Raw genomic sequence first — 59,154 nt, forward strand, 5'->3', positions numbered from 1 at the left:
CAAAGAAGCAGAATTGCGTCTCCTTATCATCCACCGAAGCTGAGTATGTGGCAACTGCAAGTTGTTGTGCACAATTGCTCTGGATGAGGCAAACTTTAAAGGATTATGGTGTCACTTGTGACAAAGTTCCTCTTCTATGTGACAATCAAAGCGCTATCAAGATTTCCCTCAACCCAGTGCAACATAGCAAAACCAAACATATTGATATTCGTCGTCACTTCATTCGTGAACATATCAAGCTAGGTGATATTGAGGTTCACTTCATCCACACTGAAGAGCAACTTGCAGATATTTTCACTAAGCCTCTAGATGAAGCAAGGTTCCGGGAGTTAAGGCATGAGCTAAATATCATTGATTCAAGTAATGTGGATTGAAACTAGGCATATTGCACCTCACTTTGCATTCTCTTAATGAACTTTCCCTCCCTCCATTATGCATAAATCGATCTAGTCTTTCACTTTGGCCATTGTCAAATGGCACTTGTGCTTCAAAGACGAGATATGGTCATGAACCCAAGGATAATTCTTCGCGGTGTCATACCATTGTCTGAACATAGGTGGCCTCGGCCACCGCCCCTTTCTTTTGTATAGAAGAAAGGATATACAATGACAAGTCAGTACATTTTTCTAGGTGCTATCTCGTTTTTACTTACTTGTCATTTGCCCAAGTTCTTCTCTTATCCTAGGCCGCGTTGTGACATTTGCAGCGGTACTACCGCCAGGGTAGCGGTACTACCGCCAGGACCCCAGCGGTACTACCGCCAGGGCTAGCGGTACTACCGCCAGGATCCCAATCTAACACGACCGGCTAGGAAATTTTTAGGGCTGTCTCAAGGGGGAGCGGTACTACCGCCAGGACCCCAGCGGTACTACCGCTGCATCCAGCGGTACTACCGCTAGGTTCTCAGCGGTACTACCGCTGGCTCGTACCCCTTGGGCTATATAAAGGAGGGGGAGCCCGTTTTTCTCAGCCTGTTTCTTCTTTCTCGCGGCTCCTCCCTCCCCTAGCCCGAAATCTCCCTGTTTGGATCTCGTTTCGTGGAGCTCCTTCTCTCCGTTGGATTGGAAGGGTTGCTCCACCTCTCCTTCCTCCTCCAAGGGCCATGAATCCCGGTAAAGCTCCTCCCCTTCTTCTATTTGGTTGATGTTCTTGTTCTAGGGTTAGGAGCATTGGGGATTGGATCCATGTCTTTGATCTTGTGCCTTGTTCTTGAATGGCATGAAGGAGATATTTGAGGGGAGTGTAGGTCCTATGAATCGTTGTTGATTATGTTGCCATGCCCTAGGATTTACTTGTTTTAGATCTAGCACTTGAACTATGTTTGGATTAGATCTAAAACTTGCTCTCTCTTGCCTAGGCATGTACTTATTTCGGTGTTACCTATGATCCTCATGTGAGTAGGGCTGGGGTGGTGTTCTTAGTGCTCATATACGGCCCATGTCCTCGTAAAATTCGTGTAGCCCTATGCATGAGGTCTATTTTTATCTGTCAGATCTGAAAGTCAAACCCCAGCGGTACTACCGCCAGGGGTAGCGGTACTACCGCTAGGACCCCGAGCGGTACTACCGCCAGGGGTAGCGGTACTACCGCCAGGAGGATTCACTGTGCATTCTTTTCATGTGCTTGGCAATTAGTGTTTATTTTTCTGTTTTTTCTAGTTCATTGCCTTGACTCTTTTTGTCGCTTCTTTTTGCTGTGTGCTTTTTGTCACAGGTAGTGCTCGCCGTTCGAACCCCCCACGGGACACGCAGTCAAAGCAGTTTGGCAACCCAGAGGCTCCCGAGGGGTCTGCCACCTCAGGTCTTCAACCCAAAAGGCAGTCCTTCAAGAAGACTGCAAGCAAGGACAAAAGGATCAATGTCCGTACAATGTCCCCCAAGGACTTTCTGCGGTTTCGCACTCAGAACCATTATCTCAACGAGAGGGTTGTGATCAAGGATGTTGACCATGTCTGGGCAAAGGATCAGTGCAGGATCTACCGTGATGTTGTCGCGCACTTCAAGAAAAACTATGTCTCCGTTCAGTGGATTGACCTAGCTCATCTTCAGCGGAACCTGGACTATTTTGGTGACGCCCTATCTCTGATTGACAAACTGGGCATCAAGGACATCATCACTTACAAGACAGATTTTGACCCCACTGCTGTTGCTCAGTTCTATGTCACGGTCCACTTCTCTCCTGATGAAGAGCGCTCTATGGTGTGGATGACTGGGACTCAGAAGATGACCGGTACCTGGCGTGAATTCATGCAATTCCTCAACATTGACTTCCAGGGAGCTGACACTCCACTTGGGTTGCGTCCTCATGCTGCAGCCCCCACCGATAGGCCCCCCGCAAAGGACAGATTGCAGAAGCTCTATGTGAGAAAGGGTGTGCTCCCCAAGCATCTGGACATCATGCATCGGATCCTTCGCAACACCCTCTTCCCTCGCATTGGTAACTTCGACGAGGTTCATGGCTCCTTGGCTGAGATGCTGCTGCTTTGTGAGGAGGCTATGTCTAAGGAGTCTGCTCCTCTGGATATTTCTGATGTAATGTTCACGGAGCTCTGAAACTGCATCATCATGCGTAAGGTTCCCATCTACGGGCCCTATCTGTTTGCATATATTCGTCATAAGTGGCAAGAAGCTTTTCCGGAGGAGGTGTTCTACGCTCAGTCTGACTACATTGTACACGACCCGATCAAGCTTCGCGTCAAGGAGAAATGGGCCAACCCATCAACTTCCTCTCAGCACATGGATACTGACACAGAGACTGCTACTGACAGAGGAACCGCCTCTCAGTCCCGCTCTTCTGCCATGCCATCTTGGGCCATCAAACTGCAGGATAAGATGAAGACTCTATTCTGTATTCAGGCTAAGGGTCAGTATCAGACGCACGTGGCTCAGAAGGAGAGCCGCTAGAGGCACAAGCGTGTTCTCAGGACCCTTGATGTGGACATCTCTAGCGGATCAGAGGACAACATCACTCCAGAGGCTACTTGGATGCACGCTCAAGGATACCAGTGGTCTGGCGATGAGGCGGAAGAGGAGGAGCAGGACGATCAGGAGGGTACCGACGAGTCTGGCGATGCTGAGGATGAGGAGTAGCTACCTGTGGCATTAGGTGTGCCCCTTTTTAGTGTCTTGTGCCAAAGGATGAGAGAGTCTAGGAGTTGTATTTGCTTTCATAGTCGAACTTTGCTTTGCTTTGCTTTCTTTTGTGTGGTTTGCTTCGAACTTGGTTTGCTTCTAGTTTGCTATCATTTGTGAGACATGAACTTATGAGAGATTTATTTCCATCATATGATGTGAGTCATATGCCCCGTATTGTCATATATCTCTATCTTTTTGTTCTCATATTATTCTCTGTGCAAATCCGGTATTGTCATCAATCCACCAAAAAGGGGGAGATTGTTGGGGCATAGTTTATGCCTAAGTAATTTTGGTGATTGATGACAGTACCGTAAAGGACTAACCGTGTGTGTTAAGGTTTCAGATAACACACGTCAACGGCACAAGGCGACTCATCTCCTCATTCATGGAACGGAAGCACGGCGCTCTCTACGATTCTCTTTATTTGAGTCATAGTAAAGCCGTACTATTAAGAGGGGATCCGTAGTCGAAAGGTTCGGGTGGAATCTATCTTTGCACGCGCACAATTCACATATTCTCCCGTGCCTTCGTCTTTGGTGCAGCCCCCACCACTTTGTTTCTTGTCTCTTTGCAAAATGGTCCCCAGCGATAGTACCGCTGGACTGCTGCGGTAGTACCGCTGCAGCCAGCGGTAGTACCGCTAGCTGGCGGTAGTACCGCCCCTGGTCAGCGTTAGTACCGCTCCAGGAGCTTAGTACCGCTTGCCTAGCGGTTGTTCGTGGACGGACCGTTTTGCGAAGACTTTCTTGGCGGTAGTAGTGCTTTTGCACTACCAGGTGCGAAAACTTGTTGATTCTTTAGGGATTGGTTGAGAAGGCCTAGATCCACACTTCCACCAAGAGAAAAGTTGATTCCCCCACCAATCCTTTGCGGATCTTGTTACTCTTGGGTGTTTGAGCATCCTAGACGGTTGAGGTCACCTCGAAGCCATATTCCATTGTGGTGAAGCTCCGTGGTCTAGTTGGGAGCCTCCAAGCTTTGTGTGGAGTTGCCCCAACCTTGTTTGTAAAGGTTCGATCGCCGCCTTCAAGGGCACCTATAGTGGAATCACGGTACCTTGCATCGTGCGAGGGCGTGAGGAGAATACGGTGGCCTTAGTGGCTTTTTGGGGAGCATTGTGCATCCACACCGCTCCAACGGAGACGTACTTCCTGTCAAAGGGAAGGAACTTCGGTAACACATCCTCGTCTCCATCGGTTCCACTTGTGGTTATCTCTATCCTTTACTTTGTATTTGCTTATGCTTGTGACTATATCTTACTTGTCTTAATAGCTCTCGTTGTTAGCTTCTTTAGGGTTCACCTCATTGTCGTATTATTTGTGAACCCGTATGTTGTTTACCTTAACTTGCTAAGATTATTTAAAAAGTGGTCGTTGTCTATTCACCCCCCCTCTAGCCAACCATATCGATCCTTTCACCGGCGACGATGGCGGTGGCCCGAGAGCAAGTGGAGAAAAACCGATGCTGTGGAATTATGTGCCCGCTCTACGGATCAACGAGCACTTTTTTCGACGACGCTCGAGCATGCTTGTCGATGATCTGATTCGCCTCCGCTGCCCAGTGCCTTTGAAAGCCGATGGCACGAGTATCCAGCGCATGTCGAAACAATCTGGCCTGCACTCAAGAGAGCATGTGGATGTGCTCTGCTGCGAGCAACAACTCGACGCCAAGGTCCTGGGGTCCGGCGTCGAGGGTGGGCGCGTGATACGTCTCCGTCGTATCTACTTTTCCGAACTCTTTTGCCCTTGTTTTGGACTCTAATTTGCATGATTTGAATGGAACTAACTCGGACTGACGTTGTTTTCAGCAGAATTGCCATGGTGTTGTTTTTGTGTAGAAATAAAAGTTCTCGGAATGTCCTGAAAATTTACGGAGATTTTTTCTGGAATAAAAGAAAAATACGTGCGCAAAGATCCACCTGAGGGGGCGTGCCAGTGGGCCACAAGCCCACATGCCGCGACCACCCCCCTGGTCGTGCCGTGCAGGCTTGTGGGGCCCACGTGGCAGCACCGCCCCCAAACTCAGCTCTATATCTTCCGTTTCGCCTGGAAAAAAAATCAGAGAGAAGGTTTCATTGCGTTTTGCGATACGGAGGCGCCGCCACATCCTGTTCTTCATCTGGAGGGCAGATCTGGAGTCTGTTTCGGGCTCCTGAGAGGGGAAATCGTCGCCATCGTCAGCATCAACCTTTCTCCATCGACAATTCCATGATGGTCTTCATCGTTCGTGAGTAATCTCATCGTAGGCTTGTCGGACGGTGATGAGTTGGATGAGATCTATCATGTAATCGAGTTAGTTCTTAACGGGGATTGATCCCTAGTGTCCACTATGTTCTAGATTGATGTTGCTACTACTTGGCTATGCTTAATGCTTGTCACTAGGGCCCGAGTGCCATGATTTCAGATCTGAACCTATTATGTTGTCTCCAATATATGTGTGTTTTAGATCCTATCTTGCAAGTTGTAGTCACCTACTATGTGTTATGACCCGGCAACCTCGGTGTGACAATAGCCGGAACCACTCCATGAGATGACCATAGTATGAGGAGTTCATGTATTCACCGTGTGTTAATGCGTTGGTCCGGTTCTTTATTAAAAGGAGAACCTTAATATCCTGTAGTTTCCATTAGGACCCCGCTGCCACGGGAGGAATGGACAATAGATGTAATGCAAGTACTTTTCCCTATGCACGTATGACTACATACGGAATACATGTCTACATTAGATTGACGAATGGGAGCTAGTTACATATCTCTCCGTGTTATAGCTGTTACATGATGAATCACATCCGTCATACTCATCCATCACCGATCCACTGCCTACGAGTCTTTTACTACTGGTCCTCGCTACGTTACTTTGTCTAGGCTTGTCCCTTGCTACAAGAGGGATTGGGCCACTTTGCTGCTACTGTTGCTACTGTTGTTACTTTGCTGCTGCTGCTACTGTTGTTCCTTGCTACTCCGCTGTTACTTGTTGCAAGACCTTTTCTGGCACCGTTGCCGGGGAAGAATATTTCCCGTCCACGGGCAACTTACTAGCGCCATTGATACAACAATTAGGAATAGTCTGCCTTGTCAACAGATCGTTTCTGGCACCGTTGTTATCATACTACTTTGATACTGATACTTTGCTTGCAGACACTAATCTTTCAGGTGTGGTTGAATCTGACACGTTCAGCTGCTAATACTTGAGAATATTCTTTCGCTTCCCGTCGTGCGAACCAAAAAATTTGGGTTGAATACTCTACCCTCGAAAACTGCTGCGATCCCATACGCTTGTGGGTTGTCAGCACGCACCTGGGTTGGCGGGTGTCGGTAAGGTGCGTCCAGTGTGGGGAGGTGGGCGATGAGTTCAAACGCGGCCGCGCTGCTGGAGTCCGCGATGCACGGCCAAGCGGAAATGGCAAAGAGGAAAGGGGAAGGCGAGGCGGGCTCAAGAACATCCCTTGGCGGACGTTGAGGGCATGGCGGTGATGGTGAGAGTGAGGGGACGGAGGAAGGGGGCGGTCGTGCTCAGTGTGCGGCAATTGCGGCCTGCACTTTGTTGTATGCAGCGCATGTCGAAACAACCTGGCATGCACTCTGTTGTAGGTTCGTTTTTGTTTCCTTCCCACTTTGTTGCTTCTCATTTGCAGTTATTTTTTGTTTGAACAAGGGTACTAGACGTCGCTGGACAAACACCGGTGACTCTGGACGGCGAGATTCAAAGGCGCCGGGAGCGTGATGTGCATGCCCGTCCACTATAACTGTGAGCTTCTCCGTCTTGAGGCTGCGTTGCACGAAGCATAGCGCGTGGATGTGCTCTGTTGCAAACAACAACTCGACTCCAAGGTCCTGGGGTCCGGCGTCGAGGGTGGGCGCGCGCCTGGGTCGGCGGGTGTCGGTAAGGTGCGTCCAGTGCGTGGCTGGAGTCCGCGATGCATGGCCAGGCAGAAACGTCAAAGAGGAAAGGGGAAGGCGAGGCGGGCTCAAGAACATCCGTTGTCGGACGAGGAGGGCAAGGCAGCGACGGTGAGAGTGAGGGGACGGAGGAAGGGGACGGTCGTGCTTAGTGCGCGACAATTGCGGCTTGTACTCTGTTGTATCCAACGCATGTCAAAACAATCTGGCATGCACTCAAGCAGAGCGTGTGGATGTGCTCTGTTGCGAGCAACGGCTCGGCGCCAAGGTCCTGGGGTCCGGCATCGAGGGTGGGCGTGCACCTGGGTTGGCGGGTGCCGGTAAGGTGCGTCCATTGTGGGGAGGTGGACGATGAGTTCAAACGCGGCCGCGTTGCTGGAGTCCGCGATGCATGGCCAAGCGGAAATGTCAAAGAGGAACACTCAAGCAGAGCGTGTGGATGTGCTCTATTGCGAGCAACAGCTCAGCGCCAAGGTCCTGGGGTCCGGCTTCGAGGGTGGGCGCGCACCTGGGTTGGCGGGTGCCGGTAAGGTGCGTCCAGTGTGGGGAGGGGGACGATGAGTTCAACGGCGGCCGCGCTGCTGGAGTCCGCGATGCACGGCTAGGCGGAAATGTCAAAGAGGAAAGGGGAAGGCGAGGCGGGCTCAAGAACATCTGTTGGAGGACGAGGAGGGCATGGTAGCGACGGTGAGAGTGAGGGGACGGAGGAAGGGGACGGTCGTGCTCAATGCACGGCAATTGCGGCCTGCACTCTGTTGTATCCAGCGCATGTCGAAACAATCCGGCCTGCACTCTGTTGTACAATGGGTTTGCTGATTCTCATTTGCAGTTATTTTTCCTTTGAACAACGGCTCTAGACGCCGGTGGACAAACACCGGTGACTATGGACGGCCAGATTCAACGGCACCGGGAGCGTGATGTGCATGCTCGTCCACTATAATTGTGATCCGTCTTGAGGCTGCGTTGCACCAAGCATAGCGTGTGGATGTGCTCTGTTGCGAGCAACAGCTCGACGCCAAGGTCTTGGGGTCCGGCGTCGAGGGTGGGCGCGCATCTGGGTTGGCGGGTGCCGGTAAGGTGCGTCCAGTGTGGGGAGGTGGACGATGAGTTCAAACGTGGCCGCGCTGCTGGAGTTCGCGATGCACGGCTAGGCGGAAATGTCAAAGAGGAACACTCAAGCAGTGCGTGTGGATGTGCTCGGTGGGCTAGGAACACCACAGTTCTCCTAAACCATCCCACCACAGGTGGGTTCTCTCATCTGCTATCATTTTCCAGTTCGCATTTTCCACTTGGGAGACTATCTTCCTCGTGTCATCAGGTGCTCATAAGCCTAGCACTAGGAGTCAGCAAAAAAACTGCTAGGCGTGCACGGGCAGCACGACGCAGCGCGTGATTCTCAGACTTACCTCCGTGGGGCGAATCTTGTTGCGGCCTTCTCCAACCTCGCCGGCGCACCGCCGCCACCACCTTGCCAATTGTCCCATTCTCGAAACTAAGAGGACGATGTGTCGTTCTGCATCTCCAATTTTTGATCTCATTTATATCGGTGCAGGCTTTGGCCTACGTTTCACGGGAATGCTAAACCAAAGCTCCCTTTCTCGTCGCCGAAGCCGTGGCCTTGCGCTGTGGACTGGGCCGAGCCGTCCAAGATTTCGCTCATGAAGCTGGTGCTCGGGTGATGACTCCATTGGCACCTCTTTCACTATGTCAAGCTTTCCTTTGTTCTTGGCTACTCCAATTACGGAACTGCGCCATTTTGTGTTTCAGGTATCATGTACACAACCAAATAGGCGTGGTCTGTATCTGGTAACCTAGGCATCACATTTGCGACCAACCAAACAAGTTGCCCCTACAATCTGCATTGCAATGCGCAGAAGCGCGAGCATTCTCCGCTTCCGTCTTTTTAGAGAATCTGCCACTCCAATGGGAGAGAAACCTATCCGGAATCTAAGTCGGCGGCGTCACACAGAGACGATCGAGCATGCATTGCTCCCTCACGCGCTGAATCAATCATCCCCTGGTCCTCCAAAACCACGCGCCAAAATCCACCTCTCGCTGATTAATCACGACACCTCTTGGATCAAAATGAAACCCCAACCCAATCTGTAAACTCCCCGCAAACTCCACACAAGCAATAGAAGCAGAAAAAATACTACTCCTATATCCCAAGCAAAGCAGGAAGAGGGGACCGAGTAGAGAGTTAAGGAGCCCAAACGGGAACGGTTTTGCTTACTCTTCCATGGGCTGCGACGAGATACTTGAGAGCGGTGGGAACTTAGTGCAATGGCGTGCGAGAGGAGGGGAACTTCGGAGAAAGTGGAGTGAGAGTGTCAAGCCTCAGAGGAGCGTGCTCTTAAATAGGCGAGGGGTGAGAGAATTGAATACTACTCCTACAGTCCTACTCTGGGTTTCCATTTTGGGAAACGTTACCTTCCAGCTGGCTGATCCTGCTCTCGCATCCACCACCTCCTTTGTTTGTCACGTGGGCGCGTCTAACGGCTGAAAATGGTTCCCGTGGCCGGCGGGTCACAAGCTGTTTTCCTGAAACAATTCAATTGTTTCAGAACGTTGTTCCTGCAGCGCGCTGCGACGTTGTTCCTGCAGCGCGCTGCTGGCGAGCAGGAGGGGCTCTCCCTCAATCCCGATGGATCGGGAGCCAGGGCGGCGGCGTGCTCCAGGCAGCAGGATGCCGAGGCTCTCCCTCGATCCCGATGGATCGGGAGCCAGGGCGGCGGCGTGCTCCAGGCAGCAGGATGCCGGGGCTCTCCCTCGATCCCGATGGATCGGGAGCCAGGGCGGCGGCGTGCTCCAGGCAGCAGGATGCCGGGGCTCTCCCTCGATCCCGATGGATCGGGAGCCAGGGCGGCGGCGTGCTCCAAGCAGCAGGATGCCGACACAAGAGAGGCGGCGGGGCAGCCGATGAGCATGGGGGCGGCGGATCCGGCCGGACCTCGCCGGATCCGGGCCGGACGGCTGCGGCGCGACGAAGGGGCAGGCGGCGCGGCGGTTCCCTGCAGGCTGGGGCTGCAGCTGGCGACGCACTCCGGCGACCTGCCGGCGACACGCGCGGGGCGGCGGCCGGAGGGAACCAACGGCGGTGGCGCGACGAAGGGGCAGGCGGCGCGGCGGTTCCCTGCAGCAGCAGCTGGCTGCGCACTCCGGCGACCTGCCGGCGACACGCGCGGGGCGGCGGCCGGAGGGAACCAACGGCGAGCCGGAGCTCCTGCGGCTGTGGATGCAGCTCGGGGCGTGGTTGGCGCGAGGCTCGCTCCGAGGAGGAGGCAGGGAGGCTTGTTGCAAAAATTCCTGAAACTCGACCGTTGTTGCAAAAAATTCTTTCGTAAAAATACCTATGTTACAGGAAGACGAAGAAAAAAAATCTGCAACAAGCAAATTGTTTCTGAAACTCGACCGTTGTTTCAGGAATTAACGCATCCAAAGTTTATTTCTTGCAACAAAGCGAAAGTTTCCGCAACTCGAGCGTCGTTTCAAGAAATAACTACTGACCATGCGGCGGGGATGCAGGGCGTTAGATCGACATCCGACAGCTAGCTAGGTGACCGATAATTTTTAGAAATCATCCAGCGGATGCATAGCGTTCCCCTTCCATTTTTCCCTGCATCCATGGTCGATATTAATATATTCTCCTTTTCCAAAAAAGACCATGGAGTTATGGGTCAAAGGAAGTTTATAAATCAGGTGACCACACATGCATGGCTATTTTGGCTTCACCTCGCAGCATGTGCTTCTTCTTATGAAATTTTACCATTGTGGCGCATTAGATCTGGTTGTCCATGAACAAAAATTAGAAACGTCCATGCACTGGTTGCTTTCATCCGAGCCAGACTGGACAACTCCTTCCACCAGTGGCAAGATAAAGCCCAGCCACCACCATGCCCAAATCAGGAGTAACACCAGGTTTTTACTAAAACCAGACTGGACGACTCCTTCCACCAGTGGCAAGCTAAAGCCCAGCCATCACCATGCCCAAATCAGGAGTAACACCAGGTTTTTACTAAACTAGTTAGCATCAGGAGCAGCTTTGTGCCCATTTAGAAGTAACATAACATCAGGAAAATAAGAGATGACATACGATAAACCAACAGAGTACCCATCAGATAGCAGAGTAGCAATGGAGCAGCAGTGTGCCGGGTGAGGCCCTAACGGTGTGAAATGCTGTTTGACAAGCATGAAAAAATGTTGTTTGACAAGCATGAAATACTTTGTGGCCATGAAACACTTGGTGACCACCGCCGCTAAAAACTGGAAGCCACCTCCTCACAAGCTGTGTCGCCTTGCTGGCTTCGAAGCCTCCAGCCCCTGCAGGAATAGTTTGAACAAGCAGTCACAAAATAGTTTGTGAAATACTTTGCAAGTGAGTCCAGAAGCAATGTTCAGATGATGATTTACCAATGGTAATGCATCAGCCCTGTCCTCAGGTCTTGCATCAGCCCTGTCCTCAGGTCTTTCTACTTCATAGTCAGTTGTGTACAACGAAACATTCATTTTCTTGGCCTTCAAAAAGGTTCCGAATTAAAATACTAATAAACAAGACATTTAAAACTCAAAGGTGCAATATCTTACTTTCTGTGCTAACTTCTTCAAATCCTCAACAGTCGCGTTATTCAAAGTTTTCAAATCATCATCACTGATATGATTTACTCGTGGAAAACTTTCATCATCTATGTCCTCAGTCACCAAGTCATAAAATAAGGCCTGCATGAGAAACAAGAGTTCATCAGATACAGTTTACAAGTTTTCAAAGCCACTAATCCTCCCATGATTTACTCTCGTCCTTCAACTGATTGATCTTATACTCATTGAGGGCTGCAATCGTAACGTCTCCGATAAGATCGCACCAGTTCATGTCCTTGATCATCTCAAAAGTAACACCCTTGAAAATGCTTAAGAGTCGTCTATCCATGATTCTCACGCTACCTGGATTCAAGTAATGCCCAAAGGCATGCAAGATGAAGATGATGCAGTACTCTAGCGGGTCTATATTGTCATTCTGCAGCATCTCAAGAGCATCTTTACACTGAATTGATTTTCCAGATTTTGTAAAAGTTTGGTACCGCTGCGTATCGGCACGTGCAGCAGCAGAATCGGCATGTGCAGCAGCAGAATAAAAAACAATGACATGCTGACCATTGGGATAACCTAGAATTTTCTGAATGTAGGGACTTATATCAATCGCCTCCTTGTTAATGGTAAACCTTTTGGATTTTTCATCCCATAAGCTTATCAGAAAAGCAACCAGCCTCTTTTCCAGTTGCCAAGCCATGATTTTAAGTGCATTTTCCCACCGAGTAGTTCTAAGTCTTACAAAAAAAACTCATTTGGCCAACCAAAGCTGATCTGCAGACTCCCGATAGTAGTCGACTTGATTATTTTTTAAATAATACAAGGAACGCCTCTCAGCTCGGCCGCTCAGTTCATCAAATGAAGCCCTCAATAGTAGAGTTGATTATGGTTGGAAACAATTCTGGAGGTGTTGCCCACCACCTCTACAGAGGTGCAATGGCAGTTTCATTCAAACTAATGCCAACACAAATAAATCCACGGAGGCGTTCCGAGCCCTAGGAACTACGTAGATGGCAGAAAGGGTACGCGGTATTCTTATTTTGCGAGAAAAATAGGATCTGCGCAAACTCAATGGAGTATCTCTAAATCACAGGGGCATTTCGGTGCCAAAATCGGAACGGGTAGTCTACCCTAGGATCTGATCCATTTACTAAAATCTGAGGGTTCTAATTGGTTTGGTGGTCTGCCATCAGACCTAATAGTTGAGGTTCAATGTTTTGCCCGATGGATCAGGCACTGCCCCATCGCACGTCCTGCTGGGCTAGCTGCCCCTCGCGCGGACTCCATGATTTCCATGGAAAATTATGTAGCTATTTTCATGTCCCTTAGATGAACTCTTGTATATGTACTCCTCATTTTGAACCGATGTGTGATACCTGGTCTTGTGCATTTTCATTAGAATTTGGTGTGCATGCATTTTTTCACATAATTTCTAACATACCAGTTCATGTTTTCGTCGCAGATGAATAACTAACCAGGCGCAAATCCATTTTACTCTATTGAGCATTCCCCGTTTAAGGACCTACATTTTTATTCAAAGAAGCTACGTCTAAATTCCTTCTATGCTGAATTAACCATCGTACTAAATTTTCTGAGAATTTCAATTGATCAACCTGGGAGTTGTGGTCTCATGATCTAAGAGCAGATTAATTTATTTTGTTCAAATATATATATTTTTGATAGGAATGAGAGAGTTTCTTAGTAAGGTTATAATTGTTTGTTGCACATGTAGTTGTTCAGTAGCAAGGTTGCATGTATACTAGTGTAAGGAAATACCTATTTTTTGACCTTAGCTCTGCCAGCTCTGTCAGGAGAAACTATCAAAGCACTGCTTCCACCTTCGTCAAGAGCCTGCTGCGGCTTCCTAGGACGGCCGCGGGGCTTCTTTGGCACCAGCTCCATCCCTGTCACAAAAATCATGCATATTTAACATCTTATACTATGGAGCACTAGCATAATCATCACTAAAATGATTACCTAACAACTCTACCTTCAGGTTGCTGTTTCTTTGGGCTGGAGCTGGGGCTGGAGCTGGAGCTGCTGCCGCTGCCGAAGAAGAGGCGCGGCGGCCGCCGCGCCTCTTCTTCTGCATATTTAACATCTTTTGGAAATTAAAAGCATGTTTTTGAATAATATGGAGCACTAGCATGGGATCACTAAAATGGAGGCTGCACTTACCTGGCGCTTGAGAAACGGGAGGACAGCCGTCCGTCGGCATAGGCTTCGGATCCTCCACGCCTTGAGGCTGCACATTGCTATGACAGCCCCGGCGTTTTGGCATCGACACTGTCTGCAGCCCTGTAGATATGTTACGCAAGGAAATAATATGAGCAAAAAGAAAGGCAAGTATTTCTGCACAAAAATATTCCATGGGTCGAAACTACACGACTAGGTATAAGTTAGTTCTAAACATACCTGACGTCGCCGGACGCTTATGCTTATTACTGGAATTGGGAGAACGGCTGCGCGTCGGCGTCGGCTTCGGATCCTCCAGCTCTGCCTCTGCCTCTGTCACACAGTATTAAAAACAGTGGTTTTTTAGAAACTATGTTATTCTTCAAAAACTGCAAAAATACTCTGCTTCCAATTTGGTAAAACAGCAGAGGTGTTTGGCACTTACGCTTATTACTGGAACCGGGAGAACGGCTACGCGTCGGCGTTGGATCCTCCAGCTCTGCCTTTGCCACACAGTATTAAAAACAATGGGGTTTTTTAGAAACTATGGTATTCTTCAAAAACTGCAAAAATACTCTGCTTCTAATTTGGTAAAACAGCAGAGGTGTTTGGCAAGTGGCGGTTTTTCTCCGTTTCGTCTAATTTTGATCAATTGTTACGTCCAGGTAATCCCGTAGAAACCTATCCGAACCTATCCCAACTACACTAACGAGCTACACCACTTGATCTGATTGTTCCAATGGCCGCTGTATGCGTGCAACCTTTCATGAGCACATTCTCTCCTATAGATGCTAGGATATGTAGTAGAGCTATCTCTCATAACTGATTAAAGACAAACTAGTCGCTAGTAGAGTTAGCTCTTAGTATAATGACCGAAGATGAACTAATTGCAACGACGCCTGCAGCTCACGCGTCCAGATGGAGCAGTGGTACTAGGTGACCGGCGGTGTTGTGTTGATGGGAACGGAGCCGGACTAGGACAAGCAGGACACAGAAGTTTTGGGCTCCCGTGGGAAGACAGAACCTGCATGTCCGCCTCTAGTTGGCTAGGTCAATTAGGTAGCTAGTATAGATAGGATTCAGCGGCGACGAAGGGCAGAAGATAGACTCAGAGAGGCCAACGAGCAAGTGTTTCTCAGTTTTTAAAAAACAGGTCAAACCCTCTTTTTAAGATACTGCAAAAATACCACAGTTTTAGATATACTACAGTTTGTTAAACTGCAGTATTTGTTGATGCCAAACACATTACAGTATTAAAAACAGTGGGTTTTTTCAGGAACTATGGTATTCTTCAAAAACTGCAAAAATACTCTGCTTCCAAATGCAGCCTCTACCTTTTCTGCTCCAGCTCTGTCACAAAAATCATGGTTAATATGTTGGTTCTCGCTGGAAGTCTGAATTATGTAATTTACGCAGAATGTATGTATAGTTTGGCAGCAAAGTCTTTCTAAAACTGTAGTATTCTAAAACCAAAGTATTCCACCACGGTTAATAAATACCACAATTTTCTCCTTTCTCAGTTTTAGAAAAAAGAGGGTCGGATCTCTTTCTCAAATACTTAAAAAAAACTACCGTTTTGAAGAATACTTCAGTTTTAAAACTACAATATTTTCTGAATCCAAACACCTTAAAGTATTTAATAATTCATTATTTTAAGAAACCAAAGTATTCTTTAGATACTTCAAAAATACTTTGATGCCAAACATAGCCTAATCCCTGCCGATTTCTTTTTTACCATTGTAGCTTGAAAACATAAATGGAAAATACAACCCAATGCTTGGTAAATTCTTTATTTTCTGAAAACCCTAGGTATGCACAATGCATAGCTACATATGCTTTAGGGTCGTTGTTTATCTAAAAAGAATGCACAGCGCAAGCTACCAGACGTACCAGACATTCCATACATTCCAGCACAGTCCGTCGTAGGCTTCGTCGTAAGCTTCTTGGTCGGGGGCTTGTCATTTGCCGCGGGCGTCCCCTTCATGTCCGTGCGTGTGTTCACCATACTGGGCAGGGCGGCGCGAGAAGGTTGTGGGTGCGGGAGCGAAGAATCCGAAGGGGGTAGATCCACTTCTCTATTTTGCAACCCTAGGAGCGAAGAATCCGAAGGGGCAGGAGCGAAGTGAAAAAAGTTCAGATTGTGAACGGATTCTTCAGATTATACTAAGAGCTAACTCTACTAGCAACTAGTTTGTTTTTGATCAGTTATGAGAGATAGCTCTACTACATATCCTAGCATCTATATGAGAGAATGTGCTAATGAAAGGTTGCACGCATACAGCGGCCATTGGAACAATCTGATCAAGTGGTGTAGCTCGTTAGTGTAGTTGGGATAGGTTCGGATAGGTTTCTACAGGATTACCTGGACGTAACAATTGATCAAAATTAGAAGAAACGGAGAAAAAACGCCACTTGCCAAACACCTCTGCTGTTTTACCAAATTGGAAGCAGAGTATTTTTGCAGTTTTTGAAGAATACCATAGTTTCTAAAAAACCCCACTGTTTTTAATACTGTGTGGCAGAGGCAGAGCTGGAGGATCCGACGCCGACGCGCAGCTGTTCTCCCGGTTCCAGTAATAAGCGTAAGCGCCAAACCTCTGCTGTTTTACCAAATTGGAAGCAAAGTATTTTTGCAGTTTTTGAAGAATACCATAGTTTCTGAAAACCCCCACTGTTTTTAATACTGTGTGACAAAGGCAGAGCCAGAGCTGAAGGATCCAAAGCCGACGCCGACGCGCAGCCGTTCTCCCAATTCCAGTAATAAGCGTAAGCGTCCGGCGACGTGAGGTATGTTTAGAACTAACTTATACCTGGTTGTGTAGTTTCGACCCATGGAATATTTTTGTGCAGAAATACTTGCCTTTCTTTTTGCTCATATTATTTCCTTGCGTAACGTATCTACAGGGCTGCAGATGGTGTCGATGCCAAAATGCCCCGGCTATCATAGCAACGTACAGCCTCAAGGCGTGGAGGATCCGAAGCCTATGCCGACGGACGGCTGTCCTCCCGTTTCTCAAGCGCCAGGTAAGTGCAGCCTCCATTTTAGTGATCCCATGCTAGTGCTCCATATTGTTCAAAAACATGCTTTTAATTTACAAAAGATGTTAAATATGCATGATTTTTGTGACAGGGCTGGAGCTGGAGCTGCTGCCGCTGCCAAAGAAGAGGCGCGGCGGCTATGGCGGCGGCCGCCCAAAGAAACAGCAACCTAAAGGTAGAGGTGTTAGGTGATCATTTTAGTGATGATTATGCTAGTGCTCCATAGTTTAAGATAGGGGCAGGGGCGCACCCGTGGTGCGCCTCTTGAGGCCATTCCTTTGCGTTCATAGATTGTTTACGGACTTGAGAGTTCCTGTTTTGGTCAAATAGCCACCTAACTATAAGGTAGATGTTACCAGTAACCAATATAAACACTTGACAACGGTTTCATATGAGAGTTTATTTAAAAAATAGAATCCACACTCTTTATATTGATCTGATCATACTATAGGAGGTCAATAATTTGGCAAGTCAATAATCCACATATGAATAGCAATATACAATTCCATGAGAAATATGGCCCTTGCACCCTTGTAAATCTCATGATGTAACATCCCCCAAGATTATGATATATTGAGTTCACTTACCTTTTAACTATCGGCTACCATATCAGTCATCGTCATCGCCTCCCGCTGCCTCGCCCACCAACGTTTATCAGTGATGTCTTGGACCACACTGTCATCTATACCTAATAATAAAGAGGCTATTGCTTCCGTCGGAAAACCCACCACGTTATTTTTATAAAAAAAACCCTGTAATTTTTGTTATTCAACCCGCGTTCCATCATTATTTTAATAAATCAAAATGATTATAAAATGATTAAAAGCGTGTGGTTTTTTTTCTCCCGTTGCAACGCACGGGCCCTTTTGCTAGTAAGATGTAAAGTCTAGAAGCGCTGATGATAGGACCACTTCAGTCTATGATCAAACAATTGATGCTGGAATGCTACATGAAGTTCTATGGAGTTATGACAATGAACGACATTAATACCTAGTTTGCAACTCGTACACATGGTTCATCTTCAGCTATGGGCCTATATATGAAAGTTAAGTTTAAAGAATCAACTTAATTTGGAGCAAATAACACAAATACGCTCTCCTCTCATCTACTCCTACTCCTACTACCTTGCCAAGCCATATCTCTGACTTATATTTAGAAAAGCATGATGCATTTTTAAATGGTTACGGAAAAGGATCTCATCTTGTTCTAGCAGAAGATGTAGTGATCCATAAACATAGTAAATGTTCTTTGAATTCATGGATTAAGGTCTCGTGGTTCCACAAGATGGTGATGCACAGGCATGTTTCTTTTTTAGAATATAGTAGCAAACCTGCACAAAAAAGATCAAATGGTTAGCGAACCTGTTGTTCATCCTGAAGCTAGTTTAGTAAGAGAGAATATTACTAATACCTTCAAAGTAGGATATATCCCTAGAATTCTATATTCTTACAAGAATTTTGTTAGACAAACCTCTTTTTTAAGCACCGTGGAGACCATATTCACATCAATAGCATAACTACATAGCAAGAGACAAAACACCATTTTTTCAGTTTCTACTAACCTGTGGCGTGGGAGACGGAGGTGCATCATCCATCAGAAAGAGTGCTGCAGCTTTGTTGGCTAATTTGTATAGTACTACCGAACCATCCTCTTGATGTTTCGAGCTCACTGAAACAGAAGATCAAGTAGCAAGTCAAAACCTGAATCAAGCCAGAATTTAACCCCTGGATAACAAAACATAATTGAAACAAGGAACACTGAAGATGTTGAATGTTTGTACCATTAATATCAATAAAAATTGTTCGTTGATCTTCAGGGCCACAGAGATGTAAAGCAGATTCCAAAGCCTTGTAATATTACAGTATTGTTCACATGAGAATTTGTGACGCAGCGTCAATCATGAAGAGCATATAATCACCTCAACAGAGATGGTAAATTGGACGAATATACTACTAATGTATATATCATAAGGATTGCGTCAAACGTCTTGGGAGCAAATTTTTATGGCAGGGGTGTCATCAAATAATCCTTGAAGTGTACTAAACCAATTTTTTTATAGAAATAAGGAAATCTGCAACAACAAAAAAGAAATTATGGTTCCAAGCATGCAATCAAACCCGTTACTCTGAACAACTTTCCATATTAACATGTTTGTGCTAATGATGTTATTGATTATTGACTCACTTTCCTCCCATTATTTGTCAGATCTAGAGGTATTTAAATGACAACAATGGAAATTATAACTTAATTGAGAAGGGGACAACTTACAAGTTGAAAGAGACGCAAGAGTGAGGGACGACGGAGACACGCAAACAGCAACACATTTTTTATTACTCAGTACTGCTACCAAAAGGCTATTTTATGACGAAGAACTCATTACGAAACACCAGTTGCGCTGAGTTACCTGATATAATACTAAGATATTGTTGCCAAAAATAAATATAAGTTGCAATTTTGTAGGATGGAAAAGCATACAAAATTCAAGAGTGAGTTGGATATACATTCACACGGGTTGCTAAATAAAGTGTATGCATAATTAGTGAAATTCATCTACAATATTGTAATGCATGCAGGTTCCAAAGCTGTCAAGTTATAGTATACTCATACATTCCAAAATTGTTCGTTCATATTACAATATTGTTCTATCAGCGACAATTGAGTAAAAACTAAAGTATGTAGAGAGCGCGACAACTTGTGACATAATTAACCTAACATACGGGTCTACTTGTGACATAATTAACCTAAAATAGGGCCTACTTGTGATGTATTTAGGGCAGCGCATGAGGCCTCTTTCCCTTGCAATGAACAAGGCCCAATTTTGAAAGCGGGGATACAAAATTTAATGTAATGATAAAAAAACGCAATTCGGAGATCACTTAGATTCCACAAATCCTGATATATAGAAGCAAGACAAAAAAATATGGCCTGAAATTAAAGAAGTCCCGGTTGGTGCCCGCTAGGCCCGACCTCCCCAGCCTCCGCTCCGAAGTCATGGCAACACCGGTCTAGGACCTTGTTAGGGCAATATGATTCTACTTGGCAAAAATATTAGCTTCTTGGACAATAAAAGTTCATTTACCTAGTAAGAGAGATGCATACAAGTGGCAAGTAGCCACTGCAAGTAATAGCAGGCCGCAGCACATGTTAGGAAGATGAAGTATAGCACTGACCCCATTGGATGCGCTGGCCTTCTCCTTCTCGGAGAAGGCCCGATGCACCTGCCCTTGCCATCGACCATGGGCAGGCTGGACTGGGTGGTAAAGAGTGCATTGATCCCTGCCGAAGATCAGGTCCTCCTGCGTCACCATGCGGCTCATCTGCAGTAGACCAAACCCAATTCCGATTCAATGCCCATAAATCGTGAGATACATGAGTATGTATGTCTGCGTTTGAATTACAAATACGTGTGCGTGTGCATGTGTGTGTCTGTGTGTGTGGGGGGGGGGGGGGGGGGGGGCACCGGCTAGAACAAATGTAAACATTCAGAGATGTTCATGCCATTGCAGTGCACATGATTATTTTTTATAAAATGAAGAGATAAGATCAGGGTAGCATGAGTGACCGTTCATGCCATTGCAGTGCAGATGATTATTTTTTATAAAATGAAGAGATAAGATCAGGGTAGCATGAGTGACCACCTTGGCTAACTGGAGATTGTAGAAGCTTAAATTTATCCAGGGATGTGACATACATCACTGACGAGTCCGGGACCTGGGCGAGGATGCGACAGGGAGTGAGCACAGATGCGAAAAGAAAGGAAGAGAGGGAAGGTTTGGGCGAAGCTTACCTTGGCTTGTTGGCAGCAGACGTACTCCCCGGTCGACGCAAGGGCCGGTCCCCAAGCCACGCCCATGGTCTTGACCATCGGTCCCGCCACCTGTAGAAGCTGCTGCACTCACCGGTGATCGTCGCGGTCCTGCATCGCTCGAGCCACTGCCAAGAAGCATAATTTTGCCAAGGGGCGTGTCTTTCTCCTCCAGATCCAGGAGGCAGTCATGGAAGGAGGAGCGCTCACTTCCTCTCACACATGGCCTCTGGACCTGTCGTCTCCGCGCTCACACCGTGTTCTTTGTCCGTATACTTCGGGTGTAGAGGCAGGGAAAGGAAGGAGGACCTTGAGGAGGCGATGGAGGCGGAGCCGCGGAGGTAGAGAGACGAGGCGGCAGGAAAGAGAAGGGAGTCGAGGCGGCTGGGACGTTTGGATATTTTTTAGGGTTGGTTGCTCTTGCTTCTCAGTCGACCACTTTTTTTATCCTAACCAATACAGGTGCGTGGGTCTCCTGAGGTGACGTGGATAGCCTGAGGAAGCGCCCTTGTAGCGTAGCTTACTGTATTGGATGTTAAATATGCATGATTTTTGTGACATGGATGGAGCTGGTGCCAAAGAAGCCCCGCGGCCGTCCAAGGAAGCCGCAGCAAGCTCTTGACGAAGGTGGAAGCAGTGCTTTGATAGTTTCTCCTGACAGAGCTGGCAGAGCTAAGGTCAAAAAAACAGGTATTTGGTTACGCTAGTATACATGCACTACGCTAGTATACATGCACGTGCAACGCACGTTATAACCTTGCTACTGAACAACTACATGTGCAACAAACAATCATAACCATACTAAGAAACTCTCTCATTTAGTTCAAAAAAAAAAGAAACTCTCTCATTCCTCTCAAAAATATATATATTTGAACAAAATAAATTAATCTGCTCTTAGATCATGAGACCACAACTCCCACGTTGATCAATCCAAATTCTCAGAAAATTTAGTACGATGGTTAATTCAGCATAGGAGGACTTTAGACATAGCTTCTTTGAATAAAAATGTAGGTCCTTAAACGGGGAATGCTCAATAGAGTAAAATGGATTTGCGCCTGGTTAGTTATTCATCTGCGATGAAAACATGAACTGGTATGTTAGAAATTATGTGAAAAAATGCATGCACATCAAATTCTAATGAAAATGCACAAGACCAGGTATCACACATCGGTTCAAAATGAGGAGTACATATACAAGAGTTCATCTAAGGGACATGGAAATAGCTACATAATTTTCCATGGAAATCGTGGAGTCCACGCGAGGGGCAGCTAGCCCAGCAGGACGTGCAATGGGGCAGTGCCTTATCCATCGGGCAAAACGTTGAACCTCAACCATTAGATCTGATGGCAGACCACCAAACCAATTAGAACCCTCAGATTTTAGTAAATGGATCAGATTCTAGGGTAGACTACTCGTTCCGATTTCGGCACCGAAATGCCCCTGTGATTTAGAGATACTCCATTGAGTTTGCACAGATCCTATTTTTCTTGCAAAATAAAAATATCGCGTACCCTTTCTACCATCTACGTAGTTCCTAGGGCTCGGAACGCCTCCGTGGATTTATTTGTTTTGACATTAGTTTGAATGAAACTGCAAGTGCACCTCTGTAGAGGTGGTGGGCAACACCTCCAGAGTTATTTCCAACCATAATCAACTCTACTATTGAGGGCTTCATTTGATGAACTGAGCGGCCGAGCTGAGAGGCGTTCCTTGTATTATTCTAAAAAATAATCAAGTCGACTACTATCGGGAGTCTGCAGATCAGCTTTGGTTGGCCAAATGAGTTTTTTTTGTAAGACTTAGAACTGCAGTTTTACTATTTTTCAGTCGACTGAATTTAAATTCGTTTCAGGTCGTTTTTTAGTCCGTTCGATTCACACGAATCTCAGCGCCTCGTCTGTCCTCTGTATCGCGCTGCGTGGAGTGGTTTTGTTGGGTTGTCGGGTTCGCGGGTCTGTATCGGGTCGGGTCTCAGCGCCTCTGTTCATTTTTTTTGGCCCTTTTGAAGCACTGTTTGAATTGTTTGCTATTCAGTCTCTGTGTTTCTATCTGAGAAGGGGATCGGGGTCGGGGTTGACCGAGGTGCGGCGGAGACGGCGGGCTGCTCGCCGGTGATTAGCAGAGGAGATGGCGCTTGGAGAGTCTCCCCATGGACGGGGAGCTTATGCGCAGGGGGCTGCAGGTGGAAGAGATGCTGGTATGGGGAGGAGCTATGCAGAGCTGCCTCGTCGTGCGCAACACCAACAAGCTCCAATCAGTGGAGGCGACAATAGTCGTCGGCGTCGGCCAGGCGCATGGTATCCCTCACTCCCGTTGCTGTGTTAATTTTTGCCCGATGTGTGTTTGCCCTGCTATGTGACTCTCATGAGCTGAGCGGATTCACTTCATGGTCATTCTCGTTGGTCATAGATCTGCTCGTAGGGAGGTTCAAATCGCTCGCGATTTGTGATAGTTTTAGTTACATGGCACTTTGTTTGAGTGGTTCATCAGGAACCCGGGGTACGGCTACTTTGTCAGTTTAGTTTGTTTGTATCCCCCTTAGTTTGTACTATTCGGTTGTTGTTGTTTGCCACTCCATTCGTACTTTTGTTTTAAGTGAATCAGGAAAACGCCTCTGAATTACCTATCTGGGCATCTCATCCTATCCCCAATTTTTCCCTTGCCAAGTTCACATTGTATTTTTTGATGTACATATTCGTTTGTTTTGCATGAAGTGTCGAGTGTATTTTTTGATTTTTTCAAGCAGATGGTGTGGTGAGTAGGTATATGTCTACATTTTTTGGCCTATGATGCTTTTTAGATGGGGCAGTCCTAATCTGAATTTTAGTGTCATGTAGGTAGGTGTGTTTGTGTGTGTGTTGACTCACCTCTCAGTTTCATAACCGCGACTCTGCATAATTGGTCAGAAGGATAATATTAATAGGGGGAGCTCAAGTAAAGCCCCAAGAGTACGAAGTAGGTTAGCAATAAGAAGAACATAGTGTTTTCATTGTGTTATGTATGTATGCAATATTGTTTGCTGAAACTGCATTTTTATTGCCTGCCCCCATTTTTTGTGTAGTGGCAAGTTCCCAATGTGATACCCAACAAGGGGGGTTAGGATTTTTTTTGTGATTGTTGTACTTCTGAATGATTCGTCCCCCTCCCCCCGCTGTTATTTTTGTTTCTGTTCTAAGTGTGTGCCCTTCTTCAAGCTTTTTGATTTAGTTCTCCTGTTAGTGCAGCTACACTGGTGTAGCCCAGTGGTGGGGCATTATTGTTGTCGGTCGTAGATCTTCATGACGCCGGGTGGTAGTCAGCTTGCTTTTTTTGGCAGGCATGTGAGTCATAGCTTAGCTCAATTGTGGACGGTTTTTTAGTGGTTTCTTTCAGGAACGCTCCTGAATTTGTTGCAGGCACATGTCTGCGTGTTTCCCCCAAATTTCCATCACCAAGTCCGCCTCGATGTTGTCTTGGATGTAGTTCACATTTTTTCTGTATGTAGATCTTTTTTCTAGCCTGAGTGAAATTTGTTCCATAGGATGTTTTCCTGTAATGTTTTTTTTGAAGGCCTCATCATTTTTTTGTAGATGATCAGAGGTAGGTAACTGAATGTATGTGTTTTCCTCTACAAGAGTACTAACGTGGATAAACTGTAGATTTACATTTTTTGTCAGCTTTGTTTTTGTTGGCTTTTAGTTTAGATTTACTGATTTAGTAATGGATGTGTTTTTTTTCTTGAGAGATTGAGTGCTTACCTGAGGAATGGTTGAGAGATCATCTGAAAGTAGTTATATGCTGTAATTAACAAGGCAGTAGATAGTCTGCAACTAGTTATATGCACTATTTCCATACTTAAATTAAGCAATGTCCCAAGTGATTTTTGTTCATTTTATTCCATACATGCAGGGGTGCTGACTATGCACGTCATAGATCTTCCAGTGTTGCCAATGACGCCAATTACGATCCTGATAATGATTTGTCAAACAGCGATTGTCGCGAGGATAGTAGCACATCTAGTGATGATGTATGTTCATGTAGCTTTGAATTTGTTTTTCATTTTCTTCATGTTTTTCTTCTCTCCTTTATGTATGTAACAGGGTTTTCTTTTCTTCTACTTGTCTTTTTTTTGTTCTAAAAGGAATCCGTGGCTAGGAGGAATAAGATGTTAGAGGATGCATTGTTCGGTTTTTTCAAGAAGGAGGTATGTTTTTATCTTCTTGTTTTTTAGTTTATTATTTTAGTTTTTTTGTATTCATGTTGATTGTTGATGTCGGTTTCTTACTTTGTTTCTCTTGTTCTCCATCTTATTCAATAGGCTCTAAAATCTCTTAAGAAGGGTTTCTCAAATTTTTGTCAGGATGCTAATTTCAAAGTCGAGGTTCTCGAATCTCTTCTTTTTACAAATATATAAAAAAATTGTTTTGTCCATTACTTAATCCCTTTTTTTGTTAGTCCTAATCTGTTTTTTATGTTGTTTTTCAGAATAATAGGGTAAAAGTTCCAGGGGTAGGAAGGGATGTGTTCATTGTGTATTCTACCAAGTACTTCGCTCAGATACTCAAGCGTATGTCAATTGGCAGGAAGGATGTGATCTCAAAATACGGGTTTGATCATCTCCTGAAGTTTGAGAAAACGCAACTCCCTTCTCGATTCATTAGATGGATTCTTGGCTGTGTAGACTCAGTGTCTTCCCAGATCATCATTGTTGATGAGAAGATTATCCCTCTTTCCAAGGATTCTGTCCATTTTGTGTTGGGTCTGCCAAACACCGGTGTTGTACCAATGCCAAATAAGGAGAGAGGGAGGAATTTCCTTCGGTCTAGGTTTAATCTTTCAGATTTACCAAATGTCACTTTCTTTGGAAATATGCTCACGTCATCCCAAGATCTTAGTGAAGAAGTTACATTCATTTGCTTCATGGTGATAGCTATGTCATGCTTTCTCTTCCCTTCTTCCAATGGTCATATACACACAGACTTTCTATTCCTTCTAGAGGATCCTACTGCCACAAGGGGATACTACATTTGCTTTCTTATCTATGAATGGATCATGGCTGGCATAAACAAATATGTGTTGTTTGGTAGGGAAACTGGCAGGAAGCCAAAAGCCTTTGATTTATGCACATATTGCCTCGCGGTAAGTGTTTTGTCTTTTTTTCTTTTCTTTGTTTGTGTCACACTTTCCGGCTTTTTGTTTTGTTTCTGATTATTTTTTCTGGATTTTTGTCTTTCTTTTTAAGGTATTGTACTTGGACAAGCTGGACTTTGGTATAAGGGTAGTCGAACAAGGTGTCCCAAGGATTCTTATATGGAAGGGTAATATGATTAAGCATTTCTCGGAACTTGATCGGAAGAACAACAATTCATTCGGTAGGAGACCGTTCAAAAAGGAGGTCTGTTATATGTTTCTGCATTTTTTTGGTTGAGTTGCTTTCTCCTTTTTTGTTTTGTAGTTCAAAAGTGAGTTAGTCATCAGCATTATTTCCTTTTTGTAGAGAAATCATTATTTTTTCGCCTTTCCTCTCTCTCTCTCTCTCTCATCAATCATGTTTTTGGCTCAGGTTTCGTTTGGAGCTGAAAATGGTGCTCACCATGGCATTTTACGACAAAGACCAGCATCACTATCTTTCAAAGAGAAAATGTGTTCATCTTACAATAATATTCTACATGAAGAGGTATTAGGTTTTGCCTAACTAAGTTTTTATCTTTCTCCTTTTTGTTTTTTAGTTGTACCGTTAGTTTTAGTTTTGTTATTTTTCATATCTGATTGCCTATATTTTTGTTTTTGTCAGATAATTCAGGGTATCATTGACAGTGCACACTGTGACAACATATGGGAGTCTGGTTTTCAAAATGCTCAGGAGGCTATAGCATCGAATGTGTTGAAGTTTCTATCTGGATCCAAGGTGTCATCTATTTTCTGTGTTGGTGGTCAGGACACCGCTTCAAAACCAGGATCAACAGCGAAACAGGACATGAGCATATTGAGTGAGGATGTGAGAACAGACACAAAAAGTTCACGAGGTATGCATTTTTTACTTTGTGTTCAGGCTTCCTTTGTAGTTCGAGAAGCTCATTATTGACTTGTTCTATTTTTTGAATTCGGAGTATCCTTGATCATTTGTCAAGTTTATTTAGTTTTTGTGGTGTTCAGGGTCACTTTTTTGTTGATAACTTCTGTGATAACGTGTTTTTTTTGTTGGAAGCAGAGTCTGGTGAACACATTGATATGAACGAGAAGATCAAGCATGTCAAGAGCAGCAGCATCCACGAACCTGTAAAGGTCATCGAAAACATTGTCCCATCAGTTGCAGCTAACAAGCATTTAGACATAGGAACGAGCAAAAACAAACTTCCGTTGCAACCTGCTGCCGACGAAAGAATGTTTGAGGAGTTGCCTGATGCTTTAGGTCCATTCATACAACTTTGCCCCCATAGTCATTTTTATTTTTTCCCTTTTTTTGTGTGTCCTTTTTCCTGGTTTTACTGGTGCCTTACATAAGTTTTTTTTCTGCAGTAACCCCAGAACGTGTGGTTTCCAAATTTGTCGAGCACAGCAATGCAAAATGTAAATCATTTTACTTCTTTTTCTATTCCCGGTCTAGTTCAGTTTTGTTATTTATTTTGCAGTCAAGTTTTACTTCCCTCTTCTATTTACTTTCCCCCTCCAAGATCCCGAAGTGCCAGTTCTGAAGAAGTTCAAGGCTAGGGTGTGCAACATAACGCATCGTGACCAGCAGTTTTCCTTGATTAACACGTTCCCAGCAGGGGTGAAAGAGCGAAACTCTTATTTTCAATTTAGTGTGCAGCAAACCAAGGGCACTTTCACACACTCCACCAGCCCAACCGACACAAATATTCTTGTTGGAGGTCAGATGACACGTCCTCAAGCAGAGCAAAGCAATTACCAGATGGCTAACCACATGTCACCCATAGGTCATACAAATTTGTTCGCTGAGGAGGTCAACTTTATGCATCTTTTTCCGGTTCTTTTTTTGTCAGTATTTGTTTGTATGATTTTTTCATCTAACACCACATGCACTACAGGAGTTCAACATTGGAACCAAAAGCAACCCTCCTAAACTTGTGGCATTGGCAAACAATAATATTTCAAAAAACAACAAGATCAATGGCACAAAACAAGCACCAATCCTAGTGGCTGATATTTCTCCCTCTCTGGTTAGTATTAAGTTTTTTACTCTTTTACATTTTGTTATGATGCTGCTACAGATATAGGAGCTGAGGTAATCTTGTAGTACCTCTTCTTTTAGCCTTGTGTGTCAGCATTTATTCAACAATTTTCTGTTTATACATGCGAACATATGTCGTCAACTCAACTCATCAGCAAGCAATATTTTTTGTTAGTTCATTTTGGTACTGGTTTAGTCAAGAGATCTTAAACTAGTCAGGTAGGAAATCGTAAACTATTTTTTGTATATGTGGATCTGTTTTTTGGCTCAGTTTATGTGTGATAGCACTTTCTATTGGATATTATTTTTTTTCAAAGGAAAAATAAATTTTCCCATATATCTTCCGAATTTTTGAAAAGTCTGAGTACTGGATTGCATTTTCAAAGTTTTTAAAATGAGTTTCTTTCTGCTCAGAGGTCACTTTTTTTATCAGTTGTGTTTTAGCATGAGCCTCACTATGCAATTTTTTCTCGTTTGTTCCTGATGCCTTTTTTAGTACTTTTTTTCCTTTTTGTTACATGTTAGCCTTGATTGAATTTATTTTTTGTTTTTCTGCAGCCAGTTAAGAGGAAGGCTGACATTGTTGCTATCAGTCCAACTAGTTTTAGTGTCAGGCAAGGCGAATTAGCCAAGAATGCAGATCATGTGTACAACAATCTAATCAGACCAATTGCAAAGCGTCAACACCAATCGCCAGTTCGTGTGCTAGAGGTTGTTGACGTGCCAGAAGACAGTGATAATTATATCATTATCGATGAGCTTGCACCGGACGCTGTTCTCAACAAAGGCGCAAAGGATGATTTGATCATTCTTCAACCAAAAAGTCTCTTGGAACTCCCAATAGAGGAAAACGAAAAGTTCCCTGTGTCAAACGAAGATTGTATGCATTACAACTCAATAATCGAACTTGCCTACACAAAGGGCATTCAGAAGTATGTCAAACAGTTCCCTTTAGCCTGTTGTTAAGTATTTTTTTACTCACTAGTCTTTTTACATGTTTTATTGTATGTGCTATATCATATTATTTTGTACGAGACCATAATTTATACTCCCCTTTTTCAAGTTTCATGATAAGTTTTTCTGTTCTCTGTGGCAACAACAGGAGGTATGCGTTGACGTATTCAATGGTTCATTGTAATTATGTATCACTTGGTCAAAGCCTTATGCCAACTGGCAAAGTCGACAATTTCTTGATCCCATGTTTTTGTCGGAAGTTCTTTGAGGACCGTCATCCCACAATCTCTGGAAGGCACCATTTTTTCCCTCATATTGGTGTATGTTTCTAGTTTTGCTCATCATATTTTTTTATTTTGTTGGCTTCTTACTTTCCCTCCACTTGCAATTCTGTAATCTTTCTTGTATTTTCTGCCTCCCCTTAGGAGAACATACTGCACTACACAAACGAAGACCAAGTAAAATCGATTGCCACTTCGTTCTTGGGGGCAGCATCAGCAAGTAGGGGTAAACGGCTTGAATTATCAGACACGGTGTGTTCTTCTATGTCCTTTTTCTTTGTTCTTTTCCTTCTTTTTTTATTTTTCCATTTTGATATTATTTCTCCAACTTTATAATTTTTATGTTTTTTATCAGTTGTTCTTCCCCACATGCCTGAGCAATCACTGGATAGTCTTTGCTGTCGATTTCAAGTGGAAACTTTTTGCCTTCTTGGATTCTTTATACGACAAGGACTCATTTCTTCACAAGTCTATCAGAGAGAAATTTGTAAGTTGTTCATAAATTTCTATTTTTGTGTCCTTCACTCTTTTATTCATTGCATCTCTTTTTCCGTCTAAATGCTTTTTTGCTCATCTATATGATTGTATATTTTTATTTCTTTCCTTTTTCATCATTTTTTATTCACACGCAGATCAAGAATTTCATCAGGTTGTGGGAAATCATTTTCCAAACAGATCAACATAACTTCAAGCGTTTCAGTAGGATGTATCCTCATGTCCCAAAGCAGGAGAATGGGTCAGGGCTCATTTGTCCACAATGCTTTTGTTTTTCATTCTTTTTTTTGCTTGCTTTCTCTGAACATCACCTCCCCTTTTTTTCAGCAATGACTGTGGAGTGTTTGCAACAAAGATAATGGAGATATGGGACGCAACTTTGGACCTGCGCAAGATTTTCTCACAAGCTGATATCCAACACATCAGAATTCAGTACATGAACCAACTTTTCTTTTGGAAGAAAAACACGGCAGACAAGTCACTTGTCACTTCTTTCAACTTTCAGGTTCTTCTTCTCTTTTTATTCATTTTAACTCTTAATGTTTTTCTCATCTTTTTAATTTTAGGTTGCCATCTTTTCCGTTCTTTTCTTTTTTCTAACCGTCTTTATGTTGTGTGTTTTTCTTGCCCTTTACTTTTTCCTTTCACAGGGCGACTTTGCCAACAATCTCCCGCGATAGTGGTGGTGTTCTCTGTTTCTAAGCCTGTTGGATGGACATGAAGAGAAGAAGAGAGGCTCATCTTTACAAAAAGAAATTAGTTTTGTCTAGATCATTTTTGTTAGTGCAATGGATGGTGGAACGGTTGAGGAAGTTGTCCTTGGTTGTACGTGCACATTATATCTGTTGTAAATGGGGTCCACTTCTTTTTAGTATTTGTTTTGTCTTTCCTATTAACTCACAGACAAGGGGTGTGTGTTCATTATTCCATATATTTGCTATAATTACATATGTTCATTCTTCAACTTGTGAGATACAATCTCTTTTTAACTCTGATTTTTTTTATAACTACCTTAGTAGATTCAGAATTCAGCTTATTCTAGTGTTTTTCTAGTGATATGATTTTTTTCCTATTTTCATTCTAGTATATCTTGAGGTTTATGTGCAGCAGTGTAGTATTTTGTACCAAAGTTCTCCGGGCTGTAGTATTTGAACTTAGCATCTTATTTCTTTCTTTTTTATGCTTAGTTTCAGAAGTGGAACTAGTAGTATTTTACTCATTTTATCAATCTACATTATCATTGTGATCATGTTTTTAGAATTTTTTTGGTTAGTCATATTGCCTTTCATGATCATAGTAAAAAAATATTTGTTTTCCATTTTTTTCTAGCGGATGTTTTCTTAGTGTGTGAATACTGATTTTTTTAGATATGTTTTGCTTCAGATTGTTTATTGTATACCCAAGTATCAGGTTTTATTAGGATGAGCCTAGGTTATGTATATGCAATATATTTTTTGTTCTTGGTGTGAGTAGGGAAAATCAGTTTTCTTTGTTCATTTTTTACTTGTAGATAGCTGGAAAAATTATGTTTTGCCCCAAAGGAAAAACATGCAGCATTTCTTATTATTGGTCTGATTTTATGAATTCGATTAGTTCGATTCATGTTTTTACCTCTGCAATTTATCAGTATCATGAGCAGTGACTATGGAGGCCTTGTTTAGTATCAGTATAATGGTGGAGCGCACAAGAGTTTGTTGGAGCTTCGTGCTTAAGTTTTCCATCTTCAGTATATCAATTTTATTCCGCATATGTTTTATACGTTCATTTATTAGTCAAGCAATAACGAAAAACACACACACATTCTGCATGTAATTTAGTCTAAAATACACACATTTGTGCTTATTCTGCAGTTCAAATAAGCTAATCCAGAATATGTAGACATGTTTTCTCTCTCAATATTTTTTTACACGAAGTTCATGCAATCACCAATCTAAATAGTCTTCTCTACTCCTTTTCTCCATCCACGCATGGTACGAGCAGAGGGAGATTGAGTGGCACAGCAGGAGCAACTTCATTGATTCACTTGAATATTCATATCGGTAGGTAAGTTGCTGGTGATGGTCTCTTTGTTGTTTCCACTCCCAGAATAGTTTCGCCCTGTAATATATGTCAAAGGGTTATTTCATGACAGTCAATAACACTACATTTTTTTTGCAGTTTTTATATGAGTGAGTTTTTGATATAACTAAGTGTTATACTTAATTCAATAGGTTTTTGAGGAAATCACCTGCATCAGCTGTTTTTGTCTGGTTTGCTTTCCTCGATCTCTTCTTTTTCGGGAATTCGTACACCTTATCCAGATTAGTGCATTTCCTTTTTGTGTGAGTTGGATCATGGCAGTGGCTGCACTTGTAGAATGTCTTGGTTTTTATGCGTTCTTGTATTGTCATCAATCGTGGGCGACCTTTTGTGTGAGCCTTGTCAGGATTCAGTAGCTCAACAGTCAAATTACTGTTCCCACTCTGTACCATAGCTGTTAGTGTCCCTATTGTCCTGTTGGACTTGCTGCACTCCTCTGTTTGCTCTCCTTGCTCATCCACTTCATCTCCCCCTTCCATGTCCATATCAATCAAGTCTTGTTGAATTCTGACCATTGCTGATAGTAGGTGCTCAAATTTCCGTTGACTCTTTGATGCGTTTGAGCCAAGCTCCATTAGCTTCATCACTAGGACATTGTACCTTAGTTGATCATTATCTAATTTCAGTGGAATCGCCTTGGGTTTATTCATTTTCTTGCCTTCCTTTCTCCATCTGTCTATTATGTATTTGTCTGGTATCTTATCCACCTCAAGATGCAACATCACTTTCAGAATATGACAGCACAAAATGCCATCCTTTTCAAACTTGCAACAAATGCAGGAGTAATTGTCCCGGTCAGCATCTACTTGCACCACATAAAGCCTTGCCCTATGTTCTTGTTTGTAGTAATTCTTTGCCTGGTATACCATGTATAGCTTCATACTTTCCTCTTCTCTGATTTGCAGTCTTGTTACATCATTGAGGATGATTTGAAATTTCCTAAAGATGCTTATGTTGTACAGATTGTGTGCTTGTCTCTCGATGTAATACTTAGTAGTAAATGTTTTCCAGGAAACTTTCTTATGCGTTGCATTATGGTCGAGCTCATCCTCATTTGCATGGATGTTGTCTAGTATTCTCTGGTATTCTCGCAAGAAGCTTGTCATGCTGAACTGTGCACCAACCCCTTTCTTGAACAAAGCATTTTTGCCCTCACTCCTGGCCGTTGTTTGGATGAATGGGAAAAACTTTGTCTTGAAGTACACTGGCACAAACTTTTTTCTTGTTTTCCACATGTCTTGGAAAAATTTCACCTCACCCACATTGTAAGTTTCAATCATTGTTTGCCATAGTGTTTCAAATTCTTTCTCTGTCAATGAGTTATTGACTATGTCGTGAAAGTCCTCATACAGCCCTTGATTCAGTTGAAACACTCTGCACATTTGTTCTTCAGCTTTCTTCATGACATGGAACAAGCATGTTCTGTGTGTTGCTTGTGGAAACACATCTTTTATTGCGCTTTCCATTGCTTTGTCCTGGTCAGTAATTATTGATTTTGGTGCCTTCCCTCCCATTGCTGCCAAGAACTGTTGGAACAACCACTTGAATGTGTTAGCAGTCTCGTTGACAATAAGAGCACATGCAAACAAGTATGTCTTCCCATGTGGAGAAATACCAACAAATGGTGCAAATGGCAAGTTGTACTTGTTGGTTAGGAATGTTGTGTCAAAGCTGATGCAGTCCCCATACTCTTGGTACATTGTTCTAGATCTAGCATCTGTCCAAAAAACGCTCCTGACCTTGTTTTTTGCATCTACTTCCATTGAGTAGCAAAATCCAGGGCTCTCAGCTTGTTTCTTCTGGAAGTACTGCTGCACTTCCATGACATCACTGTTTTCCAATTCTCTGTTTATTGTTGTACCATAGTTACCCACTTTCCTTTTGTTGTATGGTAGCTTGTCCATTCCTCCTCTTATGTATGCCAACACTGCCACTATTTTCCTTGTAGGAATGTTGCACCTTTTCATTGTTCTGATCAAGGCTTTCTCTTCATCAGACATGTAAACATGAGATCGAAAAAACCTACTTCCAGGGTTGAGATCATGGTTATGATCAAGATTGAGGTTAGTTATATGCCATCTTCCATCTTTCAAAGCGACTATCATTTGCGCTTTGCAATCTGTCTTTGCTATGACAGTGCTTTTTCTGTGTACTATCAAGTTTTCTCTCTCAGTCTCTGTATTATGCCCATATTTGTTGCATTTTAGTGTTACCCTTACAACCTCTCCATTCCTTTTTTTGCTGGTTGTGCGGGCAGTCGACACGACTGATATGGAGAAACCAGCTACAAAGGCATAGAAGTTTAAGAACTTTTGAGCTTCTTCCCTCGTGGAAAATTGCATCCCCGTTTTAGGTTTGAGCTCACTATCAATTGATCGGTCATTTCCTCCTTCTGCGGCCCATCTTTCATTTTCCAAAAATTCGTCTATGGTTTCTTCATTGATATCATTGTTTTCATTCTCGCTGTTTGGAACTTGCAGGCAGCATGCATTTGTTGATGTTTCTGCCTCTCGAGACTCTCTGGAGGAACCATCATCAACATATGTTGGCGAGTCGAGATTCCAGGTATGATTTTGCTCTCTCTCAAAAGCCCCTCTTGTTCCTTCATTGTTTCTGTCAACCTGCATTGTGTATAGTTTTGGGGGGTTAATCAACAAATGCGTGTCAAATTATTTCCTCCTTTTTTCTCTTAAATTGTTCATTAGAAAACATTTTCTCTTACCTGATCCAAGAGAATATCATCAAAGAGGGTTGGCTTCCATGGATCCAAGAGAATATCATGAAAAGTTGTTGTTTGTGCATCCAGATCCTCCAATTGCACTGGAGAATTGTCTTGGTCTTCAACAAAGTCACCCAACATGCATAAATCCTGAATAAAAGGAAACATTTTAATTCTATCCGCACATCCTTTTTTGCTATTTTTCCTCATTTGTTATAAGTTTTACATTTTTTTCTATTCCCCCGTTTGTTTTTATTGATTTTCAACACGCTTACCTCATGGCTTGTTTTCTTGTTCTCGTTGATGCCCCCAGTCTTTGTTTGGTGTAATTGCAGCAGAGGTTCACCCCCATCATTTGTTTGACCATTGTCAGTATCGCTCGAGCACGACTCCCGCCCCTGCACATGAGTTTTAACATGGTTTATCGTATTTTTCATCTGTATTGTTTTTTAACATATTTTTTCCAGATTTTTTTATCACCTGGGTATTGATTGTCTCATAGCCTCCATTTATGTCAATATAACCCTTCAACAGCGCCACATAAGAGAAGTTCGGCTGTTTCATGCACAATTTTTTTTGTTCTATTAGTTGCACACAAGGTTGAAGGCATATGAAATTGAAATAATTTTTTTACCACTCCTCTTTTTACCTCCATGAATAGAGCTACCTGGCTTCCAACGCATATATCTTGCATGTCCTCATTCGCACCGCTATTGACCTGCAAAATCCAGTGATTTTCTAGATAGAACATGAACTAAATAAGAGATATGTGAGGAAGAAGCAGACGACATATATTTTATTCTTTCAGTTTATCAGGTTTTCATTTTATTTTTTATCTTAATATTGTTCAGTTAGCTTTCGATCAATCGATCATATATTTTCATTGTATGTCTGTTTTTTTTAGTATTTGTTCATTACCATTTCATCATTGTTTATTTCATTATTCTGTTTTCATCAGTATTGCCGCTCGCAGGCTAGCGATCATTTTTCAGTTCGCTTTCTGAGTACATATGTAGATTTCAGTATTCTATACTGCTTATTCTGTCATTTTTAGTTTCAATCATCTTCAGTCCATGTTTCTTTCAGTTTTTCAGAGATTTATTCACTTTTAGATTTTTATTTTCCCAGTACATATGTCGTGTGTCTTCTTCAGTTTCAGTTTTAGATTTCGGTTCAGTGCGAGTTTAAGTCTTATTCCGGTTTCAGTCATCTGTATCATATTTTGTTCATCAGTCTGTCGGCATGTTTTATTATTTCTCATCAGTGTGTATGTTTTATTAATTTAATACTCTTTCTTTCCATATCAGTATAGTGTAAACCAAAATTGAAATTACTAAGTAAAACGTTTTTCAGTATTGTGATTTGTTTCTTGTATCAACTATCTGAAATTCAGTATTCTGTCAAAAGATCCAATTACACTAGCATGGTTCAAACTGGGGAAATTCAGTATTCTGTAAAACAAATCATGTTTTCTCAGTATCTCATTAGTCTCTTCTATTTTTTTATGCATGTCAGTTTTTAGTAATAGTAGTAAACCTGAATTGGATCTATTTAAATATCTGAATTTCATAGTTTTAGTATCACCATGTGCTCCATTCCCCTCATGATATTCATCATTTTTTCAATTTTTTAAGCCTGAGTTATGTGACTGTTCACTCTATCAACTATCTGAAATTCAGTACACTAACAAGAATAAGCTTTTGCTTGTTTGCTCCGGGGGATGGAGGCCACAGTCTGAGGGTGTAGTTTTTTCAGTTGCTCAATGTCAGTCTTCATTCTTTCTATGCAGGTAAGATTCCAATCTTGTAATCATTTTATTTTACCACCTATCATATTTTACAGGGTCCAATCATTCATTCTCTATATTTTTTCAGTAGATTCCACCTGTCAGATTTTTCAAGGATTTGGTATTTTTTAGTTCTTGAGCTATGAGTATATACAAGGATTGTGCTAGCACTTTTTCAGTCATGTTCCTATTTTGCTAGTTATTTTTTTCTAGGTAAAATATGAACACATTCAGTCACATTCAGTCACCCCCTACATTTTTTTCTAGGTAAAATATGAACACATAGCACATGTCTTTCTCTGAATTTTCAGATTTTATTCACAGTTTTGAAAGATTTCTTTGGTAAGGCAAAGTATGCAACTAGTGGGGGCGAGAGGGGGTGTACCTTAGTTTGGGCATGGTCAGTATGCGGCGGCTCCAAGTATCCCAGATCTGGATCGCAAGGATCCATGTCTTCTCCCCCGTCAGCCCCTGCACAAAGCTTTTACTTGCAGAAGAAGAAGGTGATCGGGACGAAAAGGCTTTGGACTGGGGTGGGGAGATTGGAGATCGGGGGCCAACCCAGTTCGCTAAACAGGTGAGAGACAGGGGTGGTGGGCAGGGCTCGGTGGGCAGCCTACACGTTTTTGTGTTAACGGGTCCGCTAGGAGCCCAATAGGCTTGGGCAGATTTTTGACCTGAAGCATGAAAGAAAACAAACGTTTTTCTGTACTGATGAAGCAGGAAAGAAAAGAAACATACTTAGACACGTGTCAATCAGCTATTGGAACAAAAAACGTCCTGACATGAATTTAAAAACAGACGACTGTTCATTAGTCACTCCCTAGAACTGTTGTAGTTCAGGAGACACCAATTACTCCCTCCATCATAAAATCGAAGCCCTATCTGGAGTACTTGAAAATTCCATCTTCAGTACCAAATACATATACTTTGAAAATAAATTTTATGATATGTGCACGTGCAGCGCACGTGTTGAGCAAAATAGACATTACAATGTAAAAATGGTGTTGAGCAAATTAAAAATAACACTGTGAAATTGACTTTAAAAAGGTTTAAATAATGTAGTGATACACCATGTATTAATCTACCTAGCTAATTACAATGTCTCTTGTAAGCAAAGATCAGACAAGGGGTACCTTTCAAAAAAACAATCAGAGAAGGAGTGCTATTGCAGCTTGAATTACTGAAGAGATAGGTATACCACTGGGAAAGCCCCTCAAATAATGGATAAGGAATACTCTGCGCTAATTCTAAGGATTACACTGTTTTCCACTCATCATCAATTAATTTTGCAGCTTGACCTGCTGACGAGATCTCAGCCTATCAAAACGTTAACCCTCCTATATAACTGATAGCAGGGAGGCTATATCTTGAGCTTCTCCTTAAAGCGTGAGATGAACTTGAACGCCAATTTATTTCTCCTCCTTTGTTGCTGAAGCAACATGTGAGTGGCAGTGTAGTGCACAGCGGCCGTGCGTGCAGTGTCATGTCGGGCATTGAGCGCAGTTACAGTTCAGTTTACGCGGCTACATGCGCGAGTACTTGCTTTGGCTTACTGTTCAGTGGGCACGTTCCTCTAAGTGCGCTGGCATGTTCTTGTAGTGCGGCATGCGTGTTTGTGCTGTGCGTTTGCATATTCTTTTCAAGGAAGCACCATATGTTTATGTGATCAGTTTCATGTTTTCTTTGTATGCTCTTCAGTAGATGAAAAAATGCAAGAGTCCTGGTTGGTTTGGGTACACAAAGTTTGGTGGATTTAGAGAAGTTTAAGTTTGCTTTTTTTAATAGTAGTAGAGATGACTTAATTAGCACCATTTTTTTGTTTATTAATTCAGTTCTTTTCTAAATGCAGAGCGAAGAAAAATCAATAACTCAATGGTCGTCCTATATTTTTGTCAGAGATGTTTTGTACCCGATTCAAAACAAGAGTAACGCTTTGCGTCATATCAGTGGCGCTGGGTGGGAAAATGCACTTAAAATCATGGGTTGGCAACTGGAAAAGAGGCTGGTTGCTTTTCTGATAAGCTTATGGGATGAAAAATCCAAAAGGTTTACCATTAACAAGGAGGCGATTGATATAAGACCCTACATTCAGAAAATTCTAGGTTATCCCAATGGTCAGCATGTCATTGTTTTTTATTCTGATGCTGCACGTGCCGATACGCAGCGGTACAAAACTTTCACAAAATCTGGAAAATCAATTCAGTGTAAAGATGCTCTTGAGATGCTGCAGAATGACAATATAGACCCGCTAGAGTACTGCATCATCTTCATCTTGCATGCCTTTGGGCATTACTTGAATCCAGGTAGCGTGAGAGTCATGGATAGACGACTCTTAAGCATTTTCAAGGGTGTTACTTTTGAGATGATCAAGTACATGAACTGGTGCGATCTTATCGGAGACGTTACGATTGCAGCCCTCAATGAGTATAAGATCAATCAGTTGAAGGACGAGAAGGACAAGTCCGAAAATAAAATGTGTGGGGGCTGTTTGGGCATACTGGCGGTAAGTGGTGTTCATGGGAGGATTAGTGGCTTTGAAAACTTGCAAACTGTATCTGATGAACTCTTGTTTCTCATGCAGGCCTTATTTTATGACTTGGTGACTGAGGACATAAATGATAAAAGTTTTCCGCGAGTAAATCATATCAGTGATGATGATTTGAAAACTTTGAATAACGCGACTGTTGAGTATTTGAAGAAGTTAGCACAGAAAGTAAGATATTGCACCTTTGAGTTTTATATGTCTTGTTTACTAGTATTTTAATGCGGAACCTTTTTGAAGGCCAAGAAAATGAATGTTTCGTTGTATACAACTGACTATGAAGTAGAAAGACCTGAGGACAGGGCTGATGCAAGACCTGAGGACAGGGCTGATGCATTACCATTGGTAAATCATCATCTGAAAATTGCTTCTGGACTCACGTGCAAAGCATTTCACAAACTATTTTGTGACTGCTTGTTCAAACTATTCCTGCACGGGCTGGAGGCTTCGAAGCCAGCAAGGCGACACAGCTTGTTAGGAGGTGGCTTCCAGTTTTTAGCGGCGGTGGTCACCAAGTGTTTCATGGCCACAAAGTATTTCATGCTTGTCAAACAACATTTTTTCATGCTTGTCAAACAGCATTTCACACCGTTAGGGGCCGCCTCACCCGGCACACCGCTGCTCCATTGCTACTCTGCTATCTGATGGGTACTCTGTTGGTTTATCGTATGTCATCTCTTAATTTCCTGATGTTATGTTGCTTCTAAATGGGCACAAAGCTGCTCCTGATGCTAACTAGTTTAGTAAAAACCTGGTGTTACTCCTGATTTGGACATGGTGATGGCTGGGCTTTAGCTTGCCACTCGTGGAAGGAGTTGTCTAGTCTGGTTTTAGTAAAAACCTGGTGTTACTCCTGATTTGGGCATAGTGATGGCTGGGCTTTAGCTTGCCACTGGTGGAAGGAGTTGTCCAGTCTGGCTCGGATGAAAGCAACGAGTGCATGGACGTTTCTAATTTTTGTTCATGGACAACCAGATCTAATGCGCCACAATGGTAAAATTTCATAAGAAGAAGCACGTGCTACGAGGTGAAGCCAAAATGGCCATGCATGTGTGGTCACCTGATTTATAAACTTCCTCTGACCCATAACTCCATGGTCTTTTTGGAAAAGGAGAATATATTAATATCGATCATGGATGCAGGGAAATATGGAAACCCAGAGTAGGACTGTAGGAGTAGTATTCTATTCTCTCACCCCTCGCCTATTTAAGAGCACGCTCCTCTGAGGCTAGACACTCTCACTCCACTTTCTCCGAAGTTCCCCTCCTCTCGCACGCCACTGCACTAAATTCCCACCGCTCTCAAGTATCCCGTCGCAGCCCATGGAAGAGTAAGCAAATCCAATCCCGTTTGGCCGCGGAGGCGAATCAGATCATCGAAAGCATGCTCGAGCGTCATCGACAAAAGTGCTCGTTGATCCGCAGATCGGGCACATAATTCCAGAGCATCGGTTTTTCTCCACATGCTCCCGGGCCACCGCCATCGTCGCCGACAACAAGGACAATGACATTTGCGCGGTTACAGAATCCCGAGCACCAGAGAGGAGAGATTGAGAAGGAGAAGTTGGTCAAGAATAAAGAGAAGGAGGTCCGGGAGGGCGCCGATGCGGTCCTCGCAAAACGCACTTCTCAAAAGCGAAACACAAATCAGATTAGACCAGCCAGGGCTAGACCAGGTAGACGGGGGCGCCTGAGCTGACGACCTCGGCGAGGAACATGACCTCTTCCACGACAAGGACTCCGTCAATGGTAAAGAGGTACTTCTACACATCTGCGGCATGACGACGGCCATGCAAGGCGTCGCAGAGGACGCGCCCAGCGAGTCTTTCCCCTTTGGTGATTGTGGGAGGCTTTGCCCCTCTCCTTCACTAAAGCGGACCGACAGAGAAGGCGTCACCATGGCCGTTCCATGCCACTTTGGTGCAAAGACTGCTTGGCCGGCACAGCCTCACAGATGGGTCGTCATCGCGCAGCTCTCCTCGGCTGCATCTTCCAAGCGCTCCCGTTCCGAGAGGCGCGGTTCCACCCGCGACCGGTTTGGACGACCCGGAGGCGACTGCAGCTGTAGGCTGTAGCGCTCCTCACCAGGTAGATCGGCGAGCTTATCCTCGGAGGTAGCAGAGACCATTCTCGGTCAGGTGAGCACTCGAGTTCAACACCTAGACTGCTGGCGAGCGGCACCACACCACAACTCGCCTTCCGTGCTCGATTTCCTCTAATTGCACATCACACTCCCGACACCGTTGAATCTCGCCGTCCATAGTCACCGGTGTTTGTCCATCCACGTCTAGCACCCTTGTTCAAACGAAAAATAACTGCAAATGAGAAGCAACAAAGTGGGAAGGAAACAAAAAGGAACCTACAAGAGAGTGCATGCCAGATTGTTTCAACATGCGTTGCATACAACAGTGTGCAGGCCGCAATTGCCGCACAGTGTACACGACCGCCCCCTTCTTACGTCCCCTCACTCTCACCGTCGCCGCCATGCCCTCCTCGTACGCCAAGGGATGTTGTTGAGCCCGCCTCGCCTTCCCCTTTCCTCTTTGCCATTTCCGCCTGGCCGTGCATCGCGGACTCCAGCAGCGCGACCGCGTTTGAACTCATCGTCCACCTCCCCACACTGGACGCACCTTACCGGCACCCGCCAACCCAGGTGCGCACTGCTACTGCAACAAAAGACCTTCCAACGGCGCCAGAAACAAGCGTGTTAACGGGAGACTATTCTTGTCTTGATACTCCTCAGCAACGGCACCAGGAATCCTTCTGCTACGGCTACGCCTTTAGGGACTTCCTTGGCAAATATGCAAAAGATTCCCCTGTGGCCTTGGAGCCTTGCGTTGGTGTTCCCTCGAAGCGGAAAGGATGATGTAGCACAGCGGCGGTAAGTATTTCCCTCAGTTTTGAGAACCAAGGTATCGATCCAGTGAAGGATTGTCACAAGTACCTGCACAAACACAAAGAGCTTGCACCCAACGCTATGAAGGGGTTGTCAATCCCTTATAGATTGTTTGCCAAGTGAGAACTAAAAGCAAAAAAGAAACAAAGTAAAGTAAAAGCGAAAGTGGAAACGATAGTTGTGAATAGACCCGGGGGCCATAGTGTTCACTAGTGGCTTCTCTCATGAAAGCAAGTAGACGGTGGGTGAACGAATTACTGTCGAGCAATTGATAGAACCGCGCAAAGTCGTGACGTTATCTAAGGCAATGATTATATCTATAGGCATCACGTCCAAAACAAGTAGACCGACACTTTCTGCATCTACTACTATTACTCCACACGTCGACCGCTATCCAGCATGCATATAGTGTATTAAGTCCAAAAGAACAGAGTAACGCCTTAAGCAAGATGACATGATGTAGATGGATAATCTCATATCTACGATAAAAGCCCATCTTGTTACCCTTGATGGCAACAACACGATGCGTGCCTTGCTGCCCCTTCTGCCACTGGGAAAGGTCACCACACGGTATGAACCCAAAACCAAGCACTTCTCCCATTGCAAGAATCATAGATCTAGTTGGCCAAACAAAACCCAAGACTCGGAGAGACTTACAAGGATATCAAATCATGCATATAAGAAATCAGCAAAGACTCAAATATATATCATAGATAATCTGATCACAAATCCACAATTCATTGGATCTCGACAAACACACCGCCAAAGAGGATTACATCGGATAGATCTCCATGAAGATCATGGAGAACTTTGTATTGAAGATCCAAGAGAGAGAAGAAGTCATCTAGCTACTAACTACGGACCCATAGGTCTGAAGTGAACTACTCACGAGTCATTGGAGAGGCGATGATGTTGATGTAGAAGCCCTCCAACTCCAAAGTCCCCTCCGGCAGGGCACCGGGAAGGGTCTTCAGATGAGATCTCGCGGAAACGGAAGCTTGCGGTGGTGGAAAAGTGTTTTCGTGGTTGCCCTGATTTTTTTCTGGATTTTAGGGAATATATAAGCGAAAGAGCTAGGGCAGGGGGGCTCCAGGGAGGCCAAGAGCCTGGTAGCCGCCGCCCCTGCTGGCGGATACAGGGCTTGTGGGCCCCCTGTGTCTCTCCTGCCTTGGCCCTCAAGTCCCCTGATCTTCTTCCATTCTGGAAAATTTTATTTCGGGGATTTTATTCCGTTTGGACTCCGTTCCAAAATCAGATATGAAAAGAGTCAAAAACACAGAAAAAAACAGGAACTGGCACTTGGCACTGAATTAATAAGTTAGTCCCAAAAAAGATATAAAAGGTACATAAAACATCCAAAGTTGACAAGATAACAACATGAAACGATCAAAAGTTATAGATACGTTTGAGACGTATCAGGGTTTCACGCCCCGATGGGCCTTATGGGGTGTGGGACGATACAAACCAGCCCCTAGTGGGCTCACATAAGCTCCCACTAAGGCCCATGAGGTTTGAGAGGCAAAAACCCAAAGGTGGAAAAGATGGAAAGGGTTTCCAAGTGGAAAGGAGGAATCCTACTCCTACTAGGAGTGGAGTAGGACTCCTCCACCTCCAATTTCGGCCAAACCTTGAGGGTTTGAGGCTGCCTCCTCCCTCCCTTCCTCCTATATATACTAGAGGTATTGAGAGTTTTTGAGACGCACAATTTCAGCCACGTGCTACCCTCTCCTATAGTTTGTAGTTCTTCCTCTAGATCGGATTTCTGCGGTGCTTAGGCGAAGCCCTGCAGGAATAGATCATCACCATCACCGCGCGCGACGTCATGCTGCCAGAGAACTCATCTATATCCCCATCTCTCTTGCTGGATCGAGAAGGCGGGGGTCGTCATCGAGCTGTACGTGTGCCGAACGCGGAGGTGTCGTCCGTTTGGCACTAGATCGGGATGGATCGTGATGGGATCGCGGGACGGATCATGATGAGATCGTGGGACGGGCTGCGATTTGAATTGCGAAGATGTTCCACTACATCAACTGTGTTATATACGATTCCGCTAAGAGATCTACAAGGGTATGTAGATTCACTCTCCCCTCTCGTAAATGATCATCACCATGGATAGGTATTGCGTGTGCGTAGGAATTTTTTTTGTTTCCCATGCGATGTTCCCCAACAGCCTTATGACTGGTAAGGCCCCTGAGGCTCGACGCTCAGGAGCCCCCCTTTGACGCTCAAGCGACTCTGCGTCGCTAGGATCCGGCCCCGCACATTTCCCAACCGCCGTTGCTTGCGACCGAATGGACGATCTCAGCTACGGAGTCAAGCCCTGCCACCCCTGATAACGACCGAATGTCCGTGGATGATATCAAGGGCGGCAGGTGGCCTTGTGACCGGTAAGGCCCGTGAGGCGCGATGCTCAAGAGTCCCCCCTTTAATGCTCATGTGGCCCCCATTTCATCATGTTGAGTATCGCCCTAGGGAGCTGCGGGGCCTCCCTAGTCCCCGCGTCGGGGCGACGCGCACCGGCCGGAGCCCCCGAGTGGGGCGATAGATCGCCCGAAGATGCAAGAAAGGCAAGATGTTAGGTCGCCGAATGGATGCAACGGGAGTTATAGAAACATGAGTAAACGTTATAATAGGCAGTGGCATGCCGCGAACACCTGAAGTTCCTGCGGTCAGCACGCACTCCTTAGAGCAGTGGACCCAAAAAATTACCTCGCATAACTTCTTTGCATATGAGGGGCGCCTCGCGAAGCCCAGCCCTCGGCGCCTGCTCCAACTCTATGGTTGCCTCGGGTGACCCGCGCCACTCATGTCTCGTCGCTTCATATGACTTGCCCTCCTCAAGCCTGGGATCCGGTTCTTCGTAGTTCCTCCGCGGGGGCGGCGGCCGGCGCCATGCCCCGCGGCTTAGGGGCGCTGGCGGCCTCCAGGGCGTTCCTTACTCCTAAGGAGAATAGGCGCCCAGGGTGGATGCTTGAGGCTCTTCCTCGTCGAGAGGGTTAGGTGGTATCGCATACTCCGGTACGTAAGGCTCCATGTAGGCGCTCGATCGACCTCCAAAGCCGTTCAACAGCACGACGGTGGCGGTCCCTCTCGGCGGCAGAGGGGGACCCCCCCGGCCGTGTTGCTCGAGGATATTCATGCGATGGACCTTTGTGCGAAGTCGCTTGTTCCTGTTGCCGCAGTTGGGTGGCCCTGGCATTGCTCGGTGCAGACTCCTTCCTTGGTGTCCTAGCATGTCTCCATCACCGTGGTTCACCCGCGCCGGCGCCTCCGCCGCCCGCTGCTGGCTACGCCTGAGGGAGCGCTCCTGCCTGGCCGCTCCGGGTTGTCGGGGGCCGACCTGGTCTTGGTGATGCGCGCCGGTGTGTGCATCGAATGTCCCACCATTCTCCGTCACTCCTCTGGTGGTTGCTGGCATGCTGCGCCTCGAGGCCAGCCGCCGGAATCTGGAGGAGGAGAAGGGCACCATGCGACGCGTCTCTCTCGGCCCCGCCCCGCGCAGGAGGGGCTCTGTCGCTTGCAGGCTCGGGGACCGGTGCCTACGGCCTTGAAGAAGAGTGGGGTCAGATGACCTTCTAGGCGATGGTGATCAGCTCCAAGATGTGGTCTGCCTAGGTGTCGAAGCCCCCTTGCGTCGGTCGTTGGAGGAGCATCTCGCTCGCCATCTGCAACACGTCGTGCACGCCGAGGTCCGCCAAGTTGATGCGGCGCGTCGGGTATGCCGATGGCGCCGTCCAGTCACCGGGCGCCTGGGTGGCGCGGGTGGTCTCGACGGTGGAGGTGATGTTGCGATCTGGTACGAGCCGCCTGGTACCACAACGCCGGTACACGTTGCGGCCGCTGTGGTATGACGGTTGGAGGCCAGCTCGATGAAGCTCGAAGAAGCTTTCTGGGCGTCGGTCATCGGAGCAGCGGGCCTAGGGAAGATGGAGCTCACAGAGGACCTCGACACGCCCCCTACTTGGCGAGTCAAATGTCGGATTTTCGTGCTCCGCAAAACCCTAAAGATTCGAACTCAGGGGCATGTACGAAAATCTCTCACGGCCTAACCTTGCCTTGCTCGCTACTCGATGGACGGGGCAATGAACTCACTCGATGGTGAGGAAGGCACAAAACACGGCAGTTTACCCAGGTTCGGGTCGCTGAGAAGCGTAATACCCTACTCCTGCTTTGGTGGATTGCCTCTCTTGGAGGTGGGTGGATGAACTGGTACAATGTTCTTGAGGGCCTCCGGAGGCTTGGTGTTGTGCCCGTGGGAGAATGAATGAGTCCCCCTCTACAAAGTAACCTACCCTCTATATATAGTGGCGGCCCCGGTCCTCTTCACTTATCGTTTTGACGGAAAGGGATCCCACAACGGCCAATTCCGAAGGGGGGCAGGGGAACATGCTCCCCTGTCCAAAAGTGGTCTTCGCTTGCAAAATGGTTGTCAGCGCTGCAAGGGCGGGTTCAGAGATGACGTCCGTCCTACCGGCGGGCGGCCATGGTCTTGTTCCACGAGAATGGAAACCTTTTAAAGATGCCTTGGAAACCTCTGGTACGTCCATGCCTCCTTTGCACTAAAGGGGAAACTATGTCGCCCCGCTGTGTGCTGCTCTCCTGTTCTTCCCTTACGTCATCCTTGACTCCTAAGGCCGGGCCTCGCATCGGAATATCTCCCGCTCCGGAGGGGTCCTGACGAGGCCCCTTGCGGGTCTTGATGTCGTTCCTCCTCGTGAGGCTTGACCCTCACGAGGGCTTTGTCTTGAGTGATGTCGGGCCCGTTAGCTTGCTTGATGAAGTGGACCAGCCCTGAGCCGCAGGCGGGCAGGTCTGGATACCATCATTACCAAAACGCCGACGGAATCCAATGCTGTTTACGAAAAGGAAAACATGTTCGTTGCTAAATATTGTACAATCTTTTGTTTGCTCTTAGGCGGAAATGTGCAATTGTTGCCGCAGATGCGGTGAGGTTGATCTGTAGGAAGGAACAATTAACGAATTGGTTGTCCATCTTTTCATCTACTGCTAGCTACGTACAAGATATTCATGGACGGTTTCATTGGTTGCCTTGATATATTATCAGCCGTTTCAGTGAGTCGTCAGCTCTTCTCCATGAGCGGGGTCAGCTCTACTTCTTCTTCCTCAGCCTCAACAACTTCACCATTTTCATCTCGGGGGAGGACAGAGAACTCGACGACACCTGACGACCCAGGTTTCACTTCATTTCCCGCGGAACCTCCGTCCGCAAGCAGCATCTCCGCGGGAAGGATGGTCGAGTTCTGGTCGCTGCGAGGCACGAGGAACAGGAATGCCAGCGGGAGCAGCCTCATGGCGTTCCTCGCCAGCACGGCCATCCAGAGGTTCCCGAACTCGGTCCGCGTGACGCTCAGCGCGTGCAGCAGGAGGCCACCCCACCAGGCGGACATGAGCAGGCCGAGGTTCTGGATGGACATGAGCAGGGCGAAGAAGGTGCCCTCGATGCCCAGAGGGCAGAGCTTGGAGCAGAGCACGAGGAGCGGCAGCCACTTCAGCTGGCCGATCAGCTGGGAGACGCTGTTGTCGATCACGGCGAAGAGGTAGTCCGGCACGCCGATCCTCAGGTTCAGCCTGGTGACCAGCACCAGGTCGATCATCCCCGACAGGCAGCCTAGCAGCTGGCCCCATAGGAGCAGGCCACGGAACGGGTAGTCCTTGAGCATGTTCTGGTAGAGCAGGACGCCGAGCAGCGAGCCGACTGAGCCTATCGAGTAGATGAGACCGATGAATCCCTGCACAAAATCGAAGGCCCCATCCATCAGTTCTTGTCGATCTTGTAATGCTGGCATCTGAAGAACTCTTGTAGAAGAAAGAAATTATACCTCGGAAAATGCGAGTCCGGTGCTGGAATCTGTGTACCAGTAGAACAGCCCTCCTTGGATGTCCGGGCTTAGCACGAACATCAAGAACATGTAAACGCACGGCCTCCAGACTTGCGGGCACTTCAATGTTGCCCACATTGATTCAACTGCTTCATAGAACTTCTTGTGAACCTGAATATATTACAGATTTACAGTAACAAACTTGGGAGTGATTCATGTTCGTAACTGTATTTAGTTGGTAGCTTCTGAAGCTTAAGCTCACCTGGTTGTACTCAAAATCCTTGGCCCTGTCCTCCTTGACAAGAATCCCGGCCGAAAACACGAGCACGGAGGGGATGCTCAGCAAGCCAAGAGCACCCTGAAAAGAACATCGGAATCGATATGCTGAATTTCTACAAACACCATCCATCTTCTCAGGAAATGTTCAGTTCAGACCTGAGAGCCTATCGCGTGGACGAGGAGGCCGCTGATGGAGTACCCCACCAATGCGCCGGCGGAGGAGCTATACCCGCACAGGCTCTGCATGTCGGCGGCGAGCGGAGGGTGGCTTATGCTGTTCTGCGCGACCATGGCGTCCACCACGACGTCGGCTATGGCGGCGCCCGCGGCCTGCGTCGTGAACGCCATCAACGCCGGTGCGATCGCCGGCGTGCGGCGCAGAGCAAGCGTGAGCATGGACGAAACGCCCATGACGCCTTGCATGGTTCGTTACAATACATGGATCAGGACAGCTTAAAGAAGGGAGAGCAGATTCAGAACGACGTTGACCATAGCAAGCAAAGCATTGGCTTGGCTCACCTGCGAGGAGAAGGTACGGGCGGCGGCGGTAGCCGGCGACGGGGACGACGTCGGTGAAGAGGCCCCAGAGGGGCTTGACGACCCAGGGCACGTTGACGACGCCCTGGTAGAACTGCGAGGCGGCCGGCTGCACGCGCTGCACGTCCTTCCAGTAGTACCCCGCGGCGACGCTGCCGAACGAGGAGCCGACGCCCTGGCAGGCGCCGTAGACGGCGACGACGGCGAGCACGAAGCTCCAATGCAGCTCGCGGGACAGACGACCGAGCCAGCCGCAGGGGAGGGTGCCATTGGGAGCGAAGCAGCCGCCATTGCCGTCCCCGTATCCGGGATCTGGGGCGGCCTTGAGATTTCCATCTCCCTGGGGTGTTTCTTGGAGTTGGAGCTGCTCCATCTGAGCAGAGTGATTCCTTCCCTTTCGCTGTGCGGTTTTTTGGAATCTATTGAGAAACCACCATGATTTGGACCGGAACAATGAAGGTCCCCGCCATTGCTTGCTGTTCAGAGAGGATGCGCAGGTACAATGCACGGATCAGGATGGATGGGTTTCTTGATCCGCCTGTTCCCAGTGTTTGACTTCATTTGTCTTAATGGTAGAGTATATTATATGCAGCAGCTGGTTCAGGCTTCGACGTCGTCACGTGTACTGCGGTTTTTTTTTTGAGCGGGACGTGTACTGCGGTTTTCAATAGAAAGATCGTTACTGTAACTCTTGTCTTCAGGACGTAGTCGTAGAGAGAGTACCCATCCGTCCCGAATTACTTCTACACAACTCGAAAACAGTTTTTTGTCATCTGTCTAGTCTTTGTTGTCTGCTAGCTGATGACAAAGAGTGTCTTTGCCGTCAGCTTCAGCAAAACAGACGGCAAAGCACAGGCTGATGGCATACAGTCTTTTTGCCATCTGTCACATCTTTGCCGTCTGCTAGCGGACGGCAAAGAGTCCAGAGGCAGACGACAAAGATATAGATAGGCCCACCTGACCACGGGGTGGCTAGGTCAAACTGAAGTCGGACCTTTGTCGTCTGCTAGCGGACGGCAAAGAGTCCGGAGGCAGACGACAAAGAGTCTAGACTCTTTGCCGTCCGCCGGCAGACGGCAATGCTCTAACACCGTTAACGACTCCTTCCCCCCCCCCCCCACCCCGCCCCTCTCTCTCTGTAACGGTCACCCCGCCCGCCCCTCTCTCTCTCCCCCCACCCCGCGCGCCCCTCTCTCTGTAACGGCCGCCGCCACCACCGTCGCGCCGCCTCCCCCGTCGCGTCGCCGCCCCTATCGCCCCTGTCGCCCCCACTGCCGCCCCTGTCGCCCCCGCCGCCGCCCCTCTCTCTCTCTCCCCACCTCGCCCCCGCTGCCGCTGCCCCACCACCGTCACGCCGCCGCCCCCGGCGCCGCCTCGCCACCCCCAACACCCCGGCCCCTCCACAGCCGCCCCTCTCGGTGAGCCCCCACACCCCCACCCCCACCCCCCACCCGCATTATTTTTTAGTAGTTTTATTATTTTTTAGTAGTTTTAGTAGTTGTTATTGTTAGTAGTTTTAGTGGTAGATTTAGTTAGGTTAGTTAGTTAGCTTGGTTAGTTAGGTGGAGGAGGAGAAGAGGAGGAGGAGGAGAACAAGAAGAGGAGAAGAAGAAGAGGAGTAGGAGGAGGAGGAGGAGGAGAAGAAAAAGAAGAAGAAGAAGAAGAAGAAGAAGAAGAAGAAGAAGAAGAAGAAGAAGAAGAAGAAGAAGAAGAAGAAGAAGAAGAAGAAGAGAAGAAGAAGAAAAATCAAAAGAAGAGAAGAAAAAAATTAAGAAGGAGAAGAAGTAAAGAAGAAGAGAAGAAGAAGAGAAGAAGAAAATAAGAAGGAGAAGAAGAGAAAAAAGAAGAAGAAGTTGATTTTTTATTGTTTGGTATTTAGTGGTAGCTAGATTCTTTTTTAGTTACTTAGTGGTAGATTCTGTTTTTGTAGTAGTGGTAGATTCTGTTTTTGTTATTTTTTTGTTGTTTAGTGCTATCTAGGTTTAGCGATAGGTTTAGTTAGCTTGGTTAGTTAGGTTAGTTAGTTAGTTAGCTTACTAGAAAGAATAGGAAGAAGAAGAAGAGGAGGAGGAGGAGAAGAGGAGAAGAAGAGGAGGAGGAGAAGAAGAAGAAGAAGAAGAATAGGAGGAGGAGAAGACAAAAAAAGATCACATGTTTGGTATTTAGTTTTTTGGAATTAATTAGTAGTTTTAGTGGTAGATTCTGTTAGTTAATTAGTAGATTTAGTGGTAGATTCTGTTAGTTTATTCGCCCATCATTATTGCTTAGGTTCAAGACTACTTCAAACAAGATCACATGTTCTTTTGTTGAAATCAAGTCTGTCAAAATAATGTATCGTCTATATTTATTGGTACCGGAGCAAAACAGGACAACTTAAATAATATTGCCATCCTCAAATGTAGAAAATATCGAAAAGTTTTATATAACCTGAAAAGTAGTATAGGTAACCTGGAAAGTCCTCTGGACCAAAAGGGCAACTTCTGGACCTGCGAACTTTGCGTGGTAGGTGCATGTCCATGCACGAGGGTAATTAACCCAACAATGACATAATTAGCCCATTTAGCTCCAAAATACCATAATAAGCTCAAAATGGCATAAGAACCTTGGTTAGCTCACTAATATTATATACTTAGCTAGTTTTCCTCTAAAATGGAATAATTAGCCCATTTAGCTCAAAAAAGACATAATTAGGTAATTTAGCTCCAACAAGAGGAGAAGAGGAGAAGAAATAGGCAAAATGAAAAGAAAGAAGAAGAAGAAGAAGAAGAAGAAGAAGAAGAAGAAGAAGAAGAAGAGAAGAAGGAGAAGGAGGAGGAGGAGGAGGAGAAGGCCAAGGACCTTCTATCCTTCTCCTCCTCCTCCTTCTCCTCCTCCTCCTCCTTCTTCTTGATTTCTTCTTCTTCTCCTCCTCCTCCTCATTCTTCTCCTCTTTCATATTATCCTTGCTTTAATTAACCCAACAATGACATAATTAGCCCATTTAGCTCCAAAATACCATAATAAGCTCAAAATGGCATCAGAACCTTGGTTAGCTCATTAATATTATATACTTAGCTTGTTTTCCTCTAAAATGGGATAATTAGCCCATTTAGCTCAAAAAGACATAATTAGGTAATTTAGCCCCAACAAGAGGAGAAGAGGAGAAGAAATAGGCAAAATGAAAAGAAAGAAGAAGAAGAAGAAGAGAAGAAGAAGAAGAGAAGAAGGAGAAGGAGGAGGAGGAGGAGGACGAGGAGGAGAAGGCCAAGGACCTTCTAGTCCTTCTCCTCCTCCTCCTTCTCCTCCTTCTCCTCCTTCTTCTTGATTTCTTCTTCTTCTCCTCCTCCTCCTCTTTCTTCTCCTCTTTCATATTATCCTTCCTTTAATTTCCGCAACAATGACATAATTAGCCCATTTAGCTCCAAAATGCCATAATAACTTCAAAATGGCATAAGAACCTTGGTTAGCTCATGAATATTATATACTTAGCTTGTTTTCCTCTAAAATGACATAATTGGAATATTTGTGTTGATCGAGTGGATTTACATGTGATAGTTGTCTCGTCGCTGTGAGGTCTGCTGTGCGAAGACCTGCCCGTGCGTTGTACGAGCTCCGTCCCTGCATTCGTGGGTCGGTACAAATTTCATCACCTCCCTGCCCCTTCATTTACTGTGGCTCGGTTTCCGGATGAAACTTTCTAGACTTAGGTAATTCAATTAATTTATCAGTATGCGTGACCAGTATGCGTCTCCCGTTCGAAAGGGCGACATCTATAAATATGCATGTCTTTGCATATTTATAACCGTCATCCTTTCGAATTGTCCAACATTATCCATGGACAGCCCGAGTATGTGTAGATTGGGTTCGTTTTCCCGTATGCTGTGCTCTGGATCCGATGCGGAATTTTGTCAGTGCCTCCCTGTTGTTCTCCGGATGCACATCCTATCTGTTTATTGCGGAGACGTGTATCAAGAGAACAGCGGGGAGGTGCTGCCGAAATTGTGCGTTGGATCCGGAGCAGAGCATGTGAAAACGAACCCAATCTACACATACTCAGGTGGCATTAGGACCTATCTTTACCTATTAGCGTGTAGGTTGCCTCGACGTAACAAAAATGGCGAACCTGATTAACCGATGAATATAAATGATAAATTATATATAAATATATTTCTTCTGTCTTTAGTAGCTACGCAAGATGAGTGATCGTGCGTGGATGTATACCGGTCACCCTAGTCAGAAAGAGATGACGAAAGAATGGTTTTTAAAAACAAAGGAATTTATGAAAGCCGCATTCGCAAATGACCAGGAAAGAAACTATTGCCCCTGTCCTGGATGCGACAACTATAAAAAGACGACAAAGGCTGTAATGATTAAACACCTGCAGAGGAGGGGTTTTAAGCCTAATTATATGGTGTGGATATTTCATGGTGAGTCCATACAACGCACAAGAGCTGAGGTGGTCCGTCGTCGCACGGACGAGCATGGTACCGGGATCGAAGACATGGTGCAAGACTTTTATGATGCTCGGGATTCGGAAGATGAGATGGAGGAATCTGCAATGGCCTTTTATGAAATGTTGGAGTCTTCAAAACGTCCTCTCCATGAGCACACTGAGCTCTGTCAGCTGGATGCAATTGCACAAGTAATGGCTTTGAAGGCTCAGTTCAACTTGGGAAGAGAATGCTACGACGCGTTGATGACACTATTTGGACGTTTCCTACCCAAAGGCCATGTCATGTCTGCAAACCTGTACCAGTCGGACAAAATACTTCGTGTACTTAAGATGCCCTATGAGAAGATAGATGCATGTGAGAAAGGATGTGTCTTATTTAGGAAGGAGTATGCACACTTGGACTATTGTCCCAATTGCGAGTCTTGCATGTATCTTGTGGTAGACAACGGTATGGGTGAGAAGAGGCAGACCAAAATCACAGTTAGTGTTCTTCGGTATATGCCAATCGTACCAAGACTTCAATGTCTTTTCATGGTCGAAGAGACAGCCAGACAGATGACATGACACAAATTGGGCAAAAGAACCGAACTAGATGCGGATGGGAATAATATGATGGTACACACATCGGATGGGGAAGCGTGGAAACATTTCGATGGATTGCATCAGGATAAAGCGGCAGATCCAAGGAATCCTCGAGTCTGCGCCGCCACGGATGGTTTTAATCCCTTCGGCATGACGGCAACCCAATACAGTTGTTGGCATGTATTTGTCATTCCACTCAATTTCCCCCCGGACAGATTATGCAAAGAAAGAACATATTTCTGACGTTGATAATTCCAGGGCCCAATTATCCGGGGAAGAATATGAATGTGTACCTGCAACCTCTTAAGGATGAATTGGAAGAAGCTTGGGAAAATGGGGTCAAGACATACGATGCCGCTAGAAAAGAAAACTTCAAAATGCATGTGTGGTACATGTACTCTATGCATGACTTGCCAGCGTATGCGCTATTCTCTCGATGGTGTGTGCATGGAAGGTTCCCGTGCCCCCAATGCAAGGCAGCTCTTCAGTTTCATTGGTTGCAGGAGGGTCGGAAATATTCTTGCTTTGACTTGCATAGACAGTTCCTGGATCCTGACCATCAGTTCAGAAAAGACAAGAAGAACTTTACCAAAGGTAAAGTTGTCAAAAACTTGGCACCACCTGCGTTCACAGGCCAACAGATCCTGGATCAGTTAAATGCCCTCGAGCCTGATCCAGAGCGTCCAGGGTATTTCAAGGGGTATAATTCAAAACATGCCTGGACTCACAAGCCATTCTTCTGGGATCTAACTTACTTCAAAGACCTCCTTCTTCCACACAATATTGACATGATGCACACTGAAAAGAATATCGGAGAGGCTATTTTTGGTACATTGTTCGACATAGATGGGAAGACAAAGGATAATATTAAGGCTAGAGTCGATCAAGAGACACTATGTCATAGACCGTTACAAAACATGCGAGAAGGCAAAGGAAAGCAGAAGTGCTCGAAGCCAAAGGCCTGGTTCAATCTTGGAAGGTCAGCTATGAGGGAAATTATCTTGTGGGTCAAAATGCACTTGATGTTCCCCGATGGGTATGCAGCGAATCTAAAGAGGGGAGCGAGTCTTGAAAAATTAAAAATCTTTGGTCTCAAGAGTCATGATTGGCACATATGGCTAGAGCGGGTAATGTCGGTGATGTTACGTGGCTTTATTCCTGAGGATGAATGGCTAGTACTGGCGGAGCTGAGCTATTTCTTCCGTGTTCTTTGTGCGAAAGAATTGTCGCCTGGCGTGGTAGAAGACATGGAGGAGTTTGCACCGGAATTGTTGTGCAAGTTAGAGAAGATCTTTCCACCGGGCTTCTTTAATCCAATGCAGCATTTGATTTTACATCTACCGACCGAGGCAAGATTGGGTGGGCCCGTGCAAGATCGTTGGTGCTATGCAACTGAGAGGATGCAGAAGACCCTTCGAGCTAAATGTAAAAATAAGCGTAGAATTGAAGCATCGATGGCTGAGGCATTCATTACTGAGGAGGTGGCAAACTTTGTGACATCACACTACGAAGCCAAAAATCATCATTTGCATAATCCGAAGCCTCGGCACAATGATGGAGACCCTAAAAAAGGTGGGTCCAACCTCAGCCTATTCAAAGGGAAGCTCGCACCAGCCGGTGCTTCGAAACCAATAACGTTGGATATCGAAGAATGGCGGAACATTTCGTTGTATATCTTCAACAACCTAACAGAAGTGCGGCCGTACATCGAGTGAGTTCTCGACACATTTTCCCGTAACTTCTAATTCATTTGAACTGCTCTTATTCCCGGATATTTCAAACAGCCGTTACGTCGTCAAATTCTCGGATGGAGCGGTGATCGAAAATGATTCCGTCGAAGAGTATGAGCTTCTGTCAAAGACAGGAGGCGGCTATCCCGGTTTCATCTCTTGGTTCAAACAAACGGTAATTATCAATAATGGACCATTTCATTCTTGGTCTAACTTGCGGCTAATGCAACAACCGTTTCGTATTAAACTTGTAGGCTAATTCAGAGGCTATGGACACCGAATTGAGACAAGTCGCTAATGATTTTGACTATAAGATCCGTTCATTTGAGAAATACAACATCAACGGGTGTCTCTTTCGTACCTTTGGCAAAGAGCTATCTATGCCCGACCGGAAATCTACAAATTGTGGTGTCTCTGCTATCGGCGAAGGTGTTATCGAGTATTATGGAAGAGTTGAAGCAATTTATGAACTTCAATTCTATGGTGAAGACCCACCGAACGTCGCAGTCTTCAAATGTTATTGGTTCCAGCCGAAAAAGACTAGAAGGACTCATGAACATATAGGACTAGTCGAAATCAATCCAAACACCCATTTAGATGTTCCCGATGTCTATATATACGGCTCAACAGGAGACCCAAGTTTTCTATCTACCGTGGGCATGCCAAACGGATAAGAATCTGGAAGGTTGGTATGTTGTTTATGAAGTGCCGCCACATGTCAGACCACCTCTCCCAAATGAACAGGATTATGAACCTCACATTAACCCAGACACATATGATGGAGAATTCTTCCAAGAAACACGTCTTTCCAAGAAACGTTTCAAGAACCGCCCTGCTTCATCCAAGAACATGGAAGTAGACAGCGACAATGAATCCGACTCCAGCCCTAAGCCGGAACCAGAAGACCTGGAACTCGTAGAGGTTACTGATGCGGATGACCTGTCAATGCTTCAACGATTAAAGGAAAGCCTTTCACGACTTCACGTCGTTGAACCCGATGAGCACGTCATTCATGAAGACATGCGTGATAGTGATGATGATGATGCATTTATTGATGATGATTATTAGTTTGTAAGATTCACAACTTAAATTATATATATTTTAATCTTTATTATTCATGTACATATTATTATTCATGTCAGTCATTAATTTTTTTTATGTTGTACTAATTTCTTTTAATCTTTATCATGGCAGGTGTTGAAAGATGGTGGGCGCGGGTCCAGAGTGCTCGACGGGTTCTTCCCAGGCGCCCCGCACGAGGGGTGGTACTTCCCTTCCACCCCTATCTCTCCGTAGAGCCTTGGCAGACAGTCTTTCGACACCAGTCGTGGGTTCTTCTTCGCCGGTGGCATTGCCCACTGGGTGAGGTGTTGGTCGGGTAGGGAAGAAGTGGAAGGGTACAGGGAGAGGTGGTGGCCGAGGAAGATTCAGGAGGACTGTTGAGCCGTCCTCACCACCACCAACAGCTCATTCACCCGAGCATAGGACTAGTATGGTCGACCCGTTTGTGGAGGAGGCTACGGGGACTCCGGTCCAGGAGCCTGGTGTTCACGGGCATTCGTCCCATGAGACTCCGGTCCAGGAGCAGCCTCGGGTCGAGGTGCATTCGGCCCAGGAGCAGCCGGAGGAGACTACAGTTCCGGAGGCTTCACCCGACGTGGAGAGGCCCGGATGGGAGCCTTGGCCGGATCGTATCGAGTTGCCGGATTGGACCGAGGGTCCGGGTGGCTCAGGGGGCGGGGATGGCGGGGATGAGCTTAGGGATAGTGAGGGCGATGTGCAGGTGGACGGGGCCACCGTGTACAAGCATGGTAGTACACGTCTCCCGGTCGCCCCGGCTACCCGCGAGCAGAGGCCGGTGATTAAACCTGAAGGAGATAGGTAAGTACATTTACCCTTTTTTTAGCTTTTGCCTTCAAGTTTGTTCAAATATCTAATGCGCTGACCTTATCATACTGCAGGGGATGGGTACACCCTCTTGGAGTCCGCAGGCCGAACTCCTTCCTTGGTGTGCTTTGCCGGACAAATTTCCCGGGGTTTGTCACGTTGCCTGGTGAGGGTCAGGTTCCTACACTAGGATTTACCTGGGAGCACTACCAGGCTGCGCAGGCCCCGCCGGAGGAGATTATAGATGGTGTCTTGTGCCACACGAGGGCCGAGATGGTGATCAAGAGCTTTTGGGTAAATTATCCTTTTACAGAATCTAAAATTAACAATATAGCTAATTATTGTACTAATCGGTGTTTTCACGTTTGATTGCAGACCTTCTATAGGTGCGAGTATGGATATGAGGAGGAGGAGGCCAGGGTTCTCGAGGTCGAGTGTAGGCGGTTACTACAGAACTTGCGCCACGAGGCTCGGCCGCAGGCTATTCGAGATTACTACGCCAGCGTGGTATTAAGAAGCAGAAGAAGGATTGCCGCAGAAAGTTTCTGAAGAAGGAGCAATACATGAAGGTAATTACCTATTCTTAAGTCCTTCTACGTAGTTTTCTTGATTTCATTCATAGGCGTAGCGCTGAAAATTCTTTCTAATAACTTACAGGTGCCTCCGAGATGGTGTGCGGATAAGATGGATTGTTGGGAGACGTTGGTTGATGAGTGGTGCACAGGCAGCTGGCGAGCCATCCACGAGAATGCGAAGGATCGGCGTAGCCAAATGGTTGGTGTGCCACACCATCAAGGCAATGTCAACTTACTTCAGTTTGGACGAAACTGGGTATGTGATTTTCTTCATGATTCATGCAATTCATTCTTGATGCTAATATTTTGTTCCTCTCTTTTAGGCGCATGACAATAAGACTGAGATGCCACACTTGTACGACCTTTATGGCATGGCCCATACTGCCTCGTACAAGAAGGCGAAGGCATTCTCTGAGTCTGACCTGGATGATCCCAATAACTTCACCAACATATCATCCCACCAGAAGCCCGTGGCATACAGGGACGCGGGGAAGGCTACGAAAGGGGATGACTTTAACCCTAGCCAGGAACCTTTGGATCCAGAGTTGGTGATGATATCTGGTGGCGGGAGGCCCCATGGCTCGATAGCCATTGGAGATGGGATAATACGTTGTCCACTCACTCTTCCGGAGATCAAGGCGCGCCAGTCGAGCATCTGTCCTGAGATAACGCGTCGTCCACGGCCAGTCGAACTTGCCATCGAGGTTAGTTGTACGGACTAAGAACACTTTCATCCATTTCATTATGTGTGTCACCATAGATCATTACTGTGGTAACGAGGAATGGTGTTTCAGGCTGCTCTTCAGAAAGAGAGAGCGGCAAACCAGGCTGCTCTTGAGAAAGAGAGATTGGCAAGCCAGGCTGCTCTTTAGGCTGCTCTTGATGAGAGGGACCAGACCATGGCACGATTGCTTGAGGAGGAGAGGGCCCGGAATGAGGCGGGTCAACGGGCCCTGTACGAGATTTTTGTGGTATGTTTTTTTTCACATTAGCCAAATCATGTGTGTAATGTCTGTTTCAATACTAACTAATACGACCCACTCTTCAGGGTCTGTGCGAGAAGAGCGGTCAAGTCCATCCGCCGATGCCCGTCTTCTCTTTGATTGGCACGGTGAGTTTCATTATAAACTAGTATTAATAATTGAGTGTCATCATGCTAACTGAGACATTGCAAAATATCTTTTCTGCAGAATAACTCCCGAGCGGCATCGCACGACCCTTCTCCAGGGCAACCGTCTCCAAACGAAGCCGCCGCAAGCAACCGTGGTGTTTCTCCTCCTTGACCACCACTACGGTAAGTTTCTCCTCCAAACTTAGCTTGGTTTCCTCTAAAATGAGATAATTATCCCATTTAGCTCCAAGAAGACATAATTAGGTAATTTAGCTCCAACAAGAGAAGAAATAGGAAAAATGAAAAGAAAGAAGAAGAAGAGAAGAAGGAGAAGGAGGAGGAGGAGGAGGAGGAGGAGGAGAAGGAGGAGAAGGCAAAGGTGAGGAGGAGAAGGAGGAGAAGGCCAAGGACCTTCTAGTCCTTCTCCTCCTCCTCCTTCTCCTCCTTCTCCTCCTTGATTTCTTCTTCTTCTCCTCCTCCTCCTCTTTATTCTCCTCTTTCATATTATCCTTGCTTTAATTTCCCCAACAATGACATAATTAGTCCATTTAGCTCCAAAATACCATAATAAGCTCAAAATGGCATAAGAACCTTGGTTAGCTCATTAATATTATATACTTA

At 45.5% G+C, this 59,154-nt stretch overlaps 3 protein-coding genes and 1 long non-coding RNA gene across 4 annotated transcripts; all 4 read right to left on the reverse strand.

Annotated features, from left to right (window-relative positions):
* Window positions 1-17,651: 17,651 nt before the first annotated feature.
* Window positions 17,652-18,709, reverse strand: LOC123430925. The gene is made up of 3 exons (XR_006622996.1): window positions 18,611-18,709; window positions 18,392-18,498; window positions 17,652-18,160 (listed from the first exon to the last, which is right to left on the reverse strand). It is a non-coding gene; the product is annotated as an uncharacterized LOC123430925 (long non-coding RNA).
* Window positions 18,710-18,813: 104 nt separating this feature from the next.
* LOC123430926 lies at window positions 18,814-21,033 on the reverse strand. The gene is made up of 3 exons (XM_045114755.1): window positions 20,618-21,033; window positions 20,469-20,541; window positions 18,814-20,147 (listed from the first exon to the last, which is right to left on the reverse strand). The coding sequence occupies exons 1-3, from the start codon at window positions 20,693-20,695 to the stop codon at window positions 19,975-19,977; spliced, it is 324 nt and encodes a 107-aa protein (XP_044970690.1). The 5' UTR covers window positions 20,696-21,033; the 3' UTR covers window positions 18,814-19,974.
* A 10,988-nt stretch (window positions 21,034-32,021) lies between these two features.
* LOC123428812 (protein FAR1-RELATED SEQUENCE 5-like) lies at window positions 32,022-35,011 on the reverse strand. Its single transcript, XM_045112949.1, has 5 exons — window positions 34,815-35,011; window positions 34,610-34,732; window positions 34,338-34,484; window positions 32,203-34,236; window positions 32,022-32,087 (listed from the first exon to the last, which is right to left on the reverse strand). Exons 1-5 carry the CDS (start codon window positions 34,896-34,898, stop codon window positions 32,022-32,024), a joined length of 2,454 nt encoding a protein of 817 aa, XP_044968884.1. The 5' UTR covers window positions 34,899-35,011.
* Window positions 35,012-46,413: 11,402 nt separating this feature from the next.
* Window positions 46,414-48,757, reverse strand: LOC123430928 (probable folate-biopterin transporter 2). Its single transcript, XM_045114756.1, has 5 exons — window positions 48,199-48,757; window positions 47,836-48,095; window positions 47,663-47,758; window positions 47,401-47,571; window positions 46,414-47,310 (listed from the first exon to the last, which is right to left on the reverse strand). The coding sequence occupies exons 1-5, from the start codon at window positions 48,587-48,589 to the stop codon at window positions 46,642-46,644; spliced, it is 1,587 nt and encodes a 528-aa protein (XP_044970691.1). The 5' UTR covers window positions 48,590-48,757; the 3' UTR covers window positions 46,414-46,641.
* Window positions 48,758-59,154: the final 10,397 nt, after the last annotated feature.

This window comes from Hordeum vulgare, chromosome 2H (assembly GCF_904849725.1).
Source record: "Hordeum vulgare subsp. vulgare chromosome 2H, MorexV3_pseudomolecules_assembly, whole genome shotgun sequence".
Taxonomy (NCBI): domain Eukaryota; kingdom Viridiplantae; phylum Streptophyta; class Magnoliopsida; order Poales; family Poaceae; genus Hordeum; species Hordeum vulgare.

Bases quoted from the DNA above. Each gene is read 5' to 3' on its own strand.
- LOC123430926 (XM_045114755.1), bottom strand. From the start codon at position 20,695: ATGGTCAAGACCATGGGCGTGGCTTGGGGACCGGCCCTTGCGTCGACC. The intron at 20,542-20,617 runs GTAAGCTTCGCC...ATCCTCGCCCAG, and splicing joins TCTGCTGCCAACAAGCCAAG to GTCCCGGACTCGTCAGTGAT. The intron at 20,148-20,468 runs GTGGTCACTCAT...GGTCTACTGCAG, and splicing joins ACAATCTCCAGTTAGCCAAG to ATGAGCCGCATGGTGACGCA.
- LOC123428812 (XM_045112949.1), bottom strand. From the start codon at position 34,898: ATGAAACAGCCGAACTTCTCTTATGTGGCGCTGTTGAAGGGTTATATT. The intron at 34,237-34,337 runs GTAAGAGAAAAT...TACACAATGCAG, and splicing joins ATGATATTCTCTTGGATCAG to GTTGACAGAAACAATGAAGG. The intron at 32,088-32,202 runs GTGATGAAGCTA...TGGACATGGAAG, and splicing joins AACTAAGGTACAATGTCCTA to GGGGAGATGAAGTGGATGAG.
- LOC123430928 (XM_045114756.1), bottom strand. From the start codon at position 48,589: ATGGAGCAGCTCCAACTCCAAGAAACACCCCAGGGAGATGGAAATCTC. The intron at 47,759-47,835 runs GTCTGAACTGAA...TGTTCTTTTCAG, and splicing joins TCCACGCGATAGGCTCTCAG to GGTGCTCTTGGCTTGCTGAG. The intron at 47,311-47,400 runs GTATAATTTCTT...GATTTTGTGCAG, and splicing joins CCGGACTCGCATTTTCCGAG to GGATTCATCGGTCTCATCTA.